Here is a 72,089-nt window from a genome sequence, read left to right on the forward strand (position 1 = left end):
CGGAAGTGGTTATGTGGTGTGGAAAAGGCCGGGCTGCTGAACCTACTATGGGTGCTGCATTTCCACCGCACCCCAATAACCATTTTCATCATCAGGCAACTGCTCTGCCTGGTGCATGATGGGTATTTATGGCTGGAGGAGCCCATCCCCATCACGGCAGACCTGATTCATCGCGTTTCCTAGCTTCCATACAAAGGAAAGGACCTCGTGACCATATCGGAAGGAAAGGGCAGTGATTTGGCCCTCGCGGAGGCCATGAAGATGAAGTACAAGCTGGAAAAGAAGAAGAGGGGTTACACCGTTTCCATCATCCAGGACAAATGGGTACGTGTGGAAACCCAAATCCTTAGAGGAAAAGTTATGCGCAAATGAGGTACCTGCGCTGGTGGTCGCATTAGCCGAACAGTGTGTAGAGGGGGTCCAATTTAACTGGTCTGAATTCCTCTACACGGAATTCTTAGAAAATTGTCGCAAAGCCCAGGAGCAGGGTAAAACCTTCCACTATGCATGGTTGTTGTTGTCCATAGTGCTCGTAGCTGGGGAATTGCCGAAGGATAGTCAATTCCCCATAATTGATAGAGATTTACCGAAGGCCGCAAAGTACGCTTCGCTCTGGGCCACAAAGGATGCTACAAGGATACGCGACAGCAAGATCTTTTGGGTGCTCATGGAGATGACCATCCGAATATGGATCAATCGTAAGTCGCAGTTGTCACCCACGGTTTACAACAGTCTACAGAGTTTTGCAGAATTTAAGGTAGACATGCACAACATCTATATCAGGGCGCGCAAGGATCCGACAAAGTAGTGGACAAAGCTACCCTTTGTAGCCACTGACGACGACATTTTCAATGTCTTGGAGGCATGGCCTCTAAAATGGCGCGTCCCAGACATTGCAGAACTTGAGAGGTCGACAGCACAGAAGAAGAAAGACGATGCCAAGTTGCGCATCGCGCAGTTGACCAAAAAACGATGGAAGGAAACAGCAGCAGCAGAAGTGCGGGCAGTGTGGTAAGTGGCACAGAAAGCAGCCGAGCAAGAAAAGGCCACAGCAGCAGCACAGGCAGTAGCCGCGAAGGTGGGTGAGGGCGAAACAACACCTTTATAGTGGCATGAGGTAGGGGAAGCAGAAACAGAAGAAGGAGGCGCAAACCCATGAACCATGTCCACACAGCTGAAGCGCCAACACCCAGCATAGTGGGCAGGGTCACGGAAGAAGGTCAAGGCCTCAAAATTGTCCATCAACCTAATCACCTTAATCTAGGGTGATCTGCATGACATTGGCGAGACGGTGCGCGATGTCACAAATGAGACTCTTCAAGATTTCATGCAGGAGCACCAGACTATGTTGGGGGCCCTTAGAGTGCAGTTGCAGGACTTACAGGCGCGCCCCCCTCAGGTTGGTACCCTTTCAACTAACCTCGCAGTCGTATCCACGGCAGCAAAGAAGATGTTGCGCACGCATATGATGAACACAATGGTGTTGCTGGAAGGGGCTCAAGTGACATCAAATGAGGCTAACAGATTTTCGGTTAGCACAATGAAAGGTCTCGATGTTAATCTAGCTACCCTTTCGCACGAGACATTATATCTATTGCAGGATGGGATAACGGCAGAGCTGCGCGCTAGGGAGAGTCACACGCTCTAAGTCCTCAGTGAGCAGAAGATAAACAGAGAACAACTCAGCTTGTAGCGCGATGAATTGGTGTCGCAAAATCAATAGCTGTTGCAGCTAATAGGGGACATTTTCCGAATCGTCCTGGAGCTGGCTGTCCCAGTAGATCTACGAGTGGTGGTGCGGATCCACAAGTTAACAGCAAGAGTCCACGAGGCCAGGGAAGAAATGACAAACGTTCAACTGGATTTGAATCTTCAAATCATCGATTTGTGGTTACATGCACAGCCATCCACTCCCCCAGAAGTCAGAGAACAATGCACTAGCACTATCACAGTGGGATTAGAGGAAATCGGACGTGCAGTGTGAGACTGCACCAACATGTTGGAAGAATCACTTGAGGTCCTCACAACTCTGCAGGAGGACCCCAACATCCAGCGCTTAGAGACAGAGGCGTGAGAACTCCAACAGTAGTATGACAATGTCTGAGGAACTGCACAGACAGTGGTCCTCACCCAGCGACTTGCGAGGATGCAGCAAGCTAAAGCACTAAAGGAGAAGGTGGACGCGGCACGACATAAGGAGGCAGTTCTCAAAGCGCGCATCCAGCCTTGGATCGATGAGGCCTTCACCATCACGGCAGACATCGAAGGCAAGCTCGCGAACATACAGGGGATGCACACATTGATGTAGAGAAGCACCCCACACACAGAGGTCTCGGAACAGTGCATGTAGCAAATCCAGCAAGTAGCAGCTCAGTGCGTTGCTAACCTTCGCACAATTCGAGAACAGTTGGAGGGATTCCACGCAAAGATTTTTGTGTTGGGGGCCTGTTGGGCATGGAATCCCCCCAAGGCATGTTTTGTGGCTCAAAGCCCAAGTTTTGACCCAATATTGTTGCGAAGCTCCACGAATTGCGGCCGCGGAGCGCGAAAGTATGATAGAGTCACAGGGTTGTCCGCCCTAGTTTTGTAATGTAATGTCGGCTAGATAGACCTACCCATGGTCCGCGGACCATGGGATTTTATAAATAAAGCGAGGCTCTAAGTGTAAAAGATAGACAATGGTAGAGAAGAAAGAGTCTAAGTAACTAAGTGAAGTGTGTCTTTGGGTCGTAGAGTAGGAGAAGGCTGTGCAGCTGAGTGCACAGAGGCCTAGTAGTCTGCAGCTGAGTGCACGAACACCTGCAGCTGAGTGCAGGGCGGAGTCGAGTCTATAACCGAGGAAGGAATTAATAAAGATAAGTTTTATCATAATTCTGTGTATCTGTTCTTGGGTTAATGCATGGTTGATTTGATTTGCAAATATATTGTTTACTTACTGCGCGCACCTGTATGAATGGTTTATATTGTTAAGTATACCTAAATCACTCAAGTAGGAAAATTTAAGTAACTAATGTTGGAATACCCTTAAGGTCTTGGGTAATAACGCAGAGCGCAACGTTCAGCCCCTTGGTAGGGTTGCGCGAAGGGAATTTATCAGGCTTCGAGGTAAGGGAAAGTGCGGGTAGCAACTTGCGCGCAGGGTCAAACTGTGAACCACTTGAACTCATCAGACATCTATAGCGTGCGGAACCTTAGTTCTAGCACCCTCCCATACTACTTCGGGTGAGACCTTAGTCCGCGCTCCGTGGACTGTTGCGAAAAGGGCCAGTAGTACTGGGATTTCTTTGGCTAATTAACTCTGAACCTGGGTCAGGCCCCAATAAGCCAACATATCTCAATCTCAAATGGTTGGTGTAGGTCTGGTAATGTGAGCACCGTTGCAAAGAAGAGGCGATGCTCCAACTTGAAAAATGCCTTATGTTGGGTTTTGGACCAAAATAACTTTTCTTTCGCTCCACCCTTGGTGACATGACTTATAGGCCAAGTGATATGAGAGAACCCCAATACTAAAGTGTGGTAGAAATTGGCAAGACCCAGAAAGTTGTGGAGCTTTGTTAGAGTGGTTGGGGCTGGAAAATCGTGAATGACTTATACCTTGGCTAAGTCCACATGCACACCCTCTTCATCAATGATGTACCCAGATATTGAACGTAGGTCATGCCAAAAGTGAATTTCTCCAAATTGGCACACAACTTGTGTTTTCACAAGGTTTGGAGGACTGTCGAATATGGTGGAGAATCTCTTCCCAACTCTAGTTGATGATCATGATGGAATCTAAATACACCACCAATAATTAATTGGTGAAGGTTCGCAAGGTGTCATACATCAATCTCATGAAGGTTGTCAGGGAATTCATCAACCCGAAAGGCATGGCCAACCATTTGAAAAGGCCCTCCTTGGAATTAAAGGAAATCTTCAACACATCAGAGTGTTCGATAGGCACCTGGTGATAACCCGACTTCAAATCAATCTTGCTGAAATATTTCCCCCCCTTGAGCTGGTCCAGAAGGACATCATTCTGCAGGATTCGGTACCTATTCCTTCTTCTGTACCAATACAATCATGCTTCCACTGGGTGACGAGCTTGTCCTAATCTGCCCTTTCTGTACCAACTCCTAAATCTGCCTCTTGATCTCATCGTTCTCTAAAACAGAGTGTCGATAGATCGGTCCATTGGGTAGCAGTGCCCCCAAGGTTAGATAGATGGAATGCTTGACCTGACAATGCAGAGGCAACCTGATAGGTGATGAGAAAATGTACCTGTAGTCCTCCATGACCTTGTCCATTTGTTTCTGTTGTGCGGAGAAGCCTTTTCTAGAAGCCGTGGCCACAATCTTATTATTGTCCTCAGGGCGAATCATAAGGAAAACAAATTTCCTGGTTTATGAAATGATCTTACTGCATTTCTTTGCACTGATCGAAGAGATGGTGGTGGGTGGGGATACCTCCAGTATCATGTACAACTTATTTCCCAAACTAATAATCAAAGAGTAAGGTCTAGACTCATATACATCATGTCGCTTCAAAAAGTATGGTTGTCCTAATAATACATCACAAACTTCAAGATGGGAAACATCACACAGTACCTCATCGTTAAAGGGCTTGATGCTTTAGGGAAGGCGACACTTCTGGCTGCATGGAGATCTCGTCCTTGCTGAAAACACCTCATGGTGTACAGTTGTGGATGTGTTGTAGTCAGTAGGCCCAACCGCTTCATGACCTCTACTGAAACGTGGTTCTTTTGGATCCGTTGTCGACAATGAACCACAGCGGAAAACCCTTCACCCACATCTGTGAGTGGAGAAGTCATTCCCCCCTCCTCTGGATCTTCAAGCTCATTCTTTTGGATCTTGGTGGTGGCCATAGTGGCACTGGGTTCCGATTCAATGATCTGCTTCCCTTTTCCATCCCCCTTGTTAGGTTCAGTCTCTAAGTCAGAACATGCGTCTGATTCGGAAGCCTTCATCCTAGCTACCAATGATTGCTTGGCCCAACACTCACTCGTGTTGTGAGTAGAGCTCTTATGGAACTCACACCATTTTCACATATCCTTATTTGTTTTCGCCATGTTGTTCTTTGCTTACGGCTTCGACGGGTTTTCCTGAGTCACCCCACCTTGGCTTTGTCCTTTACTTTGCGGTTTGGGAGTTCCTTTCCCTTGCTTCATATTCATAGATCCAAAGTATCGCTTCTTCTATTTAAACTTCTGCTCGATCTTGACAGTGTATCAGTATGTCGTGCCAAGCGAGGAGATGTCCAGGATCTCCATCTCATCCTGTATGTATCTATGTAGGCAGTTGTAGTACTTGAGTACCAAATGTCACTCAAAATCCTTCACACACAACTTCGTGCAAAAGGTATGGAAAACATTGGTAAACTCTAGCACGTCTTGGTCCCTTCCCTGCTACAGCGTGGTCCACTTTATGTATTTATCCTCATAGCTCTCAACAGGGTATTACTGCTCCTTGATGGCATCCCCGAACGAATTCCAAGTGGGTGCGGCTAAAAATAATGAAGGTGTACTTTCTCCCTTCTTCTCACAGTATGTCTCCCACGAGTCCTTGATGTGGGGGTGGCTTTAAGAAGTGCAAAAGTAATCGCTTCCCAACTGGAAAAATCATGAACAAAAAAATATCCTTCTAGCATATTTAACCATTATCTACGGCTTCCTCATCTATCTGACTTTGAAATATGGGGATTTCAGAGTTAACTTGTACCTTAAAGGTTGTGGCGCTTTCAAAGTAGCTGCTAGAAGAAGATGCATCGCACTTGGGTAGTCACTGAAGGATCTGGGCAAAGTTGTCCATCATCACGTTCCTCATTCGCTCGAGGGCTTCTGCGAACAATATTTTGAAAGGATCTCCTGCCCCCTCATCTTTCTTTTCTTCCACCATGGGAGGCCATCGGGATTTACGAGGCTGTTCTTGCAAAGTTCAACCAGTTTGAGCCCTAACTCCTTATATCCCGACCTCGATGGGGACATGCAAAGAAAAATAGAGAAAAAGCAGACCACTTTGATACCACTGATCTGAACTTAAACGGGAATGCATAAAATTATAGATATAACCATAAATACAGATATGCAGTAGAAATAACACTTCATTTCATAAATATCAAATATTGAAATATGATTACAAACAGAATGGAAATAAAACTAGCTTGGGCGATGGTAGCTTATCTCTGTGAAGAGATGTGGCAACTACATTCTACTGAACTATGTTACAATGAGGCTCAAGGGCCTATTTATTATTGAACAACAAGGGAAAACCCTAAACAACCAAAACCCTAGCCCCATGAGATGGAACACCAGGAGTTTGTCAGCCTCGTTGGGGTTAGTTGGGTAGCGAACTTCTCGAGGTAGTAACTTCGTCATATTATATTCGTTTGGCACGTATGATACCTTATTGGAAATATTTCTCTATGTAATATAGGATTTGCAGCAGGCCCTTACCTACAACTATGGGCTTGTTGCTAACCTCAAAAAAAAATTGTTTAGGGGTCAAAACTACTTCGGAAGTTTAGGAACCAAAAAATTGCTAAAAATAGTGAATGTTGCAACAAACAAGGAAATAGATGAAACCAACTAGAGGTCTAGGTGGAATAGGTAGGTGGCCACCAATATCCACATGGATCATTTTTACATGTTGGTGGAAACATTTGCCAAAAAAGAGAAACCATTCGAGAAGAAGAAAACAACAACTTAGTCCCATAAATAAGCAGTGTAGCTTGATTTGAAAGGGAAGAATTAGTCACATGATTCTCCTACATGAAGCAACAATAGAAGAGGATCTGGAAGAAAGAATTTCATAGGTAATGGGGGTAATTACCATCAAGAAAAAATATATGATATTGACTGCATTCATTGTCAACAAACATGGACATGATGCAACAACATGCAAAATACCCTAGTGGAGCATTACAGACAATCAAACATCAAATCCACCAAAAGGTAAAGCACCTAAATTTCCTCATTATATTGTTTCCCCTTTTAATATTGTATTAAATGAATATATGTTTCATACTTCATTTTCTTCTTGGAGAGATGCATGGTTGCTTGATACATGTGCAACATGCTATGTGACCTTTTAGAAGGACTTGTTTGAAGACCTTAGTGAAAATGTAGATGGAGTAGTGTATTTTGTAGACAAGTCAACTCTCAGGACATTTAGACTTGGTACCATCAAGCTTAAACTCCTTGGACTTCCATATTTTCTTTTACATGATGTACTTTACCTTCTAGAAATGTGGAGAAATTTATTGTCTCTTGTTCACATTTTCTAGCAAGGCCACTATATTCATATGGTTGATGGAAAAGTAGAGATAAGGAAAGTACAACCTAGTTTTCATGATTTGATTAGAGGAGTGAATATTGTTGAAGTTGCAAGGATCATCTTCTCATGCATAGAAATATGCATATCTTTCTCAATACAATGAATATACATTTTCATCTAGTGTTCTATGGCATGTAAGATTTTTACATCTAATTATGACAATCCCTGTTTGTTGAAAAATAATGGTATTTCTAGATTTCCAACTATTCCAAGTAAACTGAAGCAATTTGATGCTTATATCCTAGGAAAACATATCTAACAACTATCTCGTGATTCTACTTCTAGAGCACATAGAAAACTTGCAACGATTTGTTCTGATTTGTGTGTCCCTATGCTCATTCCTTCTAGTAGACATTGAAATATATATATGATGAATCTTATTGATGACTACACCAAGATTTGTTGAGTATACTTGTTGAAAGAAAAAAAATCAAACTCTTTTGAAACTTTGAGAAATTTTCATGCATGGATTAGAAATGATTAACTATGACATATTGGCTCCCTTTGTACTGATAATAGGAATGAATATACTTCTAGTGAATTTGAGAAATATCTTTGCCTAATGCCAACGTGGGATTAAACATTAAACTACTATTACATACAATCCTCAACAAAATAATGTAGCTAAAAGAATGAACATGACTATCTTAAATATGGTTTGTTTAACTATTCTTTTAAAAAATGTAAATTTGTTGTTTTGGGTTGATCTAGTTCTATGTGGAGTATATGTCAAAAAAATATGTCCATCTCATGCTCTTAGAAATAACACTCTTTATGAAATGTGGTATGGTCACACTCCTTTATTAAGGCACTTAAGATCTTTGCTTCCACCTAATAGACCTTGATTTGTAAGGAAAAAAGAAGAAATATTGATACAAGGAATTGGAAATGCATATTATCAGGGTATTCAAATACCACCAAGGCATATAATCTTTATGATGAGGTAAATAAGAAGTTTGTTTTGTCTAGAGATGTAATTTTTCTTGAATCTTCCAAGCCTGAAAAAATTGCTAAGAAACAGCATGATCATTTCGATAGATTCAATCAATTCAAAAAATTATTATGAATTTGATAATAATATTCCACATCTTAAAGGGGGATCCATATCTTGGATTAATCTATTAAACTTTTGTCTAAATCATTGCCTCCTCTTCATGAAGTTATAACCAATTATTCATATCAAGAATACCATTTGAGTGATGTGATTAAGAGGATTGGAAGGATAAATCTTGATGCATCCCCATCTCAATTAGCAAAGCAACCCAAACCATCTCAGAAATGTCCCCCAAAATGGCTTACCAAAAAATATGAAAGTGTCCATCCTAATGAGGTCAAAAATATGGGAACCATAAGTTCCATGAAAAAAACGTTGATGTAGATTATTTTGATTCAATTGATGATATGGATGTTTCATATGATTTTGAATTGAATTTATCTACTAAATTTGAACCAAATTCCTTTAAATAAACATCTTCTTATGATAATTTGAATGAATCAATGCAAAAGAAGTATGATGCTCTCATAAAGAATGGAACATGGATTTTGGTGGACCCTCCATTTGGAACCAAACCAATTGGCTACAAGTGGTTCTACAAGAAAAGGTACAAATCTGATGGCTCACATAACAAGCATAAAGCAAGGCTCGTGGAAAAATAATTTGCACAAAATGAACGTGTTGATTATGAGGATATTCTTTCCCCCACAACAAATCGGGCCACCATTCAAGCTCTTTTCTCCTTCATAGCTCAAAGTGGATGGAAATTTCATCAAATGGATATGAAGACTACTTTTTTGAAGGGAGACTTGAAAGAAGGTGTCTTCATGTCTCAACTAGAAGGTTTTTTTGTGAAGGGACAAGAACAAAAAGTATGCAATCTCATCAAATACTTATATGGCCTAAAACAAGCACCATGAGCTTGGTATGAAAAGTTGACTAAGCATGTTTTAAATTAAATTTCAAACACTTCAATGTTAATGCATCTCAGTTTGTCAATAAAATTGGAAAAACAATTGTTTATGTTGTGGTATATGTAGATGATTTGTTGATAATAGTAAACTATGAAAAAAATATTACATAAATATAGAGATAATTGAAGAAGGCTTTGAGGTGACATATTTGGGACATCTTCAATACTACTTGGACATTGAAGTGACACAACATCCAAAGTATATATTCCTCTCTAATATGAACTACATTGGAGAATTGTTGAACAAGTTTGGCATGGTTGAATGGAATACTTTATCAACTCCAATGGAACATAATCTGAAGCTCACTTCAAAACAAGGGAATTATTTGAGGATGCAACAAAGTATATATAGCTTTAGGAAGTCTTATCTACCTCACCACTACCAAACTAGATATGTCATTTTCTATTCGAGTTATTTCTAGATTTATGCAAAATCCTTGTGAAGAACGTTGGTCTAACACGAAGATAGTTCTAAATTATTTGAAATGAACTAAAAAATTTGGACTCAAATATTCATTGGTGTATAAGTTCAGCTTGATTGGATATTATGATTTAGAATTTGATCCATAAAGAAAACAGAGTCTTATTTAGGTCATATTATGAGTTTTTGATCATGAGATATCTCTTGGAGGTCACACAAAGAGTTAGTGTGAACAGATTCCACGACATAGGTAGAATATGTGGTTGTTGCAAAAGCAGCAAAGGAGATTATGTGGATTAGGAAAATTCTTGGAGACTCATAGGAGAAACAAGTGAACTCTACTCCCCTTCTAATTTACAATAATTTTGTATTCAAGGTAGCCAAGAATCCCAAATTCCATGATTGAACCAAACATATCAACAAAAAGTATCATTTAATTTGATATCGCGTAGAGGAAAAGACTACTCATCTATGATTGTGCTCCACAAATGCAAAAATTCCAGACATCTTCACCAAATCACTTGGAAGAATGTTTTTTAAAAATTTAGAATGATTCTTGGGCTCATTAACACCCCTTCGAATTAAGGGGGCCAATGATCGACACATCATCCTTGGGGATTTAGTGAATATCTTGTAAATATGTAAATAGGGGAAATATGAACAGTTGGAATAGGAACTGAACTTGGAAGATGAAGAGGCATTTTTATAGTGCTACATAACTTTATTCACATCAATAAAAATGCATTGAAGTTTGGGAGTTATCATTCTGGCATCATAAAGTCAAAGTAATTAAAAGAGGTGAGGACCACTTTTAGTTGTTCCATTCTTTATGGGTTTTTTTAATCATGTTAAATATGTAATAAAATATCACATTTTTTCAAAAACTCACTCATGATCTAATACCATGTTGGGTTCTAAGCAAAAGCATAGGATTTATGTGTGAAAAAAAACACTAGACTAGCTATTTGCAAAACAAGAAAGAAGAGAGAATAAAATTGTTGAGAAAATAACTAATGAACCAAGGATACAATTCAAATTACTCATAAAATGTGATTATATAATATTTATGAACATGAATACAATATACAGATTCTCTAGGAGGCCAATCAATTCGAATTAGGTTGGTGTTTTGTTGATGGTACTGGATACCGCCAACATACAAGGGATCTCCTCAATATAAGGTCCCAACTATGCTTCACACCGTTTGGTGTAGGAGTCTCACTCGGAATATGACATGACTGTTGTTTAATTAAAGATATGCCTTGGCTTTAGCTGTCAACACAAGATGTTGGGTGTGGAGCCTTATTATCTTCTTTATTCAGAGGTATTGCCGCGTTGGACCTCATTTCTTAATGTGGCAGCAACGTCGCCTTTTTATGTGCACCGCTAGGGGGGTCCAGGGGGGCGATGACATTATTTGGAGCCACCCCCCCAGTGGGGGATCGGGGACAAGACCCCTGAAGCTAAAAATAGATGTAAAATTTCCTTGTAAAATGTTGTAATTTCATAGTCAATCCGGGTTGCTCATTAGGCGGAAATATGACAGTGGAAGTTATGTTTAATTTAGGGTTTTTTATCCTAGAAGGAAAAGTCTCACTATATATGAGGGAATTTTATTACGGCTACGTAGATGTGCATTCTAAGCGAGAAAGAGAGAGGATACTGCGTGAAAGAAAAGATGGAATTACATCGGATCTGTTGTAAGTTGTATGTCTTCATTTTGCTAGATAATATAAAAGGAAGGACTCGTTGTTTCTCCGTGGACATAGCCCAAATTGGGTGAACCATGTATATCTGTGTCTCTCTTATTTTTATGTATTTTCTATGTTTATATTTATGCAATATTTTTATTTTTTCCATTGCTCCGTAATATATAATTTTCTAACGCAAGAGAGAAGTGCGAATGTCCTTTTGAATGAGTAAGTGAGTGCACCTTGTGAATGTCTTATTGCAGATGTATCAAGGTTCTCATACTACGGGGTAGAAATTAAAGTGAGCCTCCGAGAGAGAAGTAATAGTACTACCCTAATGGAGATACACATAAAATAGAAAGGCTTGTCTAACATCAAGCGAAATAGTTCACAAGGATGTGGCGATCATTATAAACATAACAACACATTTCCAACAAGGAGCACCAAAGTCACTAAAAGATTTCAATTACTCCAGTACTGATGAAATCAAACATGAACCATAAAAATTCAAATAATAATCTTAGAAACATTCAAAATCCATGTCTGAAAACATGATATCCTGTAAGGATTCAATATTAGGTAAAAGTCCCAAGATACATAAATATAATGAACACCACTAACTCCAATAGTGGAGCGTTAGAGCCACTACTTTCTCCCCAAAAGTATTAACTCTCTCTCTCTAATGCCTTGTGGGAGAAGCCAAGGTTAAAATAACTTTGCATGAGAAATGAGGATCTATTTATAAATTGAGGAATGACCTTTCACATCCTCATGACTCTTGACTTTCCAAATTCTAGTGAACTTTGGACTTCTACAACCCTTAGAGTTCTAAACGATTTTTGAAATTACATATGAATATGAATTTTGGTATTACATATCCTTTGGACTTCCATGACTCTTTAGTTCATATATGACTCTTGGTATTCCACTTATTTTTCTTTACAATGATTACAATAATATATCATGACCTCCACATCATCATGTGATGAGAACATGACATGTCACTATCTTTGATGAATGGGACTAATAGTGACTTATGACATGGACTTTCTCTAGTGGTTACATGGCTGCCACTTGTATCTTTGTTCTTCAAGCAGCTTCAATCGTCAATGTCTCTACCCTCTAAAGGGTCTATCAAATGTAGTCTTCGAGGTGATTTGATAATCAATATTCAAGTGTGTTCTTCATTCTTTCCATGCTTCCTTTGCTTATTCTATTTTCCTGTTCTTCCTCGTGCATGCTTTCCATGTTGTTTTCTGGAATACTTGTATCTATAATCACTCATGACAAGCAAATATCAACCTGAAAAACCTCTTATATACCATGTTATGTAGATTTTTTTTGTTCATGCCTTTTCAATGCACTCAAGAGGGACAAAAGAGGATTTTGGGCGCATGGGTGAATTTTGAAAGCCTGAAGGGATGAAGAGGAAAGGCTTCAGGGCTTCTACATGTGCTCATGCACTCAAAAGAGTGACGGTCAAGTCAGGGTGCATGTCACAAGTTCGAAGGATGAAGGGGAATGCTTCAGGCTTCCCAAGTGCATTGTGTGCTCAAGGGAGAGATAGAGGCCACATATCGCACTTCTGAATGCTGAAGGGTAAAGGCTTCAGGCCTTCGGGTTGCGCTCATGCATTCAAGAGGCCTAGGAGGGCACATGGGTCACTCTTGAAGGTTGAATATTTATGCTTCGTATCTTTGAAGTGCGCTCGTGTGCTCAAGGAGTCCAATAGGGCGCATGATGCATTGGGGAAGGTTGAAGGGTGGATATTAAGGCCTTCAAAGTGTGCCTATACGCTCAAGGAGGGCACACTTCTTCAAGTCGAAGGAGTGTGCTCAAGGAAGACCTGGTCTCTTGAAGGGCATAGTTCAGAGTAAGGAAGGGGAAAGTGGCTTAAGGAATGCACTTTATTCCCCTAGATGGAACATGGAACACTTTAGAAAAATGAAGGATTCCCCATCAAGGTTTCCAATTGTGTTCATGTGCTCTTGGCCTTAATGAGTTTGCTTTGAAACCAAAGATTTGTCTAAGTCTGGAATATGAGGCGAGTGGAAAACATGATGAGTTTAGACATATAACCATCTGTGACACATACCAACTCATCAATAAAACTTATACAAACTTGAACAATTATAAATATACATCAAAACGCCACCTTATACACATTCACCAAGTAGAATGAGTGAAGTGTGTGTGAATGCAACCCAAAAGTGTCGTTTTAGAACTACAAGGATGATGCGACCATGAAATGCACCTAAAGGTGTTCTATTAAATTTGACAGCACTTGGTACCATTCAAGAACACTTGAAACACATAGGATAGCATATAATGACATTTGATGGTCCAAGCAACACTAGGTACAACAGTGATAGGAGGATCCAAAATTTGAATGTAGTGAAAATTTGGAGGCTGTTGTAACAACGACAACACTTGGTGACACACTGGGCAGAGTTCAGCTTCTATGTTTGAGAATAGATTTTGGTTAAGGGTCATACATTCAAGAAGTATTGATTGCCTTGATTTCCTCTTATCGACCCAGTTTTATACATAGCATCTCCACTTTTCTCTATTTGGTCGGACACATACAAAAGATGCACCATGTCACATTTGTTTCGATATGAGAATGGGTAATGTGCACGACAAGTTTATGATATTCAGAGTATGAATTTTCATCTTTGGTGTTTCTCTGCTGCTAGTAGGCCTAAACAATACCCCGACAGAGTCACTTCATGAGCACGAACATTGTTTCACTTCCAGCGAACCTACACAGTACCCTAGTGAAGTCACTTACTTCACCTCCCTATGCATGAAGTATTTCTCTTCTTTCACCCTTTATTTATTTATTTTAAAATAACTGTGGATCGACACTTATTATTTTCAACGGGAAAAAGAGGGATCCCAACTTATTAAGAGTAGAGGAGTTTGCCCCTCAATATAAGTATTTTAATACCTCTGATATTGGTTTTCCTGCTTTAGATTTTCCCATTATCTCTTCTCTACTAGATTGGACAAGTGTTAACATGCAAGTAGATTTACACCAAGTTCAGTAGTTTAGATACTAGCTTAGACACGGGTCTAATAGGTTCCCTCAAGGTTCTCTTATTGGATGAATCGTATTTTCCATCTGGACTTAGCTCAACCTATGGCATTTTCCCAAACAAACAACGAGAACAATAGAAAGACAAGCATTGTGGTTGTCACACTTCTCTTTCATTACACCACAAAGTATTTTGAGCCACACACTTTTACACCTGGTCTTATTTGTGTACAACGCCCAATAGACAAGATGCGACAAGACAAGACTATAATAAAATATGAACAACTTACACAAACAATAAGAAAGGATGTAAAACAAACTGTACAAAAAGTGAAGCTTGTAGTTGTTATTGAAAGTAATGTTTTAAATCTTGGTCATTTACAAGAAGGGATTCAATCCTCTCATCTAATGATCTCACTTGAAAGTATTGTGGCCGAGCTTTTCATCAATATTAAATAGTCTAATCCACAAAGGTTGGAACTTTGTATGTTTCCCCTTTTCATCCTAGGGTTTATCCAACTTCAGTACTAGGTCATCCACATCAAAGCTCTTTGTCCCTATGGACTTTATATCAAGCCAGCACTTTACACAGTTCTGATGCATGACAAATTTGTTTTTTGCCTTGATCCTTTCTTCCTTGAGTTTGAGTAAAGTGTTTATCCTACTTTGAACCAGAAGGAAAGGTCTACCTTGTGGCCCTTGGGAGAGCTACAAGGCTGGAAGATATAGGTTTGGGGGTAAGCTAGCTTATTTATCATAAAATAGAAGGTATAGTGAGGTTCTCGGGGAAGGATTTAGATTTACACAGTCGTCCCAAAGTGAATTGATCAAAGATTTATGCCATTTCCTTTGTTCAAAAAAGATGGTTTTCCTGATTATGCAAATAAGGCTCTTATTCAATGATTCAACCAACCCATTTCCCTTTGGATAATAATTAGATGCATGTTTCAATACAATTCCATTTTCTAATGCGAATTTGTAAAGTTTCAATGACGAAAAGTAAGTCACATTATCAAAGATGAGTGACGTAAAAACACCAAACCTGGTTATAATATTTTGTTGCAAGAATTGGATGACCTCCTGGTCATTTACTTGTCTGAGAGGAACCTCTTCTGACCACCGAGTGAAATAATATGTCCTTGTGATAATATATCAATTTTTCTTTGATGAATGGGGGAAAATCTCTTTGATAACATCTAAGCCCCACTGTTGGAATGGTTCCTCAACTTTTGTTGGTAGCAGTGGGGTGGCTGACCTCTGATCACGACCAACACATCTTTGACAAGCTTGGCACTTGCATACATAGGCATGAGAATGATTGAAAAGAGTGGCCCAATAATAACCAACCCTCATAACTTTATGTGTTGTAGTGTCACCCGCATAGTGACCACCTGCCCATCCATCGTGTAAATATTTAAGGACCTTCTATGTATCCTAAAACTCAAGGCACCTCAGCAGGACACCATTGTAGTGCTTCTGAAAAGTCACTCCATGAACCAGTTAATAATATAGAGCCTTTAAACAAATTTCCCTCTTCTTCTTTCTTCGATAAGGTGAGGGCAAGGTGTCATGCTCCAGAAATTGCAATAAATTTGCATAACATGGCGTTGTAGACATGGACTGAGGAACATTCTCAATGTTGTAAATTTCAATCTCATACTCCCATCCTAAAATATCTTTCTTAAGAGTGTTTCTTGCTCCAACTACTAGCTTACATGAACTGGTTTGAATTCTAGATCATATTCTTATAGACAGGTCATCTACTTGGCCCTCTTCTCACCCATCTCTCGCTGCACAAACAATGTTCTTACTGTTGGATGAGGTATGAATATGATTATGTGAGATTTTAATAGTTAGGGCCTAAAATATTTAACTTCCATGTATACAACATATGCTTGCCTGTTTATGGCGGGATAATTTAATTCTAGCCCTTGTAGACTAGCTCTCATAAAGGAGATAGGCTACTCATTTCCTTCAATATCTTTTTGAGTCAATACATCGGCAATCAATGAATCTAAATCAAACATATAGATAAGGAAATCTTTGCCTTAGTCTAGACTGAATAACGTGGGTGCATCAGGAATATCCTGCTTGATCTTAGCGAAAGCATCCTTCTCCCACTTATCCCATTTATATATTGCATCTTTCTTGATCATCTCCTAGATGGGCTTAACACTCTAAGCATAATCAAAGATTATTTTTCTTAGGAAATTAATTTTCCCTAAGAAACACTACATGGACTTCTTATTAATCGGGAACGAGATCTGCATTATGGATTTGACCCTCTTAGGACCAATCTTAATTCCTATTTTTGCAATTATGTGCCCTAGTAGGATCCCTTCAGACACATCGAAGACGCTCTTCTTAGGATTCAGGGAAATCCCATACTTCCGACATCGCTCGAATATCTCTTTTAGATGATGTATGTGATTTGATCTTTTCTTGGAAAACACAATAACATCATCCAAATAAACAACGACGCTTTGACCTATAAGGCCACATAAGTTGATGTCCATCACTCTTTGGAAATTATCACCGACGTTTACAAGCCCAAATGGCATCCTCTTGAAGGCAAATGTTCCCCATTTGGTACAGAAGGTAGTCTTTATTATGTCTGGTTCTGCTACTAGCACTTGATTATAACCAAAGAAACCATCTCATAGAAAAAACATTTCAGACCCAGATACTATCTGAAGGATTTGTTCCATGGATGACACTGGGTAGTCTTCTTTATCAATAGCCCGATTTAGATTTCGGAAATCAACACAGACATATTTCACCAAAACTATTTCTAACTGGGACCAAGTTGGAGACCCAAGTGGAATGTCTCACTTTGAAGATGATCTAAGCAACCAACAGTTTTCTCAATTCCTTTTGGATAAGGGGTTCCAATGTTGGATGAAATTTTCGTAACTTCTGCTGCAAATGTTTTACCCCTTATTTTATAGGAATGGCATGCTGGATAATATGAGTTTCATATGTCTTTAAATCATCGTATGTCCATGCAAATACATTAGATACTATTTGAATAAGCGGATAAATTCATGTCATTCATGTGCAGAACATGTACCGAGGTTCACATACTTCAGATCTTCTTGGGTCCCAAGATTGACTTTTTCAAATGATAACTTTGAGCTCTAATTATTCGTGTTGGTTGGTCCTCTAAATCAGTTCTGCAGGTCATATAATTTCTCTAGAGACACCACACCCTTTGGCATAGTGTTTATTTTCATTGTATTGGATGTTTCTTGCAAATCCTGATCATGCTCATCCTCATCCATGGAAAATTTTAGGGGCTAATATTTATAGGTGGGCTAATTTTCCATGAATTTTCCAAAAAAACAGATTTGTCAATTTCCATCTTTTATAAAAATGATTCACCCAAATGTTACAATATAAAATATTTCACCTTAAAAAACACCAACATTATATAGATAGTATATATAAAATCATTATAAATTTGAAAATTTTTACAAATACATCAATAAACATTTTGCAGTTTGCATATTAGGAACTAGTGAGATTCACCAATGTTTTTAAACTTCAAGATAATTTTCCATCCTTACAATTTTTTGTGTGGACCTCATCTATGGCAACATCTTTGAATACACCCACAATAGACATAAAGTGAAGTATCTATTGGTTTTCATTGAAAACAAGTAAGTTAGTTACATTTTCTGGCACGGATGGTTTATATACAATTTCAATACAAAAACCACTTTTCAATGGCGACATCCTAGCCGTTGCATTTGATAATTCATCTGCTACAGTATTTGTGAATCTAAGAACAAAAATAATATTGAAAGCTTTAAAATTATTAATTAAATGGATAGTATCTCTACATGATGAGTGACCACCTATGAGTCACCGATTACCTTGAGATTGTATACCTTCATATTGATGGCATTTTTCAATCCAAGGACGAGTGATTCATATTCGGCAGTATTATTAGTACACTAGAACTCTAGATGGAATGAAAGGATATGCTTCTTATTGCATGGGTCTGTAAGCACACCACCAACTCCAGAATCGTCTTGTGTCTTTAAAACATAAAAATATAAAGTCCAAATATCTTGAGCTACTAAGCTACTTCCTATACTACTATTATTACTATTAGTATTATTATATACATCTATATTACATGTTTCATTTGCACCAACTAGAGAACAAGGAAGGATCTCTAGCTGTGTATCTGGTGGAATGGGTGATGGATGCGCTTGATAACACCTGAGATCAGTTTTAAGGAAACAATTCCCAAAAATCAGGTAAGCAAAAACAAGAGCCTCGTTGTGGCCCTAAAGTGGTGTCACGGTGTGTTTCATACAAAACTCATTGTTCAGTTGAATTTGGTTATTCCTGCCCTTATATGGAAGCCACAAATGTGACCATTTTGTTGCAAAATACCCCTGCAATTTGCTAGACCAGTCTCTGGTAAGAAGTACACCATAGGCTTCTAGTATGTCCATAATTACAATATTCTTACATTGATGAAATCGATCATCTTTTGATAGTTTGATAAGCACATTCTTGAGTTCACCAATAGTCTGCACAAGATATCTATCCAGCTGAACAATTTGTGCATGGATTTTGTCCCATTTTGTGTTTATTTTCTTTGTAGCAGATAATTGCATCACATTTGCAAATGCACCAGATTCAACTAAACAATTATGGACATTATAATTAAAAATTTCAAATGTTAATAAAAATGGAGGGTAGAGAGTGTTAGCTTCTAATGTTACAGAATTCACTACAGATTCAAGGGGACTAGTAGAGTTATCTGACACCTTTTAAGAGGAAGAAGCTTTATCACCTGTCAAAGGTTGTGAAAAGGTCTGGACAATAAGTTCACACTGCCCTATGATTTTTGCGAGCTCATAGATAGAAATGTTGGCTCATGTCTTCTTCATATCTTCCACTATTATAATCAAGTGATTCACCTATAGAAGGAAATGTTGAAGATTCTAGAGGAGTAGATTTATTGGGCACTTCCGGTATGGTGGACGTGTTCTTACTATTGGAGGAAGTGTTCTTAGAACTAGTTGCATCTCCATACTTTGTTTCTTCTGATCAAGATTGACCAACAGTGAAATTCTTCTTAACGATTGTTCCTTTATTTTTTGTCTAGTTAATCCTATTCAGAGATGGGCCCTTTAAACCTTAAACTATATCTACCATTTTTCTTCTTAGGAGGGGCCTCACTTTGTGGTGGCTTTTCAACATTCTTGTCAGCATTATAGCTACAATGATATGAATTCACTACATGTCCAATACTTTTTTTTCTTTAGTTGTTACATGTTCTTATGTTTCTTCTGTATTTTCCACATGTTCATCTACTAATAAAGTATCCACAATGTGTGCACCCAGGGTGTTCATGTGGTGGTTCCACTGAGGGCATGTCTTTACTGAGTGATATTCCTGATGGAAGAAAAGTAATATCCATGCTGATACTTTCTATACTCATCACAACATTCGAGCTTTTTGCAGACTTGGCGCTCTAATTTTTGTTCTTTCTATTATTCCTTCAAAAAGGGAAGGACTTGGGAGGCTTGCTGCTAGTAGAAGTCTTGCTTAACCTTTTCTTTAGTTCAGTAATTTCATTGGTGAATATCTTCACCATCTTGGTCAATCTTTCGTTGTTTGATGATTCCTTTTCTTTAGACTTACTAGAAGAAGGCTACAACTTCCTACTAGTTTATTTGAAATTATTTGATTCGTCATCATCCGTAATAACTCCAATCACATGCAAGTCCTTGTTGTTGGGAAAAGTATCTACTTAGAACGCCCCTATCCCACTCTAAGGTGTGACAGTGCCTTAGCAACAAACAAGGAACACTACTTTCGTATTCTTCTTTATGAAATGTAAACGAAGAGGAAGGATGAACTAACCTGTGTCTTGCGCTAGTTTGTTGATCCAATCACTCTCCTCTTTGACAGCTTCCAGCTACCTGCTCCCTTACTTGCCCAGCTTCACCAAGTTCCTGCAAGATCACAGAAGAGGAAAACTACACAAAGACATAGATTTACATTCATAAATAGCTTAGGATCAGATTAAACTAAACATGCAAATATAAGAAAACATCATTGATACACAAGCATGTAGGAGAAACTCAAATAGTTTTATTGATGTAACAAGAAGATCCAGGAGGAGATACAACCAAGTGAGTCCCGATCCAGCATCTACCTCCCAGCAAAGGAATCCCTTCCTCACCTCCAACAAAGCATAAATCACCCAATGCACTAATCTCAATCTCAAAACCAACAACAATTCTCTGCAAAGTACAAAATTCCAGCCTCTGGATCTCTGGGATGAGGGATCCATATATAGATGTAAGCAGAGAGGATGAGTCAGCTTATTTTTTGACTTGTGGCTTCTCTCTGTCAGTTCTTGCTTCCACTTGGAGGCTGAGAGCCTCTTACTCATCCTTGGTCGAACTCAGTGAGGCAAGTGTCATTGAGGAAGATTCTGGAAGCTTCCATTGTCTGTCCACCTCGCGGAATGACACTGCCATTTGGAATTTCCCGCTCAGCGCACCCTGGTAGTGCATTTAGGTGCGTTGCAACGCACCTAGCTAGTGTACTGGGGTGCTATGCAACGCAGGTAGCTAGTGGAGCAGCTGAAATGATCCTGATTTGACTGATTCTGAGTAGTTTCTGGTGGAGAACTTCTGGGAGAAGTTGTAATTGGTTGACCTTGTTCCTCTAGGGGTAGGAACAACACTTTTAGGGACTTTTGATCCCTTGGTTTATGGACATTTCATGCTTAGAGCTGTAAGGCACAAAAATGTCTATAACAGTTGCCCCCTAAAGTATGAGGCCGTTTATCAGGTGAAATGCTTTATTAGGAGGATCCGAAGTTCTTTCAATGCTGGGAGGAGACCTGTAATAAGATACAATACAATACATTATTTTTCATACTGTTTTCATGATCTATCTGAGGCGGGCATTCCCATGCTCAGCTTTATAAATTCATTTTTATGTACACAGGACAGACAATCGTCTGATGGTAGACTGATGATTTTGATGAAGTCATCATCCTTTTGGTAGGATGATTATCTGTGCTGCAATGTTGTACATGTCAATGTCTTTATTTTTCCTGAATATATATCGTAGCTCGGATGGATGAAACTAGATCCGGGGTCTTCAATCTCGTCCGATCTTCACTCGAAGTACAAGTCGATCCATGTGAAAAATGTTTTGAAGTCGAACATGGAAAGACATCGCTTGATTACCAGTCGATGATGTAAACTGTTAACAAGCGCGAGAGGAATCACCGATAAGGATGATGACCCTCAAGGTTTGCAGTACAATTCACGTGGTGTGAATAAAGGACTTGGCGTCGAACACCACGCAAAATCTTTCGGTCGAAGGTCATTGATGTATACCTGTCGCCGGAAGTGAGAAACTTGCCATTGAGGCATGCAAGCTTCAAAGTACTGAATGGGGTGTTCCTAGATCAACTTCTTGGATAATGAGCTGATGTCGACAAGAAGCGATCCGTCAAAGGAGGGCCTTAATGAATCCCACATCAATGACACGGAACGGAGCAAATGATTTTTGATGGAGGTGAAAACGATCTGATGATATATGGTTCAGGGTGGCGGTCATGAAAGAATGAAGTATAATGTATGGTAGTGGATGGGACACGGGTGACTTCTCTGGATGACTTCTCTTGAACACGTCGGCGACACTTATGTGATGGATCAGTAGCATTTACCCCAAATGTGGATGGTATGGCGAGACCATGGTGATGTGACCGGTGAATGAAACAACCCAACCCGACTCAGGCACGGAGTGGAAGTGTCATGTTCAAGAGCGACTTGCTACCAATAAAGATTTTTTGAGTTTTTTCTCAATTTTTCCCCAGTCATTGCTGACCAGTACCTCTTTATTTTTGTCAAGCTTGAGGAGGACAACATATGCTTGTTCTATAATTTGCCCTTCGGGCAAACCCATCGCTATGTTTTAACGAGCCTAGCGATAGTGAAACTCGTTCTCGTCTAAAGACAAGTTTGTCGCTATTAATGTTTTTAACGAGTTTAACGACAAAGATAACTCGGTCCTTTTCATTTTTAGAGAGTCTGAAAAGGTACGTAAAGTTAACTCCGGAATTCCTTTTTCGTCATCTAATCCCTTAAGTCCAAAAAAGTATAAAACAATACAGAAGGGATGAATTTTCGATAGTTTTAACGAGCCGAACAACACAAGTGCTCGATCTTTTTGTGCAATAATCCCTCAGGTCCAAAAAGATTAAAATCTAGAGGAGGGATAGCACTTCCGGTCGCTTTAACGAGCTGGAAGGCAAACTCGGCAATCTTTTCATATTTTACGAGTCAGATGAACAGAGCTTAAAGAAGACTCGTCTTTTGAGCAACGAGTGATAAAATGGGTAGCAGCTGATTCCAGGTAAGGGTTGGAATTTTCCAAGCACGGCAATGTCACAAGGATGGCTAGTGAAATCACTCTTCGCAGCTGTTCCTCAAAATGGGTAAACAATCAAATGGAGGTGAATGATCGGCCAATGGAAAAGTGGAGGTGACGGTGCAAACACGACCAAGGCTTTAATGGTTGATAATGTTACATTCACGGTGGTTATTTACCGGAGGATAGTTCATTTTTTAACGAGCTTAAACGCGAATTGAAACACTTGCTCGGTTTTATGTTTATTTTTTAACGAGCATGAACTATGCGCTAAAACTGCTCGATAATCCAGTCATATGATAAGAATGTCTCATATAAAACGGCAACATTTAGATTTTTGCCCCACATCCTTTCTTTATGCAAGTTAGGAAACGACTAATCCAAAAAACAGATAAATAACCGCTCTTTGCTTGCACTCCAAAAGGTTTGCATGCCCCCAGGTATAAAATATGATTTCAAGGTTACCCCTCAATTTGCAGACAAAACATTTGTTCTATCAGGAAAGGCCTACCTCTTTCAGGTTACCAAAGATTGTCTCATTCGCATTACAAATGAAACACTTCCTCGACGATGTCTACTGAGATAAACAAAGGTGAGTGACAACGAGCGCCACACACATAACTTTGACAAGAGAACCTTATTCTAGAATAACCCCTCTTCCACTGACGGACGGGGTACAGACTAGTCATATGCTCCCGCGGAAACCTACCCTATACCCGAAGTTTTCCTGCCGAAGCAGACCAGGACGCATGCCCCCTGGGTTCCAGTCATATCCCTCCGAATTACTCGCGCTCATCGGGAGGACGGACCGTGGGTTGAGACATTTCTTGTGTGAAGAGACCATTTAGGGATGGTATATGACTATTTGCGATGCGTGATCCGGGAAATGAAAGCTGGTCCACGAGCTTGACCACTCTTCCTTCGTGCGGAAAACACATTACTCTAAAGAGTGAGGAGACGATGGCTCCCATGCAATAAATATAGTCTCGTCCAAGGAGTAGGTTATAATCCAAGGGTCCTTGAATGACCATTACGTTCATTTGAACTGTCTTCCCTTTCAATGTTATGGGCACATTGGGGAGGATCCCTAAAGGTCGACTGGTTCCTTTATCAAAGCCTGTCAGATTTCTCATCTCAGGCAAAAGCGATGGTGAACCAAGCGCTTTCCAAGCAGTAGAGGAAAGGATACTCACGGAAGCCCCCTCATCTATGATGGTACCAACCATGACCATTCTATATATTTGGACGATAATTCGGAATGGTATGCTTGCTGGTAAATGGGGTCTGCCTAGTTGATTCCAGTCGAAGGAGACAACTAGGTTGCTTGGAGGTGGGACCGAGTAGACGGCCAGGTACGGCTCTGACGAACTTCCTTCCTGCGGTAAAGGAATGGGTAGGGTGCCCCCGTGTTCGTCGGAGTCTGTGTTGATGAAGAGAATTTGGACGGTGTCATCCTTGTTCTCTCCAGTGACTGTGTCATTCGGAGATAAAACCTCTGAAGACAAGACCGGGTCAACTGCCGCCTCGACCTTTCGACTTTCGTCGGGTATGGATTCAGCTGGTTCATCTTCAATGACAGGCGCTTCAGCTGACCACTTGAGCGGGCCAGCTAGATTCTCAACTAACGAAGGACTCGGCAAGAGTTTTTTATATCTAGGAGGAAGTCGTAACGGTGAAACCGGACGATCATCCAAAACTCTTTTAGCTTCGTCTAAGAAGGGACAACGGTGGATGGCGTGATCGCCTTCGCACAGTTTACAGGGAGATCTTTCTCTCCCTTTTTGTCCTAGGACTTCACTTTCGCTAGTTGACGGTGTGCTTTCAACATGGCCATCAGAGGTCGACGACACCGGATTGTGCAAACGGGGAGACCAGTCCCTTAGTATCCGATGGATGCAAGGACAATCTCTGTGAAAGTGGTCTCCCTTGCAAATGACACATGGCAATTTAGGCCTGGTCAGTGCAGTGTGTGGATTTTCGTTAGACGACACTCGTTTGCCCCCATTCGCTTTTGGCTCCTTCTTCTTCTTCTCTTCCTTCTTCTTTTCCTTCTTCTCCTTAAGAACTTGACTTTTGGCTTTGACAGCCCCATCAAGCGAAGAGGAAGGAGGAGAGGAAGAATTAGAGGAAGTAGAAGGTTGGTGGGTAACTCTGGATTGGTCTAACTGCTGATTCGATTGTTCAGGAATAGTGGTGTTCTGAACGACATTGGTTGAGAAGAGCCAGACTGGCAAGCCAATTGTCAGTCCTAGAAGCGACAATGTGGCCATATGGGGTGCACCAACATCTCCCCAAGAGGAGAAGGGACTAGGATTTCCACCAAGGGGAATTCCTTGATTGGTAGACTCCATTTTCTCAACCTAAGATCAACGTAGGAAAAGGGTATGAATATTCCGTTTAAAATAAATTTTACGACGCTTGGACACAACTTGTTTTTTCAATTTTAAAGAGTCGAGAAAAAACAAAAGATGACTCTAGTCTCCTTCAATTTTTAATGAGCCTGAAGTGACAAGTGCTCAGATGGACCTTTTCCGTTAAGGAGTCTGAAAAGGAACGAAAGGGACTGCTCTGGAGATCTAGGTAAAGGGTGTGCCAAACCAATCACAAAACTGCAGAATACGTTTTACGGTACGGCAGTCAATCTTCCCGAATGCTGTGTTCGGTGCATTGCGATCAGTAGGGCGGCCGACACGGCTTCCTATGGATAAAAGGTTTTAAGCCTATAGGGGTCTCCCAATATATACTCGACGGTACGTGGGAGCACAATCCGTACTGGCACTTATCGTCTCACAGTGGAGAAATCACCCAACCATCAGTGAGGACAACAGTTACCAGGCTTTACGACGCCGGAACACGTCTCTAGCCTAGACCTCTATGTTGTGCGTTAAGTTCCAATGCGTTGTTAGATTCATTCAATTTATTTTAAGTTGATCTTTCTTAGAAGTTTGCCTTTTTGGATCACCACGAGATGTAGATGTAATTCCTAAATGCAATCTAAAGATGATAAGCAAGCTTTTATCTCTTTTCAACAATGAAAATCCTAGCTACAAGGGGAAAAGAAAGACACAATCTTTTCTCAAAGAGCAAAGAGCACACTGTAAATGCACTTTTCCTAAATCAAGCCAAACAGACTATCAATATGCAAATGCACATATGCATGTATTTGTTTTCACTTTCTTAATATTGATGCCTAAAAAGAAAGTTGATGTACAAATCTGAATTTGCTTTCAAGTGAAAAACACAAACAAGCTTCTTTTCGAAATCAAAAAGGTAGAGAAGATTACGACACTTTATGATTTTGAAATAAACACTCGTTTCGACACTAGAAAGAGACAAATTCAAACCAAAGGCAAAAGTAAAAAGTATAATCAACTGTCAACAGCAAAGAAACTTTCTCCTAAGATCAAAATCGACACTTACGACAGATCTAAATCCAAGGACGACAGTATGACTATTCTACTTTTCAATGGAAAACTGTAAATGATGTAACAAACACACAAAGAACATCTACAGTCTTTTTGTACAAAGGAGATGGAATTAAGGCAAAGAAAAGGGGTTTTTAGATAGGTACACACACTGATAATAGGCTGCAAAAATCAGAGATAAAACTGAACAAAATGAAGCAAAGAACCTCAGCTGCACAGGGCAAAGGCTGATCAGCGCACCTGTTGCACAGAGAAACTGAATTGCAGCGCAGGTAGCCCTCTCGGGACCTGCGTTGAAATGCAGAACCTCTTCACAGAGCTTGCGCTGGGGCAGAAACGAGACTTCTATCCGGCTTCTGGGTCACAGTTTGCAGTTTAATCTATGGATTTTGGCCGGGTAAAAGCAATCAGTAAGGTACAATCAAAGGGATGATTTAAAGGAGGACTAAGAGCTATCACAAAGGGCTATTAGAGCATTTGTGGATCAGCTGTTCAAATCATAAACAAATCCAGTGAGTGGATTGAAGTAGCAACTACTTTGCATTTGATAATGGCAAATGCAGTTCGATTGCTACTTCTGTGTTTATGAAACAAACAACAAGAGAAACACAAATAAACTAACTAGACATGCTCCCCAGCGGAGTCGCCATTTTGTTGTTGGGAAAAGTATCTACTCAGAACGCCCCTATCCCACTCTAAGGTGTGACAGTGCCTTAGCAACAAACAAGGAAAACTACTTTCGTATTCTTCTTTATGAAATGTAAACGAAGAGGAAGGATGAACTAACCTGTGTCTTGCGCTAGTTTGTTGATCCAATCACTCTCCTCTTTGACAGCTTCCAGCTACCTGCTCCCTTACTCTCCCAGCTTCACCAAGTTCCTGCAAGATCACAGAAGAGGAAAACTACACAAAGACATAGATTTACATTCATAAATAGCTTAGGATCAGATTAAACTAAACATGCAAATATAACAAAACATCATTGATACACAAGCATGTAGGAGAAACTCAAATAGTTTTATTGATGTAACAAGAAGATCCAGGAGGAGATACAACCAAGTGAGTCCCGATCCAGTATCTACCTCCCAGCAAAGGAATCCCTTCCTCACCTCCAACAAAGCATAAATCACCCAATGCACTAATCTCAATCTCAAAACCAACAGCAATTCTCTGCAAAGTACAAAATTCTAGCCTCTGGATCTCTGGGATGAGGGATCCATATATAGATGTAAGCAGAGAGGATGAGTCAGCTTATGTTTTGACTTGTGGCTTCTCTCTGTCAGTTCTTGCTTCCACTTGGAGGCTGAGAGCCTCTTACTCATCCTTGGTCGAACTCAGTGAGGCAAGTGTCATTGAGGAAGATTCTGGAAGCTTCCATTGTCTGTCCACCTCGCGGAATGACACTGCCATTTGGCATTTCCCGCTCAGCGCACCCTGGTAGTGCATTTAGGTGCATTGCAACGCACCTAGCTAGTGTACTGGGGTGCTATGCAACGCAGGTAGCTAGTGGAGCAGCTGAAATGATCCTGATTTGATTGATTCTGAGTAGTTTCTGGTGGAGAACTTTTGGGAGAAGCTGTAATTGGTTGACCTTGTTCCTCTAGGGTTAGGAACAACACTTTTAGGGACTTTGGATCCCTTGGTTTATGGACATTTCATGCTTAGAGCTGTAAGGCACAAAAATGTCTATAACAGTCCTTTTTAAAGGTGATCGCTTCTGCAAAGTTTAATGCCAATGTTGCCTTTGCGACTCTTTTTATGAATTGGGAAATGTTGGTGGGAAAGGCAGTTGTGTAATAATAAATAGTGATTGAATCGTGTGGTTGCATGCTCGAGGGAAACTTGTTCAATATGTGATTGAACTTTTGATTAAAATATTTCACTTTCTCTTTTTCCCCCCATATTGATGTTTTCAAGCCCCTTTAGTAACATGGCGAGAGTCTTGTCATCAGCAAACTTCTCGATAAATAACTTCTTAAACTCCCTCCAAGTGTGGATCAAATTGATGAGCAGAATATGGTACCATGTTGTTGCTCTACATTATAATGTATAAGGGAAAGGTCTGCAAGCAACATCATCATACCTCACCTCCAACATATGTAGATGCGAGTAAAAATCATCGACGTGATCTTTTTCCTTCATATTCTTATCTAGATCATACTTTGACAGCATCTTTTCCAGATGTCTTGGCATCTTATGAAAATTGTCCGGAAGAGCTAGAGGCCCTTAGGCCGTCCAATCCAAATCTTGGTCAGCCATATTCTCATTTTTGTGCTCCTCCTCCTTATCAAAATTTGAATCTTCTCTTTCACCATCTAATCTAGAAAACATGTCTTTAGAAAGAACAGCATCATCCTTGTACCTCTCATTAAGAGGTGGAAGGTGATCTTGATGTATTGTATCATCTACGTATTTAGACAACTCTTCAAGAGTGGCAAAGACCAAATCTTCCACCGTAGTATTAATATATTAGTACAAATTGTTTCTTTATTCCACGAAAAATGTGGGAGATCATGCGCTCCAGGAATTAATATGATAGCCTTTGTGAATAGATGGGTTATAGCTCAAAGTGCCAATATTTGTTCATATGTAACATCGCAAGGCAATTTCATGTTAGGATGAGAAGATCCTCCTACTTCAGGAATAGTAGTTGGAGAGGTTCTTGGAATATTACTACCTTGTCCACAAAGAGAATGGTTAGGGTCTACAGAATTATCAGCCATAAAAAAACTAGCTACCCTCCTTCTAGAACCAGAATGTTGACGGTGTTGGATATTGCCAACATTCAAGGGATCTCCCCGATATAAGGTCCCAGTTAGACCTCATGCCATTTGGTGTAGGAGTCCCACTTGGAATATGACCCAACTGTCATTTACTTAAAGATATTCCTTGGATTTAGTTGTTAGAAAAAGATAGAAGTGAAAATGTGTTTTTGAATGAGAAAGCGAATGCGCCTTGTGAATGTTCAATTGTAGATGTATCAAGGTTCTCTTACTGCGGGGGAAAAATTAAAGTGAGCCTCTAAGAGAGACGTAATAGTACTACCCTAATGGAGACACATGTAAAAGAGAAAGGCTCATATAACATTAAGCAAAATAGTTCAAAAGGATGTGACAATCATTATAAGCATAACACATTTCCAACAAGGAGCACCAAAGTCACTGAAATAGTTCAATTACTCTAGTACTGATGAAAGAAAACATGAACCATAAACATTCAAAGAATAGTCTTAGAAACATTCACAATCCATTTGTGAATACGTGTTGGCCTAGAAGGCTTCAATATTAATCAAAATTCCCAAGATACATAAATACAATGAACACCACTAGCTCCAATAGTGGAGCGTTAGAGCCACTACTTTCTCCCCAAAAGTACTAACTCTCTCTCTCTCTCTAATTCCTTGTGGGTGAAGCCAAGGTTAAAATTCCTTTGCATGATAAATGAGGATCTATTTATAACTTGAGGCGTGACCTTTCACATCCTCATGACTCTTGACTTTCCAACTTATAGTGACCCTTGGACTTCTACAACCCTTGGAGTTCAAAATGACTTTTGAAATTACATATGACTTTTGGTATTACATGTCCTTTGGACATCCATGACTCTTTAGTTCATATATGACTCTTGGTTTTCCACTTATTTGTCTTTACAATTATTACAATAATAAATCATGACCTCCACATCATCATGTGATGAGAATGTGACATGTCACTATCTTTGATGACAGGGACTAATAGTGACTGATGACATGGACTTTCTCCAGTCGTGACATGGCTACCACTTGTATATTTATTCTTCAAGCAACTTTAATTGTTGATGTCTCTACCCTCCAAAGGGTCTTTGATCAAATGGAGTCTTCTGGGTGGTTTGATCATCAATATTCAAGTGTGCTCTTCATTATTTCCATGCTTCCTTTATGTGTTCTCTTTGGTCGATCTTCCTCGTGCAAGCTTGCCATGTTTTTTTCCAGAATACTTGCATATGCAATCACTCATGACAAGAAAATGTCAGCCTAAAAACCTCATATTCTACCATGTTTTATGATTTTTTTGTATGTTCATGCCTTTTTCGTGTTTTCATGAGGGACAAAAGGGGATTTTGGGTGCATGAGCGCACTTTGAAAGGCTGCAGCTTTGAAGAGAAAAGGCTTAGTGGCTTTGGAATTCGCTCGGGAACTCAAAAGAGGGGGACAGTCAAGGCAAGGCACATGGTGCAAGTGCGAAGGACGAAGGGGAAGGCTTTGGGCTTCCCAAGTGCACTGTCCACTCAAGGGATAGATGGAGGGTGCAATGCGCACTCCTGAAGGTTGAAGGGTGAATGCTTTAAGCCTTCGAGGTGTGCTCATGCGCTCAAGAGGCCCAGGAGGGTGCAGGGCGCAGTCATGAAGGTTGAATACTGATGCTTCATGTATTCAAAGTGCACTCATTTTCTCAAGGGGTCCAATAGGGCGCATGGCACATTGGGGAAGGATGACGGGTGGAGCTTAAGGCCTTCAGGGTGTTCCTATATGCTCAAGGATGGTGCACTCCTTTGATTCAAAGGAGTGCACTCAAGGAAGACTTTATCTCTTAAAGTTTGTAGTTTAGAGTAAGGAAGGGGAAAATGGATTAAGGAGTGTGCATTGTGCCCCTGCAGGGCACATGGTACACTTCCAAATAACAAAGGATTCCCCATCAAGGCTTCATAGTGTCCTCATGTGCTCTTGGCCTTAATGAGTTTACTTTGAAGCCAAATATTTGTCTAAGTCTAGAATATGAGGCGAGGGGTGAACAAGATGAGTTTAGACATAGAACCACATGAGACACATACCAAATCATCAAGAAAACTTAGACAAACTTAAAAAATGATGAATATACATCAAAACACCACTTTATACACATTCCCCAAGTACAACGAGTGAAGTGTGTGTGAATGCGACCCAAAAGTGTTATTTTACAACTACAAGGATGTCGTGACCATGAAATTCACCTAAAGGTGTTCTAATCAATGTGATGACACTTGAGACCATTCAAGGACACTTGAAACACATAGGATAGCATGAAACACCATTTTATTATAAAAGCGACACTAGGTATGATGGTTATAGTAGGCTCTAAAATTCAAATGTAGTGAAATTTTGGAGGGTGTTGTAGCATCGACAACAAGTTCCATGTGCATACACTTAGTATAGCATGAAAAGGACTTTCCCTATTCGGAAGTGAGTCAAAATTAGATGGGAAAAAATATCCTTAAACAAAGTGTACTAGAAGTAAGCGGAATTAGAAATCAGTTAGAAATAATTAATTCTTGATATTATTCCTCTTCTTAGTCCATGTAGAATAACTTGTTATCGTGACATTTATGCCCCTTATTATACTTGTTGTCACAATTGAAACAAATCCCTTTACTCTTCTCAACTCCATTTTTTGTGGTGTCAACCTTGTTGGTTGAGTGAGGTTAGTGTAGGGAAAATGATGATCTTTGTAGTTGTTAGTGACCATTATTTTAGTAGCCATGTTTTTACTTTCAACTTTCCTTTCCAGACTGAAATCATGCTCTACAAATTTAGGATCAAAGAGACGCACTTCATGTTGGATGCTTTTAATTAAAGTTATCATAAATAGGTCTAAAACATTATCCTCTAAATTTTTCTTTACCCTAAGACTCAACTTTTCTAATTGTTGAATGTGTTTAGTAATTGAATTTTTTGTCAAAGATTTACCAATTGACCAAGGGATGTATTTTTGCTAATATCCCCATCATGTGCTATCAATTCCTTTGTAAAAAATAACCAAAATACAATAGAATCATTTTTCCCTTCATTATGACATTGATACCATATAAATTTATTTTATTCTAAAAAAATGGATGTAATATTTACCTTTTGTAAGGTTGTCACTTGGTGCATATTAAAGTATTTTTCCAACTATAATATCCATGTTAGAGGTGTTATCACTCATATTTTTTTCTTAGAAGTTATCAAAGAAGGAATAGTTAGAGGTAACCACAAACCTAATCTTTTAGACTCAGGTTATAGCCAACCTAAGTCCAGAGAGGGTTCTCTCTTTATGATTTAACTTTGTTTTGGGTAGATTTCAAGCTAGTTATTAGTGCTCAAGGTGTTTTGTTTTGATTGGGTGGTGGAATAAAGAAATAGATGGGCAGAGCAAGTATTTAGGCCATTGGGATATGGAGTCAATCAAGAAGGGCTTAACTGGATCTGATCAATCACTAAGGTAAGGGTCCACTAGGCAAGCTAGCACAACAAAAGCAAATCTGTAGGCTTAAGTGAATGAAGTAATCCTAACCAAAGGGCAATGAAGAATATTTAACCAGGATTAGGATGAGGAAAGGAAGGATGATTAGTAGCAAAGGGCAATGAAGGATCCTTTACTATGGAACAAAGGGGGGGTAAACTACGGAAGTAAGGGAGCAATTAAGAATTCCCATACCAAGATAGCTTAGTTGAAAACATATAGAAAGTAAACAGTTAAAACATAGAGCATTTAAGCTAATTCTGAGATATTATTCCTTGTTTACTTTACATATTATATAAGAAACACATATGGCTATTCATAACATGAAGAGATAACAGTAATTCAACACGAAGAGATAATACTTATTTGTTCCACAGTGCACATGAATCCAGTGAAATGTCCTTAGCTTTATTTCATTTCCAGCAAAACCAGTCTAGTCTTGAGTACAATAGCTCCTTGGCTCAAAAATAAAATGTCTACAGAAATGTATTTTCATCCACCCTAATTACTTCGTTTTGTGAAGTATTTATACAAAAAATATTTACAAAAATATCTCATAACTACATGAGAATTATTCGAGGGAATGAGAAGATCTTTAGCAAGAAGATAGAGACAGATGGAGAATTGTCTTCTTGTTGTCCCTTTTATTGTGACTGTGCTGGCTATTGCAACTCGGATTTGGCTCTTTCAGTTGCTTTATAGTTGTGTGCTGGAATCACTTTCTATCTTCTACCTACTGATACTCTTTACCTGTTCTGCTTTGACCCTGTATTACCTGTTTCACCTGACAGCAATGTTTTACCATACAGATTTACCTTAGTAACTTTATAGTAAATCAATCAAACTTGTCCACCATTCACTGTCAGGTAATTTCATCCTTATCATTTTCCTGTAAATCTCATCAGCTTCTGTGTACTTGGAAAAATTTGGTTTGCTTGTGAACAAGTGTTTGACTTCATGCTCTATATAGAACAGATTCTCAAGACCATCATATAACACTTTTCCAGTGGGCAAAGATTTCACCCCTGAAGTACTAGCTTGGCTTTTGGCCAGCTTGTTTAACCTTTCATTGTAATCTTCCTGGGTCATCAGCTTTTCATTTATTACCATAGGACTGGGAAGTCCTTTTTCTCTTAAGATGCCATACTTTAGCATAAAGCTGTCAATGTCTGTTTGGATGCTCTAACATCTTTTCTCTAGATTAAGCATTAGGTTCCTTTTGGTGAGAACCTTTTTTATTTCTATGATTGTTGTTGTTCAGTCTTCTATTTCTAGTTCATCAAGCTGATATCTATTTTTTCTATTCAAAAATGTGATTAACTGATCGGCTTCTTCAAGTTTATTCCCCAATTCTTCCATTGTCTTGTGGATTTCTTCTATAGCCATCTTAACTAATTCAGTTTGTTCAAAAATAATGTGAATAGAAGGCCAAACCTCATTGATGGAATCAATGTTGTTGGCCCAAAGGATTTCTTTCATGTCTCCCGAAGGCTCTTGTAATGTTAAGTCCTTTTCAAGGGCTTTTATCCTGTCTACCATCCTTTGGTTCCTCTGAGCTTCTTCTTTCTGTTGTATTTGTGCAAGTTTACAATTGGTTTCTAAACTTGACACTTGTTCTCTGAGTTTCTTAAGCTCAGTGGCCTGGATACTCATTTCTTCCATGGCTTTTACAAGTTCAGTCGTTTGCTCTGTTGAAGTCCCTGTGCTCGTAGATGTAGATGTGCCTGCTGAAGTACCTGTTACTGGTAATGTTGTAGCTGGTGGAGGTTTAGGTGCCAAGGCAGCTGCCAAGGTGGAGGGCACTGCTGTGGAAACTGTAGGTATTATAGTCTAAGGAGCGGTGGCCAGCTCACTATGTTTGGACTGTATCAAATTATCCAATTCATTTTCAGTTTCCTTCAATTAGTCATTCAACTTAAGTACTAGGTCCATAAGTTCTTCCTCCTTCTGTGTTTCTAGCACTTCAGTTGTCTGAGGGTGATGTAGTGGAGGAATTTTAAGCTGTTTCTTCAGTGTAGCTATATCATCATTTTTCTTCTTGATGAGCTTCTCTGCAGCTTTTACATCTTTGGGATCATGTCCCAGTTCTATGACCAAGTCCTCCAAGGACTTTATCCTTGTGTCTTTGGCCTGTGAGGAGGCCTTCTCCAATTGAAACTGTGCTGATATGTTGTTTAATGAATTTTGGAGTTGGTGGGTTGTGATTGCTTTGTTGGTCAATGTTGAATAAACCATTTCACCAGTCTGTTTGTGAAGCTCTATTTGGTCAATAGGATGGATATCCTTTGCCAATACTTCAAAATCTGTCTTTAGGTAATCTGCCATGGATTTAGGTTGCTGTGTTGTTGGCTTCAAAAAACTCATTTGCATTTTACCTTCTTTTATGTCAAGAGCTGACATTAGCCTTGTTTGGTTTGTTGGAGCCATTTTCAGGTAATGTGCATAGCTTTACACCTTTAACCTTTCATTCCTTGCCTTGATTTCCTTGTATTTTTCCTTGATATCTTGACTCTACCCAGTAGGAGCCCTGAAGGAGGATACTTCCACACTCTGTTGCGTTTCCAACATTTGAGCTTGTGAGGTGGAAGGTTTTTGTGTCCCTCCTGAAGGTGTGGTGTGCCTGCTTTCTATCCTCTCTGCTCCTGAGATTCCTGTTATCTCCTCAATGTATTCCTGCTCGGAAAATGGATTTAACCTCTGTCTTTAAGCATAGGTTTGGGCAACAAGCCTGCTAGAAGGAGTGGCCTCCTCTCGGTCTCTTTTAAGGTTCCTTTCCTCATTTAGAGGAGTCTGCAAAACGGGAGGATTGCTCATGATTTTCTCAGGTGGAGCAAGCTCTTCTAAGATTTCAGGCTGTTCAGATTCCTCTGGCTGCTCTGTTCTCTCTGAATGCTTTGATGATTCTGGTTGCTCTGAAGGTTGTTGCTCTGATTGACCTGGTTTCTCAGAGGGGCCTAGTTGTTCTATTGTGTGTTCACTGGGTATTTTTGATTGACTTTCTTCTGGCACCTGTACAAACAAATCCTCATCAAGTCTTCTATCTAAATCAATCAAAACATTATTTACAACAGTCTCTGTGGTATCCCGGTCTACCAAAGTATTTTCCCTCCATTCAAGCTGATTTGCATATTGTTCAATTTCAGGGATTCTATGGTGGATGTAAGGAGATAATTTATTCTTTTGTCTCCTATTACAAATGAAATCACAGGGATCATATATCCAAATGAAACTTTGTTTTAATCTCAATCTTTGGAGAATCTCTTCTGCTACTTTTCCTGCTTCCCTATTATTACAAATGAATGGGCCAAGTTGATCCTTTATTCTAAGCTGTGCTTTCTTCTTGGCTTTGACAAAGTGCACCTCATCTGAGTTGATCATTTGTCTGTAGTACTCCAGAGCAAATAATCTCATAGGGAGGTATCTGGGCAATTTGTAGGGAGCCAGCTCACATCCATAAATTCTTATCTCAGTGTGGTTTTGGTACAAGTACCAATCCCCCACTCTATATTATTTTGATAACTGAAGGACCCTCCTGATGTCTGCACTGATTCTGGGTGGAGGGCTTCCTAGCAACATGGTTGCTACTGGATGTACAAAGAGGTCTATGAAGTCATTATAAGAGTACTGAGAGTCAAACTGGTGGAACAACACAGTCCAGAAGAGCACTGACCTGGGGTTGCCTCTGGTATCAAGATTTTGGAGGGAAATTGGAAATCTATCAGCTTGATAATACAAGAATAAATGATACAGAACTGAGGAATACTTAAACACTCTTTCATTTTCTAATCTCATGAATTGATCATGCATTTTGTCAGCAATGAACTTGGCATAATCAAACATGATGGTTGGTGATTGCCCAGGAGAGTAGATGGACATAAAGGATATAATGATTTCATCAAAAAATTCACTTGTGGTATAACCTAACACATTGGAAATCATGTCTATGATGTCTCGGCCAAGGTCAGAGAATATGGTCCATAGATAAGGGGGAGAGTCCTTTGGGGTGTACTGTTCTTCTCTGATGAAGGTCTGGTACAACCGAGCAAGTCTGATTGAAGAAAGGGTAGGGTATCTGTTCAGCATATCTCCGATGGAAAGAGGAGTCAGGTCTTGACTTGGTCATAATTGCAGCATTTCGTTTATTGACTGAGCAGTTATAGTGAATAGTACAGACTGGTCCGGGGCTCTTACTACTCTTTGGTTAGGATCATAGTTCATGTGGCAGTAATGTACAATCTCTGGGAAGATGTGGACCCTTGGGAATTGGTATTGGGGTAGTCTGGATTCCCAAAGCCCTATGTGGTCTACATGGTTGAGGAATTGGTCCCGGTACTTGCAATAGAGTTTCAAAGGGGATTCAGAGACAGAGGTATCTTTAATCTGGAAATCTTTGTCTGCAAGTGGGAGATGGTCTAAATCTCTGTGAGGAGTCGTAATGGGCATGATATTCAATGCAATTGGGGCGTCCATCCTTGGTTCTTGTGGATTCAAGGATGGGGGCAAAGGATTTATAGTGAATTCTGGGATGAACTGGTCTGTTTCAGGGTGTTTGAGAGTCACCAGGAAACTTATTTAACTAAATTACTTAGTATTTAAAGTGATTTAGTTCAAGCTTGGCAAGAAAACAGGGTTTCTTGGTGAAATTAGGGTAAATACCTGGTTTCAGCTATTGAATGGAGTAATGGTCATTGTGCACTGTTTGCAGGAAGCGCACGGGTCAACAAGGTGGTCTAGAGTTCAACAGCTTTGGTAAGTTGGTGGTTAATAGCAGGTTGACAGTTGAATGTACTCTGTGCTTTGCATGGAAGTTAGAATGTTCTTTTCACGATAAAAGAAAAACTATAAGTTTTTTGGTTTTATGCGTAAAGTTAATGACTTTGGCAGGTACATTGGAAAAAGGACAGTTGGCGCCAATTGAGGGATGTGACGTTTTTCCGTGTAGTCAGGTGGTAAGTGGAATCCATTGCACCGCTTTTGGGAAAAAGTGGTTTTGGGTGGAATTCGCCCGATGCCATTCATCGGGCGCCACGTAGCGGCAGAGTGAACAGTGAAACCGCTCACATCGGGCGGGTAAAGGTCGGCCTTCGGGGGTCGCTCGATATGAGCGTTAGCCATTGGATCTGAAGGGGTCAAATCGCATGGTGAACGGGGAATGATTTGAGCAGAGGTTTAATGACGTCAGGGGTGATTTGATTGAACGGGAGAGTTTTAATTAATCACTAATTGACTAATTACTCTTTTTATTTGGCGGAGGGTTATGGTTCTTAATTAGTCGTTGATCGACTAATTAATCCATTTAATTAATTTATTAATAAGGCTTATGTTTCAAACCTTGGGGGCAGGATATTTATGATATGGGATTTAATAAAATATATGGGGAAGGGTTTATTTTCGGGAGTTAATAATTATAATTAAGATTTAAAGGTTAATATGAAATGGAAGCAGAAAATCGTTTTATGCGCTAAGTATAATGTGTTTGACATTTATTTACATATTTGCATTTGCACATTATAACTTAGGCTAAATGCTTTTTGTGGGTTTTTGTGGAACAAGGGGTTTTGTATAGGGGTAATAACTTTCCCTAGGTAAATGGTGATTTCACCTTAGGAAAAGGGATTTTTCAGATGAAATGAATGAATTATGGAGGGGTGAATATTGGTAAGGGGGCTTTAGTACTTAGACCCTATAAGTTATTGGGCCGAGGGTCTGGTCCCTCCAGAAGTCAGAGAAATTCTCTGAGCCCCTTTAACTTAAGGTTTTAGGTACTTTTGTCTTTACTTATGGGAAATTAGTAAAATTAAGGGTGAAATGAATGGGGAAATTAACCATTTGACTTTTTGTAACTGCTCAATTATCATCCATACTTTAGCAACTTGATGATGAAAGTAAATGATATGATCTTAACTAGTCATTCATCATAATTCTACAACCATTCAACTACTTACCCATCTACTGATCCTACCATTTTTTCTACTCTTTATTAGGGTGCAGTTAAGCTGGCAAACCCTTATCAAACATTTTTCTTTTCTTTTACAATAGAAATCTAACTAAGTCTATCCTTATTACATCCAAGGGCTCAGATTAAACTGTTGAGCTCCTTTTATTCACTCTACCTATCTACTTGTCCGCCAAGATTAAACAGTTTGGTCAAACTTTATTCTCTATCTATCAACATGGAATTCAAAACATGGAATAATCAAGATTAAACTATTTGATTACCATGGATTGTGGAATGAATAACAAGTTGCACACAATCATTATTATGCATAAAAAGTAAATGGTAGTGGCATTTGGACTTCCACACTTTCATGGTCTTTTTCTTTCTTGGGGTTCATTTTTTCATCTTTTTTGACCTTTTTCATTCTTTTTTGTCCTTTGGTTTTTCTTTTAGGACATACCCTCATTACATTTTTTTTTTTGAATATGGAAAACATTTGCAGAAAGCAAAGGTATGTACATATTACAGGTTTAATCTTACCCATTCATAAATTATGACTCCTATTGGTATAGGAACCTAACAAGAGGATCATAGACATCAAACTTAATCATGTTGATATTTGGAATAAATTTATTCTTAGATGTTTACTTGAAGCTTTGATGATGTGGATATTGGAGTGAAAGCTCATGATTATAGCTCTCTAATTCAATATTTGTGCTCTCAATTTATCATAAAGACTCCCCATGTATGATTTATTTCCAACACAATTGTTCTCCCTGCTTTCATGATTTCCTTGGATATATATATATCGCTTTTAGAAAACCTCTCCAAGAAAAGATTTTCCATGGAATTCATGGATTTTTTTATTTTTTCCTTGTTTTCCTCCATCTTTTATTTCATATTTTGTTGCTAATTCTTGCACCAATGACAACTGACCCTCCAACTTGGATACCTCATATTAGACATCTTCTATTTATTCATAAGTCATAGATGTTCTTCCTAGAGGTTTGAGTGGTAAAGTAACTTTTGAAGCACCCTTATGAACCATGTGACTAAATAACAACACTCCTCTTTTTCCTATTTATCAAAAATTTTGAATCACCAAAAATAAATCCTTCAATCAAAAGTTATGACAATTTTAAGGTACATACATTTTAAAACCCTATTTTGAATATTATTTGCATGGCTAACCTTTTTCATTATATATCTCTAACTTTGATCCCTTCTGAATATGAAATTTTGGCCCATACTACTTTGGTGTGTCTTGTTGTCAATTCCATAGATCCAACCAAAATTTGATGTTCCAAGTGAAAGTTATGGTATCTTTCCCAAAACTTGTTTTTTCTTTTTGTATTACATGCCACATGTCCAATTTTGTTACTATTATTTTCAATTTTTGACCTATTGTACCTTGGTATGTATCCTTAGGTCCTTCAAATTTTTACAGTCTAAAATTTCTCTGTGAGAAAGTTACAAGAAATATTCCAAGATCAATCTTTGAAACTGATTCTAGGACTATTCATAAACCATAATTTCCATAGGGAATATCTTCAAAAATATATAGAACCAGAGTCTCAAATTTTTATCCATTATACGTATTGGTATCTCCTAAATCTCTTAAAAAGTAGGTAGACTAAAGTATCCTAGAAAACAATTTATAATGAAAATTCCAAAATAAATCATTTGACACTGATTTTAGAACCATTCATAAACCCTAAACTTCATAGGGTATATCTTTGAAATTATATCGAACCATAATCTAAAAAAATTTCAAATGTACTTATAAATTGTGCACCATTAAGCTCAATATTTCATGGCATAAATATTCCCAGAATCTCTCTCTCTCTCTCTCTCTCTCTCTCTCTCTCTATATATATATATATATATATATATATATATATAAATTCCAGGATCAATTGTTTGAAATTAATTTCAATACCATTCATAAACATTAATTTCGATTGGGTATATATAATGAGCTCTGGTATTGCAGCAATGTTGCAACTCCCAGAGCTACTAGATTTAATTTATCAATCTGGGATTTGTACAAACTTAAGAGGTGGCAGTGTTGTATGCACAGTAAGTTAAGCTCTACTCAAGCCACTCTGAGGAAATGAACCAATCCAAGGTGTACAAAGACCATTCTACCAACTAAATCTAGATTTTGCAAGAATGAAAAAATGTTGCATAAAAAGAAGTTCTATTCTACGTGTAGGAATGAACATGTTGCATGAACGTAAATTCTAAGATATTTGCAATAAATGGACATGTTTCATAAAGTAAATGCTAATCTACTTACATGAATGGAAATGTTGCATAAAAGTAAATGCTAATGTACTTCCAGAAATGGAAATGTTGCATAAGAGTATATACTAATCTACTTGCAGAATGGAAATTTTGCATAAGAGTAAATACTAATCTACTTGCATACATGAAAATTCTTGAAATGGAAATCCTATCCTATTGTAGGAAACATAAATCGGAGAAAGAAAACCTAATCTAACTGCATAAAGTAAAGATCATGGAATCAACTCTAAATCATTACATTCAAAATAGATCATATCCTAGTAACAAAGTTCATTAAGTGCTTCAAAAAGTAACAATGTAAACCATCCTTGAACCATTCAATTCATGAATGTATTTACTAACCCTAATTGCGGGAATGAATTGCAATGGTGAAAAGACAAGTCCTAAGTGGTCTCTAGTCTCCTCGAAATTGACTTCAAAGCTTAGGGGTCGTTTTACAGTGTTGAAATGCAAAGATCAATCTTAAAGGAAAATTATGGCCGAGTTCGCAGGGTATTTGCGCAATTCTATAAGATCGGGATAGGGTTCTACAGGATCAGATATGAGAGCACTCTGTGAGATTACAAGGTTTTCTAAAGGCTAGAAAAGTGGGACAAGGTAGGATAAGGGTATATGAGGTCCTTTACAAGCCTAATTCTCCTCAAGAGCCTATCTTGCACAAGGAAAAATGTGAATAATGGCCTTTAACAAATCTGAAATGGGCCCCCTGTAGTCAGACTGCTTGAAGAAGTTGTTGAGGAGGGAAGGAGGGTATTGATGGTAGGATGACAAGTGAAAATGACAATGCTCAGCTTTGTAAACCCATAGTTTTACCTACACAGAAGAAATTTTATGCTTTTGATGCTTCAAAATATTGTTAAACAAATGATAAATTTCAAAAAAAATGAAAAAGGAGAGCGAATTGAAGATATAACTATTGCAAAATGAGAGCAAGTATGTTTTTTATTTCGAACAAAAATTCTACAACCACACTTCCCACAAGAGAGATGATTGAAAAACATACAAAAGCAAATTTTCTCATAAACAAATCTTGCTAAAAAATAAGGAAATACTGCTAAACTAAGTACATGAAAGGAAATTCCTAATAACAATATACAAAGGAGAGGGACTATAGTGCTTGGGTTAGGAACTAACCCAAGGGAACTTGGCCCTCTAAAACACACTCATATTGATGACATCATTCTTTCCATTGATATCAAATAGTGCTCAACTACATGATGAGAGAATTGAAAATGACAAGAATAAGCTTCTAGCCCTAACTGTCACTATTCTTCTCTAAAAGTTTGAATGCTATTGAGCCCTTGAGATTCTTTATTATAAAAATATGGTTTAGGGGTAGAAGGAGGGTTTATTCCTTCCAAAATCCCTATAAAGGTGGATCTAGCTCCTTGAGGTCCTCACAATACTTGAGTGTGTCAGATGTTCAATATATCCTCAATTTATAGGTGAGTAAATATAGGGAGTAAGTCGAGTTGTAGGTGAGTAAATATAGGGAGCAAGTCGCGTTTTTTGGTAAGTAAATGCAGGGATAAAGTCGAGTTGTAGGTGAGTAAATGCATAGGACAAACCTCCTACATCTCCTCGAGCTGCCTCCAACGTACTTCTACAAAATAAATGCACATTTTTCCTATAAATTAATAATGTTAGTCCATGAGATATGATAAACATCCTTTAGTATTCCTAATAAACACATTATAGTCAAAAAAATGTTATCAAATGCAAGGAGAGAGGTAAATGTATGTTGAAGGATGCCCAAATGGGCCTTGTTATATACATATTAGTGAGGCCCATCAATATCTATGAAATTAGAGTGAAAAAGAATAAATTTGTTTACCAGTTATACTTCTAGATCTCACCTCAATAGTCTCAAAAATTCACGGTCTAAAGCATATTGGAAAAATATTTATAGTGAAAATGCCATGATGACTCATTTGAAGCATCAAAACCATAGGTTCATATACTCTAATACTCTATTATATCAATCATGCACCTTTAAAATGTTAAGAAACCAATAATTACAATGGACTTCAAGGGGGAAACCTCCTTTCATAGTGAGTACAAAGTACAAGACAAGGTTTTATGATCTTAAGGCTAGGTTTTATTCATATTTATATATATATATATATAGAGAGAGAGAGAGAGAGAGGTCAAAAAGTTATATGAAGTTATGAATCAAAATGAAGATAACACCAAATGTAATGCAAATGGAGAAATATTATAAGGTTTGTTGGTATCAATAGGACATCACTCTGAAATTTAATTATATGGATGGAATCTAGAAAAATATGAGTAAAGTTCTTAGGAATGTTTGTTGATTGAGCCTATCCACATAAGAAAGCACCCATCATGATTTTTTATAAAGGCAATGTTGATAGCATATGAGAGTAAGGGAAAATAAACACCCACCCTAATAACAACACATTTTAAAGAAGCACTAGCTCAACCTCTTCATTTTAAAGAATTCTTTGTTGTACCATGACGATGAGGTTTCAAAAGAAATTGGTAAGAATGGCCAGATGTAAAGCTTAGCCTAGCCATTCATTGGACATGCAACAATATGGTGGGAAGCACACTCCCCATTGTTGTAGAGTTGGATGACTATATAACTACATATTTTATAGAAATATTTAATGAGCGTAAATTATCTTCTAAGGTTGACATCTCGAGTTTCAAAATGGACATGATCCTATATCCCATATTGACCAAGGTAAGAAGGAATGGAGAATACTTGGCTAAAGAGACCAATGTGTATGGTCTTATGCCATAGAAAAGCCCCATATTAACCCTAAAACCTATAGATATTGAGTTTTTACAATTTTATTGTTACATTGTTATGTTTTCCACAACAGTTCATCAAACTTTTTCATTATAATTGTACCCTTTATCTCTTATAGCTCAATAAACACTCCTTGGAAATTGACTCATAGTTTTCCATATGTCATTGATATAGTACAGTGTCAGAGTCATGTCCTATTGATAGCGAGGAACCTTGTAATATTTCTTCATTTTCATTCCATTTGATGTTATATTCATTTCGATTCATAACTTTGTATAGATTTATCAACTAATTTTCTTCATCCTTGTAATCAACCCAAGGCCTGCCATCATTCAAGTCCAAAGGGATTGCTGCTGTCTGACCTTTACCTTTTAGTTTAATCCTATCTCTTTCTAAAGAGATAGTAGCCTTAATCTTTCTTCCCCAATCATTATCAACTATTGTTATATAATTTAATATATCTTTAAGTAATTTGATTACCTTGAAGCCATATTTAGTCAATATACCCATTATTACCACTTTATGCACCCCAAAGAACTTATTGGATTAATAAGGAATTAATCTATTAGCTTCAAATAATTTATTTTTCTATGTAGTTGTGATCTTACAAATTTTTTCCAAGTCTCACTTGGGAAAAAAAAAAAAAACAATTTACCATAACACTATTGATCTCTAAGTCGACTTCATATCATAGTCATCTTGCGTCCATTTTGTGATAATTTATCAAGGTTCTTGTATCACCTTTACTCTTCTTTGTAGTCCTTTATAATGTTTAACAATTCATATAGTTAATCAACTGAATGCTTTTCTTTAAGTAGTTATAGGAGCTCTGATGGCATATTTGTGGTTTATATTATTGTCATATTCTTATTTTTTTTAAATTATAAGGTCTCATGAATTAGTTGATGTTCTTGTGTATATTTAGGTATGTATTTTTGTTTTTCGGGTGTTGGATAGGACTTCCGAATTATGTATCAATTGGTTGGCTAGTGCATGATCAAGTCACAACATGCAAATTCGTATGATTCAAGAGTTCTTTCTTTGGAATTGTGTGTGCTAGGTTGTTTTTTTTGTGCATGATTTACTCTAGCATGATGGGACAATCTTCTAAATATGATCACTGACACTACATATATTGCAATAGTTTAAGTTGATTTATTCTTTCAATAAATAGTTAGGGGCTAGATGGTCTCCTTTATAGCATATGAAACAATGCATTCTACCTTTTTCCCTACCTTCGTCAACTTTCATGAATCATCCTCCTCCTCTTCCTCCTCTTCCTTGGTAACTTCTACCCCCTTTCTATCCATTGTTTTGGTGCGCACTTTGGTTAGTTTCTTGTGTATTGTATACTGCATGGTATTTTAGTTTGTTCCAACCATTCAGGTGACATTATTTTTTTGAATGGATTGAGTCTTCATATATTATGCACAATTTTTGTTTTATATTTCTGAGAATACATGAGCATTCTCTTGTTTTATGATTTGTTAGAGTTTAACAAATCATATAGAATAAACCTACCTAGATTTTATCCATGTTTTGTTCATTTTCAAAGGAAAAACCATATTTAAAATCTCCTTTTATTTGTTTTTCTTTCTTGTAATTTGTGTACTATATTTCACTCATTTGAATAGCCAAATTTTTTAATACTTGTTGAAGTTGTTCTAGCTTTCCTTCAAGGCATCTGTTGACTGGTGGTGATGATGTTGATGGTCAATCATCATTGACCTCTATGTGTTATGCCTTTTGCAATCCTTCTTCACATGACTCGATATCATGCATCTGCAATGGTATTCTAATTTTTTTTATACATACCACTACACCATGAGTTGTTCATCTATCTAAAGGGATATTTAACTTAACAAATCTTTGAATCTCTTATCGTAACATAAGATTGATTCTCCTAGCCATTGGTTTATCTCCTTCAATTTCTATGCATCGATATGTTTAAAATCATGTGCTTTGGAAAAAGATATGAAGTTGGATCTTATGTTGGATTTCCTTCTTGGATGATTTTTTGTAAAGTTCATGAACCAGGTTAGCGTTATACTACTCAAAGCACTAGAGAATTGGGCCATTTGTTTTTCTTCATTGTCAATATTTAGTGATTTCTAGAAATTTTCACAATTGATCAAATGGTGCATTGGGTCCTTGTCATATTCATAAAGATAGATGTGATTGAGGCCCATATTACCATTTATGTGCATATTCTTTGGTAAAGGAGGAGTTATTTTTATTTTTTAACTTTTTCAATGAGTTGAATTTACAATGGTCTCACTTCTCTCATTCGACTGAAAACTGGTCAACTTGACTTGGGAAGTCGAATTCCCTACTTCCTCCAATTTTTTTCATATTTATTAAATGATTTCGACTTCTTCATCTTCTATGCTAACATAATCCATCTAGAAGGCTTCTTGGGGACATGTAAATTCACCACAATTTTTCATCGATTAGGAATCCTCTTCCTTAGTAATTAAATTCGATTTCGGGGGTGTTTCTGATATCTTTCTATGGAGTGTGATGTTCTTGTCTCCTTACTGTCCTTCCCAAATCTGATCTACCAATGGTATTTTGATCAATATCTTATTGTGTAGGTTCCCTTGTGATTTGAATCTATACCACATTGAAGATGACTTAGGATCCATACTTAGTGTCTGGTGGAGGAATTCACAAATATGTGGACAAACATTATGATGAATGTTAAAATGATGCAACACTTAGTCAAAATCATCAATATCCATACTTTCTAGAATATACACAATTTGACAAGCACCATTTGTTTCCATAACCAATTAGAGTCTAAAACTCTTTTCAAAAATTGTTCGGGTATCCCCTCTCGAATTTGGTTGGTCTCTGCCAATATTATATGATTCTTGTGCATAAACTTATCACTCATGGAATTTCTTCCCTGCTGATGTCTAGGGGACACTTGCATTGTGAATTTCCTCTCTTTTTCATTGTTGTTTATCCCTTTGATTTTTTTGAATATGAGCTAAAGGTTTATTATACATTATTTAATGTGCAATTTTCTTGGGCTCCAACTCTAACATATTTTTTCACTATCAGTAAAACTCTTTTGCCTATTTATTGCTTCATATTCACTATTTCATTATCCTTATCACTATATTACTCATGACTTTTGGCATCTAATAATCCAAATAGCTATAGAGGGTAAAATGTTGTCAATATCTATGAAATTTCCTATTTTTAATGAATATATAAATTGGATATGTTTTTATTGATAACGTTACCATAATTTGTTCCAGAAACAATATCATGTAGATCTGGTAATAGATGGAACATTGTCACATGTGTGTTGCTCCAGAACAAATTTGGCCACATGGGTCCATGCGATAGTGTGGCTCCTCCTGAATCAATTGCCGATTGCATCAAGATATCACCAAACTTTAGTCAATGCACAAGTCAACAACATGCCCAAAACAAGAACTTCCTACAATGATTCCAACAAGGAGGAGAATTTCATGCATTCCATGTCATTAAATTCTCAAATACGGCAATTAAGATCATATTCATTGTTTTATCTCGAACAATTTGATACAATAGTGTTATTTTCTATCTCTGTATTTAGTGCAATTTAGTTGAGGTCCACATAAAGGGGTATTGATTAAATCTCTTAGATCACTCCTTTTTGTACATTGTAATCAATATAATAAGAAGACATGGCTAGACTGGAAGGACGAGAGAAGTGAAGGAACTAATGAATATTGATATTGTAATTCGTTGTATTTTGACTTGTTGATGATAATATAAATTTTTGTTCATGTAAATGGTGTTATCGTTTATTTCCTAGCCTTGTAGTCATGTTTACAACATGTGCCAAGTCATGTAGAGCCTGCCTTTCTTGGATATGTGTTTTTTTCATTAGTTCATTGATTTATTGTTTAATAGTTGACTTAGATTCATGGCTTGAAATCTCTATTTGGCACTTGATTTAATAGTGTGTTATAGGTGTTCCCACTTGTATTGATATTTAATGAATTGAACAAATAACTACTACATAAACTATTTGACCTTAGGGATACAATGAAATATTTTGACTAATGGCTATGATAACTGCAATTCCTATAGATGTCAATTCAAGTGAAGAATTCTTTCATTACATAGTCATTTGGTTTGCATTTCTTGATAGAGTAGGCTCTAGTCCTAAACATATTGTGTTTGCATGGCATAATTCTATGCCCTAAATTCATAATTTGATGTAACATAATTTAGCATATAAACTGCCTAACAAGTATTTCATTTTGATTCTTCATTTAATGTATACTCTCTCTCAATCAACTCCCTCCTTGATGCTAGCATTATTTTCTCCAATTTCAATGATTATTTCAACTCCGATTAAGGCATCTCATGAATTAATAACCCCCCCACCCCACCGCACCCCACCCCCCGACCCCCCCCATCCCACCCTCCCCCACCGCCCCCCACCCCATCACTGGTCCCAACTTACTCAATGTTAACGATGGAAATCATGGTTATTGAATTAATTTGTTTAATAAATAATACCAAGTGTCCTATGTATCTTTATAGTTGGATTCTAAAATATTTTGCCAATTGTTTTGCCTTTACTGTCAATCAGTGCTTGAAGGTGAAGCATTTAGAGGTGGTTGATACTCAACTATATGATCAACTCATTTTTACAATAAAACCTTATGCAAAATAGATAGGATAATGCATAAGAAATCATTGTGAAACCCTTCCTTTATTTTATCAGCTAAAACTCTTTCTTCTAGTTTTTGTTCTTCATAATAATCATTACGAATCTTCTCAACCCACTCATAATATTTTTAGGACCCGTTGGTAATTTGTATTAATTTTTTATCATTTGTCCATCAATTCATTAGAATCACAATTGATGTATCAAATGATTTCATCTAGGGTGGCTTCCAAAAATATCTCATCAGTATTAATGATGAAATTGGCTCTTGCTTCTGATAGCATCAATCAATTTCTCCTAGCATAATTCTTTAGATAATTTTGGATCTTTTGCTCCCATCATTCATAAAGATTTTTCCAAACTCGTCATCTATGTATGCATACTTCGCTCATACTCAAGTTTAGGTACTATCAATAATGGACCCTGTTAGTGTCAGTGTCTTCACACTGCCATCGGTGATCAATATTACTCTTTTGCATCCATGTTAGGTGTCTCATTCGATCAGCTGCATTCCATTAGGTCATGGATCAACTGATGGTAGTGGTTTCATTTCAGTTTCCCTCATGTCATATACCTGCTGACTTGTTCAAACATATTTTAGTTGTCCATAATCAGTTCAATTTCATTTTCTACCAGTCCTAGGGTTTAGTGTTAGGGTTTCATTAGATTTTAGCGTTTGTCATCATGGTCATTTAGAATGCATAAAAGGGTCAACAAACACATGAGGAGGTTAAAAAAAAGGTTCCTATAGTCATGATTTTACTTCTGATATGATGAATAAAGCTCTTTCACCTCAAAACTCTGTTTTGAGGTAAAATAGAGCAATTGTACTTAAATAGTTTCATTTCATGTAATTTATGTAATTTTATTGTTCCTATATGTAATAAGTATCCACAAGCTGCCCCTAGTGACCATGCCAGCTCCTGCCACTAAAAAAAAGTCATTGTGATTAGTATCAGACCACCTGCAAAAAGGCAAAAAGTCAGATATTAGCAAAACAGAGTATTTTGAAAATGCTATCAAAACAATAGAAAAGTGGGTTTTGGTTTATGAAAAATCAAAAGAGGAAAAGTATAAAAATCCAATTCATATGTTTTATTGCTTCATTGTTGAATTGGAGAGCTAAGGAGAACTGAAAAACACGATTTTGATCCAAGGGAGGAAAATAGAGGAAAACTGGAGTATCTTCCCGGTGCTGCACATCTATTGCATGGTGCTGCACATTAAAAGTGCGTTGTGCACCTGTTGTTGTTCTGCAGTGTTAATTTACTCAAGCGCTGCACACCTGTTGACCAGCGCTACGCACCTGTTGGGGAAGGATCAAACACCTCAAACTTACTATCAAAACACCTCCAAAGCTATTTAATGCTTATTCCAAGTAAGTACAGTCCTCCACCTTGCTAAAGAAAAGTTGTTGCTTGGTTTATTGAGTTGTGTGGTCTCATCTAAAGCAAAACCTAGTATCTATGAATTTCTTCTCAAAACCCTAGTTAATCACTAAATCACCTCTCACAGGTTATAAAACACCTACTGTTGCTCTCCTATTCCATTTTTTTACTTATTTTCCTAAGTTCCCTCCCCTATCCTTAATTCACTAGAGCTCATTTCCTGAAACCCTGCCCTCCATATAAAACCCTAGCCCTACACTATTCCCAAATCCTACATTTGCACCACACCTACTTCCCTATAAAACCCTTATCCCACATTCTAAACCCTACTCACTTCCCTCATTCCCTAAAAACCCCAAAATCCTACTCCCTCAAGCGCTCACAACCCCATACACCTCACTTACCTTACATTTTTAAAATCTCTTCATACTCATCTTGTTCCCACTACAATCCTTCATTTCACATCAGCTACCACATCACCAAAACCCATGGAGAGAGACACGGAATATGAGAGGGAGGAGGAAACTTTTAGTGACAGTTCTAGGGAAAGACATGTGCCAAGGAAGCCTCACAAAGGGGGGAAAATCATCCGAGAGGAACCTATCAGTCTCACAGAGTTGCTTGCTTGTCCTCTTGCTATATCTTGTTTTAGACATCATTCTTGCTATGAGTTTTTTGAAATGGTGGAGAGGGTAAAGTTTCATCATGAGCTTGCCCGGTTGTTTGTCACCCATCTACATAATGGCCAAGTGAACCTTGCTGGTGTCTCCTTCACCTTGTCACCTACCACCATTTCAGAAGCAACAGGCATCCCTAATGTAGGTGAGAAATGGAATAAAGGGTAGTATGTGGACAGAGAGAATTATGAGCCTTATATTAAGGCTAGATATCATAGCAAGATTAGCAGGGTGTTCCCTTTCAAGTACTTGGAGGACAGGTTTGCCCCTCTTATGAAGATCATTATCAAATATTTCACCTGTGAGGGAAGATTTTCCCGCTTGTATGCATATCATGTCAAGTTGTTGATGCACTTTACTAGGGTGAGGATGATGAACCTCCCCTACTTTATATACAGGAACATTGAGAAGATGGCCCACTATGTTCAAAGAAAACCTTTTCCTCAACAGCTCAATAGCATTTACCACTTCTCATTGATTAAGATTGTTGTCTTGCACCAGTTAAACTTGCTAAACGTGCCATGGGAGACCTTTATTGCCCATGAAATGTTCAAAGAACCTCAAGTGTTTCCATCAGTGCCTCAAGAGGAAGGACGACCATCAGGACAACCAGGTGTCCATGAGACCAAGACTACAGGTGTGCCAGTATTTGTCACTTATGAGATAGGCACAAGGAGTCTTTTTACTATTTCCAGGCGAGTACTATCTCCACCAGGGGTGGAAGGGGTCTCACCTTCTTCACCAGATCACAGGCAAATGTTATCTCCACCAGGGGTGGAAGGGGCTTTGCCTTCTTCTCCAGCTATACAGGTTGGCCAGCAGTCAAAGAGCAGAGACAAAGGGAAACAGAAGATGCATGAGGAGGGCCCTACTGAAGGGCAAGACAGGGATTTTATTTTGATTGAGGAGGATGTCATTGACTTGGGCTCTCAAGGCTCAAGAATCAAGGACATGATTATCAAAGAGAAGGAGGCTGAAATACAAGCCTTATCAGTTAACCTTGAGAGAGCTAAATGGGTCATTAGCTACCTTGAGCAAGAAAACAAGCAGCTTACCGACAAACAAGACCTCATGGAGTTACAAATGATCAAAGAAAACCGGCAAAGAGCAAAGAAGGCAAAGGGCAAGATGACCTCCATTGAGCAAGAAATTGAGAATGACCGAGAGACTTGGTTAGAAAGGGTGAACATTCACTTAGAGAAGCTACTTGAGAAGGCCAATAAAGAGAAGAAAATGCTTCGCCACATGGCCTATCACTATTTAACCCGGAACAAGATTTTCAATTCAAGGGTAAAGAAGCTAAAAGCTAAGGAGAGCCTTGAGGAGCAAGAAAGAACATGATAAACTCAAAATCTTGGCTGAAGCATCATTGGCCCAACAAAGCACTTAAAAAGGTTTCCTCATGCCAAATTTCAAGGAATTTTGAGCATTTTTTGTCATTTTTGAATTTTGGAATTTGAAAAACAGGTTTTTCCAATAGGTGCGGCGCTACGCTTTTGATGGGGACCTCCATTTGCAAAATGGTTTGCATTTTTGGAATCAGCTTGAAAAATTATGAAAACCCAAAAAGTTTGAGGAGTTTTGGATAAGGTCTTGGCCTCCAAAAGGGAAAAAAACACCTAAAAAGTGCCCTCTCTGCCACTTTTTTGCCACACAGGAAGTAGTCTTGGGAGAATCAACTTTTGGAGGGGCAAATGAGCTCCAAATCAGAAAAATCAAATTGTTCCAGAAACTAGACAGGTAGGGATTTCCAACAAGCCAACTTGCACCTAATTTGGACACCGGGAAGGCCTCCAAAACTAGCCCTGAAGTGGCGCTGCGCATTAAATTTTTGGCGTTGCGCATTAAACTGATTTTGCCAGTTTTGCTTAAATTTCCAGATTTTTCCTAGTTTTCTTGGAAGTTGACTTTTTCCTCATTCCTTGGTAAATGTATGCATGGTAAATAATGTATTTGATGTAAATATGGATGAAAAACACCTCATAGGGTAGATACATCAAGTTCCAAGTGGTTTTGATCCTGAATGAATTGGTTTCCTAAGTTTTAGAGGCAAGTTGTTCCACTGCCTACTTTTGTGTTCCTAGTTTAGATATGGTTGAAACCACTCCTCTTCTCATGGTTTTGACCCCTGATAGCTAGCTTGAGTAGTTTCCTTGCCTATATCATGTACTCTTTGATTCATTTGTAAAGGTTGGACTTTTGTGGAAGTGGTAGCACTCATTGAACATTTGTATCTGCAGCTTGGCAAGGAATAAAACCAGGTTTCACAACTATTTTTGTGGGATTCTTGTGATAGTGAGTTTATGTATTGTTTCTTCTTTGTAATGATTTTTTCTTATGTTTTATATGTATCCAAATCTATCTTTCTCTTCTAAAACTAAATGAATCAAGGTTAATAGGCAAAATACACTGTTGTGCTTTGTCTTGGGAATGCATTTTTTTTATTACAGAGAAATCGGCAACTGGAGCAGCCTTGCAACTCGCGTAACACGAGGTTGATTCTGACCGCTACCACTATAACCCCTGGGAACTACACCCGCCCCTCTCCACAGCTCCAGGCTATTCCGAGGGATTTGAACTCGTGACCTTTAGTACGAAGCCCGCCTTTCCAACCAACTTTACCGCATTGTGATTACCAACTCACCTACCCCCATGGGGATGGGAATGCATTTGGTTTTCAATGTTTTCAACTATTTGAAGAGGACTCATAGTTTCTTTATGCCCTCCTCAACTCCTCAGCTGTCTTAAACTACCATCTCAATCCATTTTTAATACATAAACCTTTGTCTACCTCGCCCCACAGAACATGTTTGTATCCCTGATTTGATTTCCCGGACCCAACCCGCCTGCTCCATTTGATCCAGCAACCAATCATCAAAATCAACCAAAAACTCTTGAGCTACTATACCTAGCCTAAAATCTAATTTCATTTCAGTCATCTCAAGCTGTAATTGCAGTCATTTTAACCGAGATTGACAAGGAGAGAGCCCTCTCCCGACCTAGTAGGGCTAGCGACCAGGTTAAGTGTGGTTTATGGTTATCCTAAGATTGCCTCTCTTCAGCCTGAGGTTGATCTAGGCTCTAACAGACCCAATGTTGTAATATGAGGATAAGTGAGAAGTCACTAGTAGTACACCAATAGAGCAACATATTGAATGTGTGGGGTGTGTGTGTGTGTGTGTGTGCGTGTGTGTGTGTGTGTGTGTGTGTGTGTGTGTGTGTGTGTGTGTATATATATATATAAAGGGGTGAAAAACACAAGTAGTGGCAGACCAATAAATAAGCACTTTACTTATATATCGCAACTCTTAAAACAATTCCCTCCAATATCTACTCTTTTTATTACATTAATAGACTATTTATATCATATGTTTTAGTTTTGAGGTAGTTATAATAGTCTAACTACCTTGGTCATTCGACTTAACTTGTGTGGTTTACTGTCTTACATTTCATCTTGGTTAGTCAATTCGATTTGTGTGGTTGATCGACTTACCTCTAACTTGATAATTGACAATTGACTGGGTCAACTAGCCCTTCCAACATCCACATATCTCATGGAAGTATCACCTCGGGAAACTATGTAAAGATGATCTTCTTCTTGAAATTTTGTATATGTCTCTTCGAGCATAAGAAAGGAATTAAGGACTAATACAATCCTCTATTTATTTAAAGATATGATGCACTTCCTTAATTTCTAGTCTATCCAATTGGATTATTGGTGTATAATATTTTTATGTAATCTCCATGTCACTATCAATTTGTTCCATAGGCTTAGTAATTGTATTTTTCCCTTAGTTTAATATTTGGGAGGCATGTTTTCTAGATTAAAATTGAAAATAAAATTACTAACTTCATGAAATTCCTTGTTGATACAAACCTAGCTCAATTTATTCATTAATAACATTATAAAGTTTTTGAGCTACTACAGGAGATAAAATCTCTTTGAAATGTATATAATAGTTGAAAACATCAAGGAAACAAATATAAGGAATATTTTTCATATACTTACTTGAATCACTTTGATCGATATCTAAAAAATGTCAGAAGTGCTCAACTCGACCCACAATGAGGATAATTTATGGCCCAAATAATGCAAGTAATATTTCTCACAGAAAAATACAATAACAAAGATTATTGCTCACTTTGATTACACAAAACATAACAACTAAGATTTTTAATGAAGAAAATAATGTATAAAACCTATTTAACTAAATTGAGATTCAAAATTTTGTCATGATGACTTCACAAGCTTATGTAAGATTCAAAAGTTGTACTATGCCACGTGTGTTAGACAATACCTTTCAGCAACTAATTGAGTAAATAATTAGTTATAGATCAACAAATCTTAACAATTATTAGGTGATTCTTTGCACTTTCATCTTTACCCAAACCTAACTTTCTATTCCATGAAGATTTTCAAAATTCAAGAAAATGTTATAAGTCATGCTCTTAATTTTCTTTAAGTTTACGAAATCACCCTACCTTCTTGTAATAGGATTATGCCTAATCATTCTTTTAAAGCATCAGTACAAGCTAGAAAATCCTTATCTATATTTTTTATCTTCAATATGGGAGTTGTCATAAAGAACTATTTAAGCTTGTTCGATGCTTGTTGACATTACTATATCCATATAAATTTCCTATTTTTCTTTTGTAATTATGTGATCAAATTCATAATCTTTGAAAATATTCTAGAAATGTATTATAATAACTAGCTAAGGCCATAAAATTATGTACTTCATGTATGTTTGTAGGTGCTGGTGTTTCCATAATACAATGTTTGCAGGTTCTGGTGTTTCCATAATACAATTTATCTTTGTTAGATCCACAACGATTCCTTCTTGGAAAATTATTTGACCAAAATAATGAATATTTGATTCAAAGAGACAACTATTAGAGAGTTTAGAATACAACTTATGTTGTGTAATACATTTCAATACTATCCTGAAATGATATTATTGCTTCTCTAGTGTCTTTAAAAGATCAAAATATCATCTAAAAATACATGCAAAATATTATCATTGCATTGTCAAAACAATCCATCAAACTCATGAACACAACTAGCACATTTTATAACCAAATTGAACCAAAGCAAACACATAATAACCAAAACATGTTTTAAATATCGTCTTAGGGATTTGTTCTTCTCTAATTCTCAATTAATGATATCCTAATCTCAAATCAATCTTCGAAAATACAACTTCCCCTTTCATTTGGTGAAACAGCTCATCAATCCTAGGTAATGGATATTGATTTCCCATGGTTGCTTTATTCAAATATTGATCGTCTATACAAAGCCTCCATGATTTATCCTTCTTAATTACAAAGATCCAGGGTGATGAGCCTCATCATGGGGTAATTATATGGGCCTTAATTCACCTCCTAGCTTAGTCAAACTAACTATTCTCATAACTTATTGCATACTTTTGATTATATTTTGTTTATGAGATGAGTTAGAGTTGGATATTTGCTTTGTGGTCTAATGTGCATTTAATGAAGGATTAAAGGATAAAATCAAGGAATTTTGGCAAAGACCTTGGTCAAAAATCGAATGGGACAAGGGAGAGGAATTATAGGAGGGAAATCATCCTCATTTACTACCCCTCCATTCGAATATTCCTCCACCAGCTCGGAGTGCAAACAGCCAAATCATGAGGACTAGAAGGCAACCGAGCAAGTGAAAGATAAAGCACCAGTTTATCTCAAGTTTGGAAGTTGAGCCTCCCTAATTTTAAGGAAGTCGTTGGAGAATTCAGATGTATAAGTAGAGAGGCCTAGGACCTCACTAGGATTCGGATTTTGGATTGTAAAACTCTATTCTATTTTCGAGCTGCAAGACTTGTGACAATTTTTGATGTAATCCATTGTTTTGATAATAAGAATGAGTTTTGTTTTGAGCCAACACTGAGTTAACTCAGAGGGCTGAAACTCTTGGGTTAGGGCCCAACCCTAGCAGCCAAGGCTCCTCTTCATTGTACATGTATACTAGCAAAGATTCATAGTTTAATTGTTCATTTGCATAGTAGCTGCATTTCCATTATAGCAATGTAGATTAGATTGGTTGTATGTTAGTTTGCGTCCATTTGTGCCTTCTTTCAATTAGCAGGTTAGCAAGGAGAAAAAGGATCACCATAAGGTTGTCAGCAGGTGTCTCAACCTCACTTCCTCCCTCTGGGACCATGACTTGAGGAAGAGACCCTTCAACAGCCCCAAAAACACAGATTTCTAGTTCTTGCATGAGCTTTGGAGTTTGTTGTCTTTATTCAGCATTTGGTTCATTTCATTGTCATCTTTTTCCATTACTCCATTTTTGCAATAATATCTCACTCATGCTTTCATTCCCTTCAACACTTTCTTCATGCATAATATAGGCAATTGATTCATGATTTTCTAGTTTATGAAAATGTATCTTGTTGCATAGTTCTTGGAAAACACACATGTTTTAAGCAAAGCAGGTACTTCAGGAGGAGACCCAGACTTCATCACCAGCAGCCACCTTCCACTTCATCCACCCTAGCCATCTCTTGTTCCACCATCACCCTCACTAATGTTTTTTGTCATTTTTCATTAAAATTCCCCTAGATACATTGAGCAAATCTAGCCATCTCTGATATTGAATATTAACTCCTGAGTGTTCCTAGACCTTCTGACACCCCATCCCACTCATCACACACTTTTTCCAAGCTTCCCAACACCTCCAACACCTCACAATTAGCTCTCGGCCGTATCCTGTAGGTTTCCTATAATTCCTACAGGATCATCCTATAGGTTTCTAGTTTCTAGTACATCCTGTAGGTTTTGAGGTTGAATTGATGGGGAACCTCTAGTAAGTCACAAAAAGACTCCTAGGACCCTTCCACACCATCCAAACACTCCATAAACCTTTTAGCCATCCTCAATCACCTTCCATCCACCTCTCACTTCCACAAGAACAATTAATTTGCATAATTGATTTTGCCTAAAAAAACCAAAAAAGTGAAAACAGATTTAGTTTAGTTTTCTTGCTTACACATTCGTATGGTTTGATGCTCTTTACTTCTGTAGCTTAGATAGCAGCATTAGGTTAGTGATGATTCATCAATTCTACTTAGCACAGTTGTTTAGATGGTTAATTAGGATATGGTGTGATTTAGCATTACATGTTGTTTTCTTCATTACTGCAATAATGTAGCTCTCTTAGAATAGATTTTCTCTTCTTCCATCAAAGAATCAAGCTTCTTCTGACTCTATAGAATTCTAGCTTGGAACCCCAAGGGTCTCTCGCCAAATGAACAGTGACTATAGGCAGGACCTTCACTTTTACTTGTTCATATAGCACTATCACCTCCAAGTTTGTACAGACCCCGTGTTGATAAGTAAAGCTGGTAGCCCAGGAGTTGTAACATCCTTGCTGCAATACTGACGCACATCACTTTTTGGTGTCGTTGTCAAGGGGGTGTCTGAGTAGAATGTGATTACTGCTTTCTTTTCTTCTACTTCTTGTCTTCAATTTTCTGCCATTAGTTTATTTCTGCAAAAGTAATCTAGTAGCTTCCTTTCTTTCATTTTTCATTATCTTCTTTCCTTTCCATTCTACAAGTAGAATTTCAATTCAGCAAGTGGCTTTTTCATTCTGTCAGTGATTTTCATTCAATCAGCAATTTCATTTCTGCAAAGTACTTTCCAGCTTTAAAAAAATTACAAAACCAACCCAAAAACATTGCCTTTCATGCCTCGTAGGAATAGGGACAATTTAGGGAAATTTTTTCCAAATACCCCCACTGCATCCAACAACCAACCTTCTCTCTTCTTCAGTGGTTGTGAACTGGAGGAACCTTTAGGTGAGCAACCTGACATATTTGAAGAACCTACAGGGGAACAAGAAGAATAGGAACCCATTCCTACTGAGCCAATGGCTGAAAACTGAAATGACAAAGGGAATAGAGAGAGAGTTGAGGGTGCCTTCCCCCTCAGGGAAACCAATGGGGACACTAAGATGAAGAATATAAGCCCCTCTGCCCTACCTCATTTCCATGGCCTGACCACAGAAGACCCCGACACTTTCCTATTTGAGTTTGTTGTTATATGCCGAACCTATGAATATACGGATGATAAGCAAAAGTTAAAACTATTTCCATCTAGCCTCAAGGATGTAGCATTGCGTTGGTTCATGGGCTTAACTAGAGATAGCATCACAACCTAGGCTCAGATGCAGCAGGCTTTTAACAACAAATATCGGGACTACTGTAGGTCAAAGGATACTAAAGAAGAAATTTTCAGGATGACCATAGGCCAGGATGAATCCTTAGAAGACTACGAAGAAAGATTCTAGCTCAATTACAAAAGGGCCAGGTGCACACTTGACCCTAAGTCACTAAGGCTGGTCCTGCTCAGCGGAGTAAGAGAAGACCTTCTGGATTCCTTACACTTCTTAGCAAGAGGAGATATCTACCAATTACCCTATGAGGATATCAAGATTTCCTTTAGAAACCATTCTAGGGCAGCCAGGAAAAAGGGTAGGGGTAGTTAACCTATGGCCAGTACATCATCTTCTAACTCATCCATCAAGGGTGAAATTGGAAATATGCTAGAAGATTTCAAAAGTGAGATGTTGCAAACCCTTGCCTTGAAAATGGACACCATGAACATCAAAAGGAAGCAACAGGAAGCAGAGAGAGCGTTGGCCATACTTTTTCCTAGATGCACCAGGAGGCATCCTAGGAATGAAAGTCCATTGAACTGTATTGAAATTTTCTTGGTCTGTGAAGAGAACCACTCCACAGACAGGTGCCCTTCGTTACCCAGACTCAAAGTTGTATATTAAGGAGCTGAAGGGGTCACTGAGCAGCTTTCCTACATTAACCAAAGGAAGCCTCCTGGGCTTAGACCATACCAGCAGGGCATGCAAGGGTCATCCCATGCATATTACAACCCCAACCAAAACACAGTTATACTTTCTTGGGGACCCCCTGCTCATCCTTCCTGGTCTACACCCCCTCCTTGGTCCTATGCATCTCAGTATCATTCCCAGCCACTCATTTCAACCTTACGCTCTGCCACAACCTCAGTGGAATACACCACTCCAAGGGTGGAGGCTCCAATACAACAATGCTCCAACTCTATTGCCCCCACCACCTACCCAACCACAACTCCTACACTCTGCTCCACCCAAGCAACCCCGGATGTCTGCCCAGCCAAATCCGAACCTGAACAATAGGCAAGCTCAACAAGTATATAGTGGAGAGATATCATATCCAACTTATGTTGTGGAAATCCAGGATATTAACCTAAGATCAGGGAGAGTCCTCCTGGATAACCAACCTCCCCCTCCACATAGGGAGGTTGAGGAAGAAAGAGAGGAAAGAAACTATAAAGTAAATCCACCCTTTCCTGAGATATTAGCCCAACCACTCTAGCCTACCCCAGAAGAAACTGAACTTCTGGGAGAATTGAAAAATATATGTGTAAAGATCCCCCTTCTCCAGGCAATAAAAGATGTTCCCATTTACAATAAGTTGATTAAGGAGAAATGCTTCAAGCATCCAAGAAGAAGAAAAATGGATGCCCCTACCATTAATGTCATTGGGCAGTTATCCGACTTAATGCTAGGGCAGGTAATATGTTCGAAATATTTGGACCCTGGAAGCCCTATAGTAGATGTGCACATCAATGGCACCATTGTCACACACACTCTAATCGATCTTGGGGCTGCCATTAATGTGATGACCAAGGACACCATGCTAAAACTCAACCTCCAAGGGTCATTGAGGAAGACCACAACAGTTCTGCAACTTGCAGACCATTCCACAGTCACCTCTGAGGAATTATGGAGGATTTGATGGTCTCCATTGACTCCTGGGAGTACCCTGCAAATTTTCTTGTTCTCCAGCCTAAAGCTAAGCTCACTGGTTATCCTCTCATCCTTGGGAGGCCATGGTTGGCCACAGCCGATGCTTACATTAGTTACAGATCTGGGAATATGACCATCAAGAATGGGCATATGTCCAAGTATTTAGTCCTATCCCTCCTGCTCAACCTTCTCTAGAGCATGATTTACCTTTATGGTTGGAGGAGGAGGAAGAAGATGAGGTTTATTCTACCCAACTTTATGCTTTAGAAGCAACCATGGGAGGAGGACAGCAAGATGAGGATGACTTGATTGAACACCTGCTCCAAAGTCCAATTCCTGGTTCGTTACCATTAGAAGAAGAAGTAAGGGAAACCCAGAACAATCATCCAATTGACTTATGCTTGGCCGATTCCAACCCACTCCATGTCAAAACCATAGAATTCGGCTGAGAGAAAACCTTGAAAATTAATCCATCCCTTTCTACTCTCAAAGAGGAAAACCTATGCAACATGTTAAAACAAAACCTAGAAGCCTTCTCTTGGAGTTACAAGGAAATGAAGGGAGTACACCCCTCACTGTGTACTCACCACATATACATCAAAGAAGGTTTTAAGCCGGTCTGACAACCACAAAGGAGGATGAATCCAACTCTTAAAGATATAGTCAAATAAGAACTACAAAAAACTGCTAGATGCACGATTCATTTACCCTATCTCCGACAGTGAGTGGGTCTCCCCTTTAGTGTTAGTTCCGAAGAAAAATGGTAAGTGGAGGATTTGTGTAAATTATAGGGAGTTGAACAAAGCCACAAAGAAGGATAATTTTCCCCTAACCTTCATTGACCAAGTGTTAGACGGCCTGGCAAGGAAAAAGATTTTTTCTTTCCTAGATGGATTCAGTGGGTACAACCAAATCCAAATCTGCCCGGAAGACTAGGATAAGACCACATTCACCTGTCCTTGGGGTACTTTTTCCTATAGGGTCCTTCCTTTTGGCCTATGCAATGCTCCTGCCACTTTCCAAAGAGTAGTCTTGAGTATTTTCACTGAATTGGTACATGATGCGGTGGAAATTTATATGGATGATTTTACACCTTATGGCTGTGATTTTCAAGAAGCCCTGACTAATCTAGGAAAAGTACTGCAAAAATGCATTGAAATGAACCTATCTCTCAGTCTTGGAAAATGTGAATTCTTAATGACTGAAGCGACCGTCCTAGGTCATTCAATATCTCAGCAAGGACTGCAGGTGGACCCGAACAAAATAGCAATCATCCAAAGGGTCCCACCTCCGTAAAATCAGAGAGATGTCAGGAGTTTCTTAGGGTTAGCTGGATACTACCGAAGGTTCATAAAGGACTTTAGCAAGTTGGCCTCTCCTTTATTTGGGTTGTTGGCCAAAGATTCTGAGTTTATATGGTCAAAAACCTGTCAAGAGGCCTTAGACATTCTAAAGTGTAAGTTAACCACTGCACCAATTCTCTGAGGCCCAAACTGGGCCCTCCCCTTTCATATTCATGCTGATGCCTCACACAAAGCCATAGGAGCAGCCTTAGGTCAGATAGAGGAAAAACTGCCTTATGCCATCTATTTTATCAGTAAGAACTTGTCAAAGGCTGAGCTAAATTATACAGTGACTGAAAAGGAACTCCTGGCTATTTTGCATTCATTAAACAAATTCAGATGAGCACTTGTTTTCTATTTCAGTTATCTCTCCATGGTTTGCTGATATAACACACTATTTGGTATCAACATAGTTCTCACCAAACTCACCCTCCAAAGAAAAGAGCAAGATAGTGAGGAAAAGTGCCCCCTTCACCTAGATTGGGGGAAATCTTTTCAAACTTGGCCTAGATCAAATCTTGAGAAGGTGTGTAAGGGAAGAGGAATTTTTTGACATCCTTCTAACCTGTCATGATGGGCCTTGTGGAGGTCACTTTGTAGCAAAGAGGACAACATTCAAAGTGTTACAAGCAGGCTATTATTGGCCCACTCTTAAATCAGGATGTGAAAAAGTACACTAGTCAGTGTGATCGGTGCCAAAGGATGGGAAAGCCTACTCCAAGAGATGAAACTCCCCTACAGCCTCAAGTGAATTTCGAGCCATTTGACATGTGGGGCATGGACTTCATTGGGCCTATCAACCCTCCTTCAAAGCAAAAATAGCACATTATTGTGTGCACTGATTATTTGACTAACTGGGCAGAAACCAAGGCAATTAAGGCAGCAACAGAAGAGAAGGTGGTTGAGTTCCTAAGGGAGAATGTAATCTACAAATATGGGTACTCTAGAGAGCTAGTCACAGACCAAGGCAGCCAGTTTACCTCCAATATGATTGAAGAACTGCTCAGCCATCACAAAATCAAGCATAGGACCTCCACTCCCTATCATCCACAAGCTATTGGGCAAGTGGAGGTGACCAACAGGGCACTGGAGGGCATCTTAACCAAGGTAGTGAGCAGCAGTAGGAAGGATTGGGCAGAGAGACTAGTTGAGGTCACCTGGGCCTATAATACCACATGGAAGACCACCATGGGATTTACACCCTATGAGCTGGTCTATGGGAAAAAGGCCTTGTTGTCCATTGAATTTGAATATAACACATTGAGGATGGCAGCCCAACTAGATTTGGATCTCATTCATGCACAGAAAGGGAGATTGTTCCAATTGAATGGCTTGGATGAATTCAGAATGCAGGCCCTCCTACATACAAAGATAGTTCAGCTTCAGAGGAAGATCTGGCATGATAAACATATTAAGGAGAAGCAATTTCAGGAGGGCGATTGGGTATTGTTATATGGTTCTAGGTATAAAGACTTCAAGGGCAAGCTAAGGACAAGATGGCTCGGACCTTATGTTGTGGAAAGATGTTATGATAATGGTTCAGTGCAAATCAAAAATATAGATGAAGAAGCCATTTAATTGCTTGGTAATGGGCATCGATTGAAAATGTACAAGAGACCTTTATCAAAACAAGAGTTCATTGACAATATCAATAAAACAGTGATGATGGTGGAGTAAGTTCCAGCTCCTCCCTCATCAAGTCATTGAAAAAAAGAAAAGAAAAAAAGAAAAAAGAATAAGGACTCAAGTGAAAAAAAGAATAAGAATATCCCTCAGTGAAAACCTCCCTTGAGGCACCCAGGCAAAACAACTAGGGTGAAAACCTCTCTGAGGCAGCCTAGTTGTTTTTCAAAAAAAAAGAAAAGGAGAAAAAAGGATATAATTGTTATTTGCAGGTGGGCGAGAAAGAAAGTCAAGGAGCAAAAAGAGGATCCAAAGGGAACCCTACCTCACACATATTCATCTCCTCCACTCCTCACCAGGCATCCCTCCATCATTTCTATCGTTTTTCCACTCCATTGCTTCAATTTATGCGAAGACTGTGTTTTCTACAGGATCCCCTGAAAACAGTGGCCCGGAAAACCTACATGAAGCAATCTGAGGGAACATGGTAGGTTTTTTGGGTCCCTAAAATTTATCCTAGGCATGATCTAACACCTCTTCTCGTCCACCATCATCATCCCTGCACTCACCATTCAAAACAAAAAAAAGATCAGTTTCAACAAATTTTTGCCAGTCATAGAAAAAAGAAAAAAAAAGAAAAATAGAGAGGAATAAGATCATTACTTGAGTGTCCTTTTCTCTACACACACTCCTACTCCCTCTGTCCATTCATTGCACCATCCTCACAGCCCCATTTAGCAACATGATTAAAGAATTCTGAGGGAGAAGCAGCTATAGGGCATCCTGTAGGAAATCCTGTAGCAGCCTATCCCACAGAATGCCAATCACTAGCTACAGTTCTTCACTAGGATGATCCAGGAGCTCCACAACAGTAGTAGCATCAGATCTTCAGTCACAGATACCTACAAAAGCCAAGAAACCATTAGCAGACAACAATAGGAGAAAGAAGAATGGCATGCAGCAAATAAAAAACGCAACACCTCTCATCTTCAACAGCTGCAGCATGGCATCGAAACCACAGGTAAGTATCTCGCTTGCTCACTCATATCCATCATTTAATCAAAAGTTGTAAGGGTTACGAGATAGTTGGTTTATAAGTGAAAAGGTGGCCAGTTAACTTGGCCACCTTCATTCAGTCAGCACATGCAAAACCGGGGGTCTTCACACACGTGGCTGCAGTCAACTCAAAGACAAAGGAGGAGTAGCACAAGAAGTGGTTAAACTACAGATCTACGAGGTGGGAGATGATTACGAGGAGTGGGAAATGATGAGGTGGTAGTGGGGACCAACATTCCAAAATGGCAATGTACCTCTGCTGCCAGCACACCACCTCATCCCGAAACACCATAAAGGGAAATAAAACATCGTTCAATGCATTCATGCATTCCACCTCCTTGAAACTCCCTCACTCAAGTTGCTCTCATAACTCTGGCCACCCACAGGAAGCAAGGATCCATCGTTCTGCATAGGAATTCCTACAGGATACAGTCTCCAGGATCAGTCTACAGGATACATAGAGGCAATTTACAGGATAGGCAGAGAAGAGTTCAAGAAGGGATATCACGGGACTTGTCCACTGCCACCATTCTAAAGACGTAGGCTCTAAAATTACATCCCCATTTACAAACAAATGAACCAAAAATACTCTAAAATCTAGTGAATTTAGCAACTGTGAGAGATGAATTCCATACACAATCAATTCTGTTTTGCTCCTGCATTTAAAAAAAAATTGTGTCAACCCTCTCATTTTTTCCTCAAAGCTTCACAAGCAAGATGAGAGGAGGGTTTAATAGGAGAGAGCAAGATGACAGGAGGGTTTAATAGGAGAGAGCCCACAAACATTGTGAGGATACAACAACACCCCCGGGTGCTTGAAATCTTTACAAGACACAACTGGATGGGTTTTTTCAAAAATTTAGGGTATGATGATGAGGTGGCTCAAGAATTTGCTCATTCCCTCATTCCACATAGTAGAATCCATGCCACTGTTTTAGTTAGAGGCCTCACTATAGATCTCACCCTAGAGCTCATCAGTAGGGTCACCACACTTCCACTAGGAATTCCATGGAGAAAAGAAGACAAAGGATACAGTCAGGTGGAAAAAAGGAAATTCTTTTTAGAAGGTGAAGAATCCACTGAGGACAAAAATGGAGTAAGGAGGGACAGTGTGCCATACCCATGGAGTGAGGTAGGCTACCAACTCATCAAATATATCTCATGTGTGGGTAGAAATAGAGTTCTTTATGGCTATCATTTCAGGATCCTTGAAGAATTAAGATTTGGGGTAGAAACACTAGTTCACCAAAGACTCGGCATACCCTATTTCTTGATGCAATCACTCATAGATTCTAGCAACAAAGTGAAGGAAGGGAATTCCCAACAATTGTCTTGCCATGGTTTGATTAGGATCCTCAATGCAGATTCCCTCCAAAACCCCAGAATCCCCATAACATGGTCAGTCTTCAGAGACTTGCCAACAGAGGATGACATCAAAACCCTCTCTTATGATGTTAGTCCTTTTGTCAGTGAGGAGGAGGCAAAACAGGAAGAGGAAGATAAAAAGTTAGATAAGGATGAGATGGACGAAGAAGAAGATGACACAGAGGAACATGATGAAGCAAAAGAAGAAGAGGGAGAAGAGAGGAAGGATGATGATGAAACAAAGGAGGAAACTAAGGAAGAAACTGATAGAGATGATGAAGATACACAAGAGGAAGAAGACAGAAAAAACACAGAGGAGGAAGGCATGGAAACAAAGTGGAAAGAACACAAGGAGGAGTCACCTAGGGTGTCCCCAGAGGCCATTGAGAGAGAGGCAGCAGCTGCCCTCACTGCTCTCAGCACCCCATTCAAGCAAAAAGGAAAAAGAAGGAGGCAAACCACACTATATTTCAAAACAAGAAAGAGCACAAGAATCAAACAAGGGAAGCCACAAATATCAACAAAAATTCCTATTGAGATTTAAGATTCCCCTACTCAAAGAGACAAAATGCCTTCCCTTAAGTCACCAATCACATATGTAAGGAGACCTAATACTAAATCAACTTCCTCAAAGGGTAAGGCAATCCTACAGGATCCACAGCAAAACCTACAGGAAGCAAAAGCAATCCTACAGGATACTCTGCTAAAGTTACAGGAGGCACAAAAATTGGAAAGCAACGTAGGGGAGTAGCAAGAAACAAAAGAAGAAGACCCAAAGACAAAGGAACCAAGCACCCAACCTAACTTGGACTCCTATTACCAGTTTATTGAAGGAGGCAGGGTAATACCTCAAAAATTTTCCATCCCATTGTTTTTCGAACTTGAGAAGGAGAGGGCCAGAACCCACCGATGGATGCAAATCGCCAAGTCAAAAGGGGTGGAATACATTGGGAACATGGAAGAGAAACTCAAAGAAATGGGCAAAGAGCTAAGTGGCTTAAGGGACAGAGAAGCAATCATGAGAAGTCAACTTGAGAGAGAAAATGCATGGGTAAGGGGACAACTGCAGGAAAGAGAGAACCAACTAGCATGTATGTCTAGCCTCTCCTTGGATGCCACCTAGTGTAGGATGCCATGTTGTGGGGGAAAGTATCCAACTCGGAATGACCCTAACCCACTCTAAGGGTGACAGTTCCTTAGCAACAGCTGAAAGCAAAGCTATCTAAAGTTTCTTCTTTATGACATGCAAGAGATAAAAGGAAGAGATCCACTTACCGATGTCTTGCGCAAATGGTCGATCCAATCTCCTTTGTTTGCCGCTTGCTCCCAGATCCAAGTCTTTTCACGGGCCCAGCTACACGAGATCCTGCGAATAAGACAAGAAAAGGAAACTACAAGAGGCATGCATTCATAATCGATTCAAGGATTAGCATAAATCAAAGACGCAAGTAAGACAATACACCATTGAAACACATGCGAATAGAAGAACCTCAAATGCTTTATTAATATATGGAAGTAAGGTTCAGGCGGCGATACAACCATGAGAGGTCCAATCCAGCATCACCTTCCCGACGGAGAGAAATCTCTTCTTCACCTCCCTCAAGCAATCACCCAATGCTCACAACTGTAAACCAACAGCAATTCTTTGCACAAAATTCCGGCCTCTAGATCCCATGGGATGAGATCCTTATATAGAGTTTTGGAGTGAAGATAAGTCAGCTTGATGTGTGACTTGTTGTCCTCTTCAACTCCAGTTGTTCTTCAGTTCTTCACTCGGAGTTTCTGTTTTCCACTTGGAGTTTTAGAAGCTCTTAACTCATCATTAGGCGAATCTTATCATCAAGTGTCTTTTTAGAAGCTTCCTGGGCACTGGCACTTTGAGAAAAAGATTCCTCCACATGTCCAAGTACGCCCAACGCAGGTAGCCTTTGTTCTACTTGCTATGCAACGCAGGTAGCCTTTGTTGTACCTGCTATGCAGCGCAGATGCCTAGTGGAGCAGCTGCAATGATCCAAAACTGACCTGTTTTTGAGTGTTTTTCAGTGGAGAACTGATTTGCAGTGCTGTGGTTTGCTGACCTTGTTCCTCTAAGGGTAAGAACAACATGTTTAGGGACTTTGGATCCCTTAGATTATTGACATTTCATGCTCTATGCTGTAAGGCACAAAAATGTCTATAACAGTTGCCCCCTAAAGTATGAGGTCGTTTATCGGGTGAAATGCTTTATTAGGAGGATCCGAAGTTCATTCAATCGCCGGGAGGTGACCTGTAACAAAATACAATACAATACATTATCTTTTCATACTTTCTTTTCATGATCTAGCTGATGCGGGCATTTCCCATGATCAGCTTTATAAATACATTTGCCGTACATAAACAGACGATCGTCTGATAAGAGACGGATAATTCTCTGCTTTTAATTATCATCCTTTTAGTAGGATGCTCATCTGCTGCACATGTCTATGTTTTTATCTCCTGAATATATATCGCAGCCCGGATGGATGAAACTAGATCCGGGGTCTTCAAACTTGTCTGATCTTCACTCTAGTACAAGTCGATCCATGTGAGAATTTCTTGAAGTCGAACATGGAAAGACATCGCTTGATTACCAGTCAATAATGTAAACTGTTAGCAAGCGCGAGAGGAATCACCGATAATGATGATGACCCTCAAGGTACTGCAGCACAATTCACGTGGCGTGAATATAGGATCTGACGTCGAACACCACGCAAAGTCTCCCGGTCGAAGGTCATTAATGTATACCTATCGCCGGAAGTGAGAAACTTGCCATTGAGGCATGCAAGCTTCAAAGTACTGAGGGGGTGTTCCTAGATCAACTTCTTGGATAATGAGCTGATGTCGACAAGAAGTGATCCGTCAAAGGAGGGCCTTAATGAATCCCACATCAGTGACACGGAACGGAGCTAGTGATGATGGTGAAAACGATCTGTGAAATATGATTCAGGGTGGCGGTCATGGAAGGATGAAAGATGATGTATGGTAGTGGATGGGACCCGGTTGACACTTTCTGAATGACATCTCTTGAACATATAACGACACTGATGTGATGGATCGGTAGCATTACCCCATGTATGGATGGTATGGCGAGACCATGGTGAAGGGACCGGTGAATGATAATAACCCAACCCGATATTTACGGAGGCCAAAAGTGTCATGTTCAAGAGCGACTTGCTACCATTAAGCTTTGAGGTTCTTCCCAATTTTTCCCCAGTCATTTCTGACCAGTACCTCTTTATTTTTGTCAAGCTTGAGGAGGATAACATATGCTTGTTCTATAACCTGCCCTTCGGGCAAGCCCATCGCTATGTTTTAACGAGCCTAGCGATAGGGAAACTCGTTCTCGTCTATAGACAAGTTTGTCGCTATCTAATATTTTTAACGAGCCCAGCGACAAAGACAACTCGGTCCTTTTCATTTTTAGAGAGTCTGAAAAGGGTACATAAAGTGGACTCCAGGGGTCCTTTTTCGTCATCTAATCCCTTAAGTCCGAAAAAGTATAAAACAATACAGAAGGGATGAATGTTCGATATCTTTATCGAGCCGAACTAGACAAGCGCTCGATCCTTTTGTGCAATAATCCCTCAGGTCCAAAAAGATTAAAATCTAGAGGAGGGATAGCTCTTCCGGTCCCTTTTAACGAGCTGGAAGGCCAAAACTCGGCAAACTTTTCATTTTTTACGAGTCAGTGAAAAGAGCTCAAAGAAGACTCGTATTTTGAGGAACGAGTGATAAACAGGGATAGCAGCAGATTCCAGGTACAGGTTGGAATTTTCCAATCATGGCAGTATTACAAGGATGGCTAGGTGGGATCACTCTTCGCAGCTGTTCCTCAAAATAGGTAAACAATCAAGTGGATGTGAATGATCGGCCAAATGAAAAGTGGAGGTGACGGTGCACAAACACGACCAAGGCTTTTATGGCTGATGAATTTACGGTCTCAAATGGTTATTTACCGGTTCATTTTTTCTGAATGAGCTTGAACTCTGGGGGAAAGCCTGCTCACAAGCTTATGTTTATTTTTTAACGAGCATGAATTTCCGCATTAAAACTGCTCGGTTCTTGCGTTTATTTTTTAACGAGCATGAACTTTGCCAAAACTGCTCGTTCTTTTGCATGCCCCCAGCATCATAATAACGCATGTCAAAGGAGGGTGCCCCCCAAGCTTCATTGCATTCAACTTGGTGGTTGGAATGAAGGTTTACCTTTGAATTTTGAAAAGGGGATTTGTTTCATTTTTTAATGAGGTTGACATAGTAAAAGAACTATCCTCGTGACTCCTTGTTTCATTTTTTAACGAGGTTGACATGAGATAAGAACCGTCCTCGGAGCCCACTGTATTTACAGTATTTCTATTAGGGCGATGATCCATGCTGACAAAATATTTAGGAATCTTCCGAATCCGTTGGATATAGAAGATTTCATATTGTAGGTTTCCACTGTGGCTACTTCCGCCAGATTACTCGTCGGCGGTAGGGCAAAAGTACCCATTAAGGCAGGGTCTTTTAGGAGACCTACTCCAATATTTTGGAGCGATTGATTACTTTCATGGATCATTGTGCTGCTTCCCGTAACTTGAGAACTGTTGGGGAGAAATGTTTGTTGGTCGACGATTGTAATTTTTCCTTGAAAAGGAAATACAATCCTCCTGAAGTAGGTCGACACAACTGCAGCCATGGCATATATCCAAGGCCTTCCCAGTAGGATGTTGTAATCGAGGTTTCCGTCGATTACTTCCACATCAACTTCTACTGTTTTTCCCCCCAGTTCAACTTGCAAGTTATTTAAAATCCCGTATGGAGTGTATGATCGTCCATCAAATGCTTTTAACGTCGTTGACGATTTCGACAAGGGTGGTGAGCCTAAATTTTTCCAGCAACTCATCGACATAAGACATGTAGATGCCCCCTCATCAATAATTGTTCGATGAACAGTTTTGTTGAGGGCTTTCACTTGAATAAGGAAAGCTAGTTGAGCTGGTATTTGAGGGTCATATCCTTTATGATCAAAGGCCAGAAGATTGGAATCCATTGGGCCAATCCCACCTATGGCTGATAATAAAGCTTGCTCTTGGGAGGCGCAATTTTGCGCTACCTCAAGTGTCGACATAGCGGACGACGATTGGGTCAGGTCCTCTATTATATTGTAATCCTGTGTTATTTTTTCACGAGGATTAAATGTCGATTTGTGTACTACTCCCTTTGGCGACTTTATCATTGGTTTAGGAACGATGGGTGGCACAACTTTGGTCAAAGTTGTTGTTGAACTACTAGGTTGTTTATTTGCCTTGTTGTTCAATTGCTTTGGATTCCTGTGATCTTTATTCCTTGTCAAAGCATTATTTTGCTGCTTTGAGGTGGACAACATAAGCACTTGGGATCGGGAAGCATTTTGATTAGCAACCAGATTTTGTCTTGGATCAGGAAACGGATCAGTCAATACTGCTGGGGTTTTTGAACTCTTGAAGAGTTTCTTAACTTCAGCTATATGTGGACAATCTTTCGTCCAATGATCCTCATCGCATATATGACACCCTGTCGGGGGTTTCCCTTTCCTTTTCTTCTTCTTCTTGCCCCCTGGTTGCTTCAGTTGTTTGCCTTTGTCGGTCGACATGGCATTTACTTCTGAGACAAGAAGTTCCTCATTTGCATTTTGACTAGAAATTTTGCGTTTGCTAGTCACGCCATTACTGGCGTGAGAGTTAGTATTCGATTTAGGAGGGGGAGGAATTGAAAATTCAGGTCTAGGGGCGTCAGGTATTTTGTCGTAGAGCGTGCCCGACTGAGTATATACTAAGTCTAAATATTGAGCGCGAGAAATGACTTGCTCCTCTGTTACGACTCCTCCCTTGGCCACATCTTCCGTTATAGCCGGAAGTAACGACTTTATAAACCATTCAGCTAACAGCTGATCGGGAACGTAAGTTTTCACCATCCTACGACGACGACGCCACTCATGTATATGATCAGATATGTGAGTGGCCGTTGTCTGTTTGAAGTTGGTAAGGAGTTCTGTTCCCGTTTCATACCTTATTGGTAATTGAAAATGGGTTAAGAAAGTCGTGGCTAAGGAGCTGAAATTGTCGAAAGAGGCTCTTGGCAATTCAATATACCATTTAGCCGCTGGACCTGTCAATGTCCTCTGGAAGAGGCGAAGTCTTATCGAATCATCATTCAGGGTGTTTGATGAACACCATAGGTGGAATGTCATCACATGATTCGACGGATCTTCACCTGGATTTCCATTGAATTTAGGAATGTCCGATGGAAGTTTATGCGGAATCGCTGGCCACCAAGAGGCATAAGCAATTGGATCATTAGTCAGCCGGTTTAGATCTGGTAATTCTAGAGTTGCTATAAAGGGCAACTGTTGGTTCAGGTTAGGCGAAGCATATCCGGGATAAGATGGTATCGCCTGAGCAATGGGTCTTTGTAGACCAGCATAATGCTGACAACTTTGACAAGGTTGATGGGCATAACCATTATAGCATGGTTGCCCATTACTTACAAAGACTTGTTGCTCAGGTCCTTGATATGATTGCTGGAATGGCAGTTGTTGAGATTGAACC

The sequence above is a fragment of the Pinus tabuliformis genome, chromosome 8, assembly GCF_031772625.1.
Source record: "Pinus tabuliformis cultivar Carrire ecotype Pingquan chromosome 8, CPIR1, whole genome shotgun sequence".
NCBI lineage: Eukaryota > Viridiplantae > Streptophyta > Pinopsida > Pinales > Pinaceae > Pinus > Pinus tabuliformis.